We start from the raw sequence: 72,089 nt of genomic DNA on the forward strand, positions 1-72,089 counted from the left end.
TCATGTTGCAGTGACCTCCATTCATGAAACTGGATTTGGAATTTATTATTGACCTCATCCAGATGTGGCCCTTTGTTTCTTTAATTAAAGGATCATATATCCGTAGGCAAATAGTAAAGAGTGGCAAAGATATGATGCATATCATAAACAAACAGTGTGAAGGTGTTAAACTTTTTTTTTTTTTTTTTTTTTTTTTTTGTAAAGGATAAAAATGCTACATCACTGAGAGCATGCACTGAACTTTGAGAAGGTTGTGAAAAAAACAAAACATTGTTTTAAATTATTTTCACTGTTGCTTATTAACTTCTTCTAGAATTGGGATTAGAAAATTTTTTGACCACCTATAATTAGATGCAAAGTGCAAACTACATACTGTACAAGTAGACTGAGCATATGTGGAATTATATGTAAAAGAAGATAGAAAACTTTTTAGTTTGTTTGGGAGTATTCTACAGTATGACATAATGACTCAATTATTTTTCCAAGCAACAGTGCTGCATTTAGAAACAGCTCCTATTTATCTCTTAATTTAGAAGATAAAGGAAGAAATGCAAAATTCCCAACTGAAAATGATGGAATGCTTATCTCTCACAAAAAAATCCCATACTTAACAAGATGAAGTTTACATATTTCTTTTCTTTTTGACCGGAACTTAGTTTGTCAGTGAGTTCACTACTACTGAATACCAGTTATATCAACATGAGTGTACATTAATTATAAAGATTAATGTAAGAGAACAAAGGAGTGGTCTGTTCAGAAAGAAATCTGCAGAAATGCAGAAGAGAATTTGCAATGTAATGTAGAATAAAACTTTTTCACTTATGTTTAATAATGAATACAGGCACCAACATTAGACAATTATTTATCACTTGTTTATTTAATGTTCTAATGTGACTTTAGCTTGGGTTAGTAGTAACAACAGAATCAACAGTATCTTCTTTGAAAATACATGGAGAAAAGAAGTGAAAGCAAACACTAAATATGTTCCAGCAACCTAAATGTTTAGAGCTATCCACAGTCTTTTCTCTCTGCATTTCAGCTGCATGTAGTGCCAAGGTTCACTGATTGTCACTAAGCTTGCTGCACTCCCTCAACAATCAAGGTCAGTTACTTTAAGTTATTGTAACTAAAACCCAGGGGGTTGTCTTTCTTCAATGTGGACTGCAATATTTAAATGCTCGGCTGCTTAAAACCACCACCACAGTAGTGGCAATGCTAGAGATTTACTGACTTACCAGAATTGTCTCTTCAAAATTTTTATATATAGTTTCTATGACCTCTAATTTTAGCTGTTCTTCTTTTAAACTCAATGGCAAGATCGGCAGAAGGACATCCGTATGAAGAAAGACTCAGATTATGTGGGCTACAGAGCTTGGCAACCAGGCACCTCAGAGGTAATTATGTTCTTGTTCATACTCCAGCACAATCACCAAGTCAGTGTAGTTTACAATAAATCGTTAATTGTATTTATCAGTCACAGGCTTGAATCCTGGTCCACACAAAAAACGTGTGCTACTGCACTTGTGCTCCTGACCACTTGGCTACGTTAGGTGACCTGATTGAGGTTTATAAACAAATAAAGAATTCCAGAACTCTAGGAGTCATAAATACAAATTACAGTGGTTTAGATTAGATTGTAGGAAGTTTTCTTTCAGCCAGCAAGTTGTTGATAGCTGGAACAAGTTGCCCTTGCAGGTACTTGAGACTGATAGTTTAAATAAGTTTGTTTACTTATTTATTACCCACCTGTGTGAGGAGGGAAGCAAGTAATTTTTTTTTTTTTTTTTGCCAGTGCAACAAAAGCCTGTGGTTTCCTTGCACTATGTGGTAAATACTATTACTTTTACCATAATGAAGTTGTTTAACCTTTGGTCACTTGAACAGGTAAATGGAACATATCCTCTTGCATGGCATCTGTCTGTTAAACAATGGATTTTTAAAATATAAATTTAATTTTCTAGCTTTGTTGAATTGAATTGCTTGGGCTGTATGCATTTTTTCACCTGTTTTCTGTTAAACTCTCCCTACTTTCATCCAGAAAACTCATTTCTATACACTCCATTTAATTAAAAAAAAAAAAAAAAAAGAAAAATTGATTTCTATCAGTTAACCTCTCATAACCTACTCTAATAAATAGAAACAAAACATAAGATACTCTACAATCAGTTAGAGAATTAGGTGTGAAAGGTACAAGGAAATGATTTTATTCCCAAATTTAAAAAGTAACAGAAACTTTAAAAAGTGGTGTCTGTCAGATGCCAAGTGAGTTTTTTTCAGGATTAAAGAGTCAGATGGACAAGTACTATAAATATAGCCACATTTAAATTTAAGCCACAAACAGAAAAACTCAGTTTAATTAATCAAAAACACTCCCTTCACAGAAGTAGTTGTATGCAGGTAATGGGTTGTAAGTATACAAGATCAGAAAATGGGAAAGAAATTTTGAAAAACTACTGAGACAATGTAAATATATTCGGTAGAGAATATGGTCTCGTCTAGCATATATACAGACCTTACACTAGCTATATATACTAATGAAAAACAAAATTATTCTGTTGGAATATTATCAGCCAGGCTGGCAGGTGAACATCTGATGAGTGGTTTCCAGGGTTTACATTAAGGGTGATCTGCCTGCAGTCCATTAGTTCATGCTGTGTGGCATATGGCCATTTAAGCAGCTTGAAGTGTTATCTCCCGTACTTAAAACTGGCATGTCACAAAATATAATTTCATTATATTTTGTGTTATTAATTTGTTTCATTATATATTAGTAATATTAAATTTTTTTTTATCACTTTCCTATGTTTTATGTATCTTCTTAGTATTTAACAATTTTATGACAGTCACGTAATATGAATGTTATTGCATTATGTAATAATTGTTGGATTTCATTTAATCATATTTTAAAAAATGTGTATTTAGTGTTAAGGGCAATTAATATCTGACTTCAAACTCATAAAGAACCAACCTTTCTTCTTCCTCATTATTTATTCCTTCAAGTTCCATTTCCTGGAACAACTTACATTCACACGTATTTCCTGAAAATTACAACCTACAGAGATTCGATTCTAATGTCAACAAGTATCTTCTTTCGTCTTCTCAACTTTCAAACCCTTACGCAATACTAAGTACTAAAGGTTCTAATGCCTCTCGTGCTTAAGATTTTCATTAAAAAAACAAACTGATTTTGCAATCTTCACCATTTTCTGTTTTGGTTCCCTAGCCAAATAAAGCTTAGGCACCCCTGAAGTACAGTACATGTCACATTTAATTAATTCCAGTATGTTCCATTCATCCAATTTCACTATATTGTTGACCAGTAAAAGGCACTGTTCCTAAATTTCACCTTGAAATAATTAAAATTTAAAGTGATTCCTTTCAGCAATATTTCCAGACAGGTACTATGTCACAATGTTCTCCAGCACCTAGAGCCATTTATGAATAAACATGGTTAGCTTATTAGTTCAAAGTCTGGTCCACTCTTTCACAAGCCCACTGAATTTGCTGCTTTTTTCTGGATGGTAGAAGTAGGACACAAAAACTCTGGTTCATCTTCCATACAGGCCACAGATATGTGCTTTCCCTCTAGCTGTGGCACACTGCAGTTGTGGTGTGACCATATGTTGTTCAACAACACCCTGTAATTGTTACATATCAACTACTGGGAATTGTTGCCTGTAAATGGCTAGAACTTACATTTCCTGTAAGAGGCATATTAAATTATCAGGCAACACAGAAGCCTATGGTACATAACAGTTAGTCTGTAATCAAGTCGCAAAGGTTAGGCAAGCAAAGGCAGATTGTGAGAAATCTTTGGCAAAGGATGCAAAGAAAAACAGCAAAGACTTCTTCTTTAATTATATAAACTCTTAAAAGGAAGGGGGATGAATCTGATTGATCCACTTGATAGCGATGGTTTGACTGTAGATGATCCTGCTCAGATAGCTGCCAAATTGAATGGGTATTTTGCATTTACATTCACACGTGAGGAATTCTGTATGGAAGTGGTGAACAGAAGCTTATTAAACTAACAGGGAGCTAAATTATTTTATAATAACTGAGAGTAAAGTGGAGGAGAAATTGTTGAAGTTAAACATAAGAAAAGCACCTGGGATAGATGGGATCTATCCAGTTGTATTAAAGGAGACAGCAGAGGAAGTAAGCAAAACCTTAGCCATAATTATGAGAGCATCGTTAGACTCAGTGGAGGTCCCCACTGCCTGGAGATGTGCAAATGTATCTCCAATTCACAAAGGGTGACACGAGTAATTATAGACCTGTTAGTTTAACTTCTGTTCTGGGGAAAATAATGGAGTCACTTGTTAAAGAAGCATTGCAGGATCATCTAAACGATTGCAGTAATAATTCAGACACAGACTGGGTTTGTTAAGGGAAAGTCTTGTCTGATCAATTTGATTGGATACTATGATGTAGTCACAAAGGAACTGGATGCAAAAAATTATTTTGATATCACTTACTTGGATTTCAGGAAAGTTTTTGATACTGTGCTACTGTTACACATGGAAGACTACTGTAAAAATTGGAGCCGTATGGCATTAAGGGCAAGTTGCTACAATGGATAAAAGGATGGTCGAATGGGCAAGAAGACAGAGTGGTAATGAACGGACACTGCTGTTTGTGCACTAATATTATTAGTGGAGTCCCCCAGAGTTTGGTCCATTGTTATTTTATGTATTTATCAATGATACAGATGAAGGTATATCAGGCTTAATGTTGAAGTTTGCAGATGATACAAAGGTTGGCAGTTGTTAATGACAGCATGTTACTGTAACAGAATCTACAGAAGTTGAGCAGATGGGTCAAAAAGTGGCAACTGAAGTATAACATTGACAAATTCAAAGTACTGAACATGGGTAGCAGTAACGCCAGAGAAATGTGTGGTATTACACTCAAGGGTAGTGGAGAATGAAAGTGACCTGGGGGTAATTGTGCAGTCAGATATGAAGTTTTCTGAACAGTGCAGGCAGGTTGCCAGAGTAGGTCATGGTGTCTTGTCAATGACACAGAAATTCTGCTAGCAGGGATAAGGTGATGATTATCCCGTTGTATAAGGCAATGGTCAGGCCACACTCTGAGTACTGCGTACAGGTCTGGAGGCCTCATTTTAGGATGGATGTAGAGTTGCTAGAACAAGTACAGAGAACGGCAACAAGACTGGTGAGGGGAACAAAGGGGGTGGTTTTACAAAGAAAAGCTTAAAGTTCTGCAAATTGCAGCATCTGGAGACTAGGCACCTGCGAGGTGATCTGATTGAGGTGTATAAGGCCTTGAATGGATTGAGCAGGCTCAATGCTGATGGGATTTTTCCTCTTGCTAAGATTACAAACTGGAGGTGTAAACTGAAATTGAGGAATGACAGTTGTTGAACATATGTGCAGAAATTTGCCTTTAGCCAGTGGGTAGTTGATTGCTGGAACGAACTTCCAGCTGTCGTTGTGGAAGTTGATAGCTTAAATAAATTCAAGGAAGAAGTGGATAAACGTTTGGAGCAAATAGATGAGTGAAATGGGAAGGGTTTTTTTTTTTGGTTGATGCTCATAAGCTTGCTTTCTTGCATATGCCTCTACTAATGCTAATATTGTCATTAATTCACACCTGTCAACCTTTCTGGCTTTGCCTGAATATATTTGGCATTCATTCACATCTTTTAGTTTAGTGTATTTTAATTCCCTCCACCCCAAATATACATGTATTATGTTTTATTTATTAATTTGGACCTGAGGCTATATTTCATGGTTAATGTGGCAAAAATCAATCATGTGCTCTGTATATAAGGTGTGGCTATTAAATAATGAGACTGCACTCGCAGCCACTACACACCAAGCACCACCTGTGTAACAGAGTCGCAGCAGTTGACCTTTAACTTTTCCCTAGTTGTCTGTCAAGTCACATTGCCACATGCTCACTTGCTTTGCAGTGAGACAGGTTTTGACTACTTGTGCTTTTGCAGTTTGCTGGTAAAATGACAGACAAAAGAATTGAACAAAAAATCAACCTCAAATTTTTAACAGAACTAAAGAAAACACCAACTGAAAGTTATGAGTTGTTACGTAAAGTTCAAGAGCTTGTGTGTTTGAATGGCATAAAAGATTTTTAGAAGGAAGGGAGAATGTGACAGATGAATGATCAGGCCAAAACTGATGAAAATATGGGTCAGGTAAGGACATTAATTAGAAGTGATCATTGTTTGTTTAAGCATTAAAATGTCTGCATTAGAACTTAATATGGACAAAGAAATAGACAAATTTTAACCGAAAACTTAGGCACAAGAAAAGTGTGTACCAAGATGGTGCCAAAAAATTCTGAATGAAAATCAAAGAATGAGGAAATTCCAAGTTTGTGAAAATGTTATGAAAAAAAAAAAACTGAAAAAGATCCATTATTTGCAATTAAAAGTTGGCTGTTCCCAGAAACTAAAAGACAGTCAATGCAGTGGAAGACAAAACAGTACCTCAGACCAAAAAAGCAAGAATGTCAAAAATGAAAACCATGCTTCTTGTTTCTGTGATATTAAAGGAAAATTATTAATGGCTAAATACATCACACCAAACCAGACTGTCAATCAAACATACTACACTGAAGTTCTGACAAGGCTGCGTGAAAAAATTTGAAGGAAAATACCTGAAGTTATGGATGGTTGGATGCTCCATCAAGACATGCCCAGCAGCACACAATGCGCTCTGTTTGCCAGTTTCTAAAAAAATCCCCGTTTGTGAACATGTACCCATGACTGTTGTGACGCCTCTCCCTCCTGCCGTAAGCTGAAAAGTGTACTTAAGGAAACCCATTTTCAGTTCATTGAAGACATTCAGAAAAATGACTGAAGTGTTAAAAGGGCTTACAGTAGATGATTTTCAGAAATGATTCTGTACTTGGAGGAAACGTGTGGAACAGCATATGCAAGCCCAAGGCAATAATTATTTTGAAGGGAATAACTTGTAAGGTATGAAATATTTCATTATATTTATTTTATTGCAACAGTCTTGTTATACAGGGTGTCTCACAAATATTGGTACAAACATTTAGGGGAGGTAGGTAACATCTAAAGGAATGTGAATCGCATAGGAACCCATAACTGGAAACGTCACTGTAAGTCGGTACACGGCGCTGTTCATCAGTTCGCGAAAGGGAAAATTTCTGGCTTACTCATTCAAGCAACAGTTTCCGCACAAAGAGCATGCATCGATATACGAACTGTGAGTTGGCAGACATGCACTTAGTGTATGGATTAGCAGAGGGCAATGGACGAGCCGCTCAACGAATTTATGGAGAACGCTTCCCAGACAGACATGTACCAGACCACCATTTGTTTGCACGTGTGCATCAAAATTTGTGTGATTATGGGTCATTTAGAGGTAACAGGAGTAGTGCGGGCAGACCATGTTCGACGCAAACTCCCGCTATGTAAGAAAGTGTATTGAAGGCCGTCCAGAATAATCCTACTACCAGCACACGTGCCGTTGCCTCAGGAATGTCTCGTTACAGTGTACAGCGTGTCTGGCATGACGATTCCTTACACCCCTTTCATCTCCAAAGGGTTCAGTTACTGCTCCCCAAGATCATCCTGCACGTGTGGCTTTTGCGCAGTGGTTTCTCCAAGAAAGTGTTCAAGACTTGAATTTTCCAGCCTATGTTTTGTTCACGGATGAGGCATTATTCAATCAGCACAATGCTCATGTGTGGGCTCACGACAACCCACACGGTGTGCACCCCACAACATTGCCTCACAATAAATGTGTGGGCAGGTATGGTCGGTGACTGCTTAGTCGGCCCATACCTATTACCATCCCGCATGAACTCCGCTAAATATCTGATCTTTCTTGAACAAGTTCTACCAGGGTTACTTGACAATGTTCCAGCAAATGTGAGACGCAACATTTGGTTTCAACATGACGTGGCACCTGCCCATTATGGAAGGTGTATTCGTGACCATTTGGGCATCGGTGGATTGGCCGTGGTGGACCCGATGCCTGAACCCCACACTCACCTGATTTATCGAGCCTTGATTTCTTTCTGTGTGGGCCCTCAAATCCATCGTGTCTGAATCACCTGTGGAGATAGACATGGATCTCGTGGCGCTACTCTCAAAGAAACTCCAGGTGTGTTCGACCATGTCCGCCAACCCATGCTGCGTCGGTCTCACGCATGCATTGCATCTCGTGGTGAAACTTTCGAGCATCTGTTGTAACATCATGAAATGCATCCATCTTGTACTCCCTTGTTAATATTATGTCAAATAAATGTTGGCCACTAATTACTGTCTTGTGCCTCTGCTACTACTTTCCCATGACGTTTCCGGTTATGGGTTCCTATGCGATTCACGTTCCTTTAGATGTTACCTACCTCCCCTAAACTTTTGTACCAATATTTTTGAGACACCCACACATCGTATGTTATGTTTTAGGGTTTGTCTGTCTTACATAGTAGTGGTATATGCTTTTATTGATTTGTATTTATTTTAAAAATATTTTTAGAAATGTGCAGCTTGCTTGAGGACCAACTTCTTTTCTGTGAGTATTGTTTTCTCCAAATGTATTAGGTTTCAAACATTACTAATGCATGGAAAAAAAACTTTTCATTTTTGTGTTATTTGCCACTTAATTCACTTTAAATTGTCCACTAACCTCTTGAGTAGTGACTTAAATTTCACTTTGTGCCCTATAAGATTCATTGTCTTTAAAAGAATATAATTTTCACATTAAAATGTGGAAATTGTGTGTGCATATAAAAAGCTTTATTGGTAATATTTAATTCTAGAGCAATGTCACAAACAAAGTTACAAAAGTTGTCAAAATGGAGGAATACTCCCACACTTCGTACATTCTCACAGCATGCTCTGCTTGGCAACTTCATTGTTGTTAGTGGAATATATGCAGGGAAATGACTTTCTATGAGACAAGTAAATGGATCAGTCTCAAATTGCCTTCCTCCCTAAAAAGGTGTCTTCTCCATTGTATACTTTTCTAACAATCCACGAATCACTGTGCCAAAATTCTAGGAGATTCCTGTGCCTACTGACTTTCTCATACACACAATGTGCATTTACTATGACAATGTCCATAGTGAGAAAAGTTTCCTCTACCAACTAAAACTTTTTCTGAGGAACTCATACGGTTTGACAAGATATCAAGCCTGTTCACTCCTCCTATGTTGCTGTTGTATTCAGTTATAGCATCTGGCTTTCCCACTACTTTTGTCTTTGCCAATTTTCTCAATATCATTCATTTTTCTCGTGGTGTGTGTGGCCTGCATTAAGATATCCTTTTTGTCAAACCATTTTACTGCTGATAAGTTGCCTGAGGTATAGCAAAAACATCTAATTTCTTCACTTTTGCAAAGACTAGTTCCTTTGGCATTTTCTTTCTTTGCAGATTCAGAGTTCCACAAACTGCAAATCCATGTTGTTGCAGCTTTTGAAATAGTGTGGTACTTGTGAACTACCTATCCATGAAAATTTTTCCTTTGCCTATTATTTCTGGACAAAGCACATTTTTGTAACTGAATATCTGGAATTCAACAGTTTTAGCTTCACTGGCATATCCATTCCTGTATCATTTCCCTTACTAAAGAAGTCCTAGGCATTATCCAGTTTTAGCTTCACAGACGTAAGATACTTTCAGGCAAAAGCTGGTCCTCCTCTTTGGGTTATATTGCTTCATTAGAAATCTTCCTTTGGAAAGTATAATTCTATTCTTCATCAACAGAAATGTTCTACGCTTGCACAGGTCTTTCTCAATGAAGAGCACACCAATTCCCAGAATGGGCTAGTTCTCCCCCCCCCCCAGCTAATAATTGCTCTCTACATTGTCGTTATTATCAAAATGTAGATACCAAAGCAGCAAATGGAATCTCTGCAGGATACATGGAATATTGGAGTCTGATGTATAAAGGCTTTTGTTTAGTACAGCTTCAATTCAGGTTTGTGAATTAGCACTAGCAGTGGCAAATGATGCAAGAAAGCAAACTTATACAGTATCAGCAAAAAAAAAAAAAACACCTTGTTTCACCTTTTTGTTTCGTCCATTAGTTTGTCTAGTTCTTCCTTGCATTTACTTAAACTATCAACTTCCAAAACAATCAAAAAACAACAGGCAGAATAGATGTGTGGCAAACTTCCATGCATCTATTCTGCAATCACCCTTCCTCAATTTGAATTTGTGCCCCCCTCGTGTGTGTAGCAAGAGGAAGAATCCCATCAGCATTGCACTTATTCAATCCATTAAACACTTCAAACAGATCACCTTTCACCTGCCTAGTCTCCAGACACTGAAATTTGCAGATCAAGCCTTTCTTGGTAAGAGCACCTCTTTATTCTGCTCACCAATCTTCTTGTTGTTCTCCATATTCATTCCAGCAGCTCCACGTTCCTCCTAAAATGAAGCCTCTACATTTCTATGCAGTATAGTCAAGATATGGCCTGGCCATGTCTTATACAATTGGATAATCACCTCTTTATCCTTGCTAGCAAAATTCCTGTATATCACTGACAAAACCCCATGAGCTGTGCTGGTAACCTGTCCTTGTCTGCATTACTCAGAGAAATTCATATGACTGCACAATTACCCCCAGGTCTCTTTCATTTTCCACGGTCCCGAGTGTAGTACCACACAACTGCTAGTATGTTATCTGGGGTTACTACTTCTCATTAACCACCCTCTCAAACTTGGATATTCAGCCTAATATGCCTTCATCAATATCACTGATAAATATAGAAAACAACAATGGGCCCAACACTGAATTTCGGTGAACTCCACTAATAACATTAGTCCATGAAGAGCAATGTTCATTGTCACCACTCTGTCTTTTCCCAATCACCAGCCCTTTTATCCATAGCAGCAACTTGCTCCTAATGCCACACTGCTCAAATTTGTACAGCAGTCTTTTTTATGTTCAACAGTATCAAAAGCTTTCCTTTTGATATGGTTGAGACATATGGTAAAGTGCATGTGATGCATATAAGTTATCAGGTGATATAGAAGCCTATGATAGATATAAATTAGTCTGTAATCAAGTCACAAAGGAGGTTAGGCAAGCTAAGGCAGATTATGAGAGGTCTCTAGCAAAAAAAAAACAGCAAAAACTTCTATGCTTATATTGATAGTAGAAGAAAGGGATTAAATCACACTGGGTCATTTGATGTCTCTGGATTAACTGTTGACGACCTTGCTTAGTTTACAGACATTGAATAGGTATTTTGAGTCTACATTCACACAGGAGGAATTCTTTAGGGAAGGTGATGCCAGTAGCTTATCAAGCTCTAACATGGAGCTAAATGACTTTATGAAATTGTGAAGAAGGACATGAAAAAGGCATCCAGGGCAGATGGAATCTATCCAATTATATTAAGGGAGGCAGCAAAGGAGGTAAACAAACCATTAGCCATAATTGTGAGAGCATCTTTGGATTCAGGGGAGGTCCCTATGGACTGGATATGTGCAAATGTATCCCCAATTCATAATGGGGGATCAAAAGACAACATGAGTAATTATAGACCTGTTAGCTTAACTTCTATTCCAGGGAAAATGGAATCACTGGTTAAAGAAGTAATGCAGAACCATCTGGACAGGCATACAATTCCCAAAGGTCGCAGGTTTGAATCCTGCCTCAGGCTTGATCAGAGTAGAAAATGCAAAAACTTTGGGAGGCACAATATGGCCACAGAAGCCGATGTGCCAACAACTAACAAAAAAAAAAAAAGCATAAAATTAATTATACTGCAATCACAGCATGGATTTGTTAAGGGGCAGTCTTGTCTATCCAACCTGATAGGTTACTATGATGCAGTGACCAAGAAATTGGATGCAAAAAATAATCCGGATATCATACACTTGGATTTCAGGAAGGCTTTTGATACTGTTCCACATGGACTGCATGTACAAACTGGAGCATTGTGGTATTAAAGGCAAGTTACTGCTGTGGATAAAGGGATGGTTAAATGGAAGAATGCAGAGAGTGGTTATCAATGGGCACTGCTCTTTGTGGACTAATTGTTTATTTTCAATATCGATGAAGATATATCAGGCTTAATGTCTAAGTTTGCAGATGGTACAAAGGTTGGCAGGGTGGTTAACAACAATCATTATTGTAAGCTACTGAAACAAAATCCAAGAAAATTGGATCCAATGGGCTAACAAATGACAGCTGAAGTTTAACATTGAAAATGCAAGATACTGCATATGGATAACAGTAACTGTCATACTACACTCATTGTAGTGGAGAATGAAAATGATCTGGGGGTAATTGTGCAGTCAAATATGAATTTCTCTGAGTAATGCAGACAGGCTGCCAGGACAGTTCATGGGATTTTGTCAATGATATACAGATCCTTTCCCAGCAAGGATAAGGAGGTGATTATCACTTTGTATAATGCAATGGTAATGCTGCATCTTGATTACTCCATACAAGTCTTCGGGCCTCACTTGAGGAAGAATCTGCTGGAATGGGTGCAGAAAAGGGCAACCAGACTGGTGAAGGGAACAAAAGGGTGTTCGTACCTAGAAAGGCTCCAGTTCTGCAAATTGCAGCATCTAAGATTAGGCACCTGTGGGGCAATCTGACTGAAGTGTTTAAAGCCTCGAATGGATTGAGTAAGCCAAATGCTAATGGCATTCCTCCACTTGCTGAGACTACACGAGGGGGCATAAATTCAAGTTGAGGAAGGATAATTTCAAGATAGATGTGTGGAAGTTTGCCTTCAGCCAGCAGGTGGTTGAGTGTTGGACCAGGCTTCCTTCTGTTGTTGTGGATGGGCTGTATAGGTTCGTAGAGGGCATGGATGGATGAACTGTGTAGAGACTTTTTTTTTTTTGTGACACTGTATAAGCTGGATTTCTTGCATCATTTGCTATTACTACTATATGATTTCAAAATTATTTTTCACATCCAGTTCCTCTGTGACCACATCATAGTAACCAATCACATTGATCAAACAAGATTTCTGACAAACCCATGTTGTGTTTAAGATATAGTTATGGCCTTTGTCTAGATGATCCTGAATTTTTATCAGTGACTTCATTATCTTCACTTGAACAGAAGTTAAGAAACCAACATGTCTGTCCAAGGATGCTCTCTAATTATGGCTAAAGGTTTGATTACTTCCTTTGCTGCCTCCCTTAATATAATGGGAGAGATCCCATCCACCCCAGGTGCCTTTCTTATGTTTAATTTCAGCAATTTCTCTTCCACTTTCCTTTCAGTTATTACAAAATAATTTAGTTTCCCGTTAGAGCTTGTAGGAGGAATTCTTTAGGAAAGGAGATGCCATATCATTGCATTCATCTGTTCTCCTTAGTCTGCTTTCCTTGATGGTACAATAATCTGTGCCTTGTAACATTTAACAAACACATGCATGTGTTCAATATGGCATTATGTGAGTACTATACTTTTTTTTTTTTTTTAATAATACTCAAGATGAGTTGTTTTATTTAACAAAATGTTTTTTTAAAAATAATTTTTCATTCATTTTAATAGTATATAGAAAGAGGTTGGAAGTGCCAAAAAAAAAGTTATCTATCAAAATAATGATGAAATATCAAAATAAATAGTCTCCCAAAAAGGGCATTTCTTATTTAATGCTCTTTAGGATTACTCCCTAGAAAGTGATATAACAAGGAATATACCATATGTGTAACTGTAGTCATCTGATGCTGTATCCCTACACACACGTCACTTACCTTATATATGTAGACAAGCCTACCACTGTGAAACTGGGTATATTGCTTAAATTTTGAATGTGAATATATATTATCAGTAATGTGAGTTACAGAATGTAGAGGAGAAACAAATATACATCTAATACAAGAAATTATATAAGCATGAGCTCCAAGAAAAAGATGCAATAAAAAAAGGAGGAAATGAATTTATTTAATGTACATGATATGGTCAGATGACACTGAAAGAAGTCTTTAAATGTACAAACTGATGGGAGCAGGGGCAAAGCTGCCACCACCACACAACCAAGGGAGTGCTGTAATTCACTGGAACTTGAGTACCCTTGGTTATCATCAACTTCCTTGCTTGGCAAGTTGTATCACAAGACTGTCACTTTTGATCCGTGTTATTCATAATGTGTTGCAGAATATATCATGATCCACGTAACCTATTAAATAGAAGATATTTTAAAATGAATGATTTTGTTTCTCTTTAAAAGGTAAAATATTTAAAATCTAACACCAATAATTTCCCTAAGTCCAGTTTAATGCATGCATTTCAATATAGTGAAAGCTTTTTATGGTCCATGAAATAAATTTGTAGGTCTGCAAAGAACTTCTGTCCTATGTGCTTTGTGGTTTAATACTTACCAACGATCACCTACTATCTGATGAGAAACCAGTGAGCCTTGAACACCTTCATAGCAGCAGCTCATATTTTAAACAAATAACAGGTATGCCTACAGCAATATTCTCCTTAAAACTAGGCTCAAGTTTGTTCTATTTTGGTATTAACCCCAGACAGAAACACCTTCAGGATGAACTATGCTAGATCCTTTTTTCTTTTTTTTTTTTTTTTTTAATTTAAACAATCTATGAATTCCTTATTTTTGTTTCCAACAGTTTTGCATCACTGCCTTGTTATTGAAGAAATCTGGCCATTAAAAAAAATTAGTGTGTACTCTGTTGTTATTTATTTGGTTTTTAGGAGCATTAGCAACTAAGGCCATATTGCTCCGGGATATGCGGTGGTCATTCCCTGAATGACCTTTCCGCATCCTCTGTATTTGGTGGTGACGGGCTCGAACCCCGGTCTAATCAAGAAGCGTATGCTACGCACTGCTGCTCCTTCCCACCTGGCTACAGAGGCGCCGTGTACTCTGTACACATGAAAGATGTTTTATGTGAAAACATCCTTGGCTTGGAGAGAGGTTAGTGAAATCAATTTGTAGAATAGTATGATTTCAACAATATAAATATTTGACCACAACATTTGCACTTCTGTTACATTCCATTGTTAGGTGCTGCTATAGATTTTTTTTACATTAAAAAAAAAAAAGCATTTGTTGAAGAACAAGAATTTAAAATTAGCATCTTTTCTGCCCAGTTACTGAAGCACACTACCATCAACATTTGATCCATATGTTTTACATCGTTCCATGACATCCACTTCAACAGCATGTGGTTCATTCAATTTTAGTTTCTTTTAGGTTTTGCTTGATGTCAGCAAAGATAAAATCTAAATGTGAACATTTTAACGTATGGGGGAAAAAACCATGTCTAAAGTGTGGTAGAGGGGGCTTTATTTTAAAAAATAAAAAATATAAATTTTTATGTGTTCAGAATAGACTGAAAACAAAGGCCATCAAAAAGTGAACAATTAAATTTTCCTAATGCAAATTTTAAGGTTATAAAGTGGCATGCCTTATCCCAAGGTGTCTATCAATTAAGGAAAAAAAAACTTGAGGCCATCAGAGAGTTAAAAACAGGAAAACTGAAGGTGAGCACAGGCCCTCTAACTTATGTCAGTGACCCTCCACACCATTTGCTCATGCAATAATTGTTATATACAGTCAGTCCCCGACTTATGTAAGCTTGAGTTACACAACTTCAAACTTATGGAAATTTTTTTGCTAAAATCACAAAGATACTTTCTGTATAATTGTTAGAGTGAAGTCAAATGAAGGAACAATTAGTATAAGTTTATTTTCGTTCCCATAAAAACTATGTTGGATAATAACCTGCAGTGTAACTAGAATCTACGTAAATAAATTTCATTTTCTGCTTTAAAAATCCTGAAGAAATATTTGACAACAGATGTTTGAGATGGTTGGTTTTTAGGAGCATTAGCAACTAAGGCCATATTGCTCCGGGATATGCGGTGGTCATTCCTTGACCTTTCCGCATCCTCCGTATTTGGTGGTGACGGGCTCGAACCCCGGTCTAATCAAGAAGTGTGTGCTGCGCACTGCTGCTCCTTCCCACCTGGCTACGGAGGCACCGTGTTTGAGATGGGCAAACTACATTGAAACGCTTCATTTCTGCGTATTTTGAATACTTTCTGTTTTTTTTTTTTTTTTTTTTTTTTTGATTTGGTAGTTATTGGCGCATCGGCTTCTGTGGCCATATTGCACCTCCCAAGGTTTTTGCAGTACTTTGATCCAAGCCCGAGGCGGGAATCGAACCCGCGACCTTTGGGTTGCCGGGCAGGTACTTTACCCACTCGGCTAGCCCGGTCGGCCATACTTTCTGTGTGAAGGTTGTAAAGGTGTTCCTCTTCTGTGATGAATTGATTAACTTAACTCCCAAATTTTTTTTTTTTTTTCTTGGTAGAAGCCCTCCAATCATCCACCTTCTTCACCTCCACTCCATAGCTTATACTAGCACCCCCCCCATACTCTTCCAATCAAAACTTCCATTTTTATTTAGGGGGCCTCTCCAAAGCAAGCTCAGGGGTTGCCCCAGGCAGAGATTCTACACCCTCTTCCTTGCCCACCTTCTCGTGATTGTGGACAGGCAACGGGGAGACCTTGGTTTTCCAAGGGCCCTACAGCTAAGAGGCCAGATGAGCAACAGACTAACACAACACTACACACTATCTGGCCTTGACAGAGTTTGTTCTATAACGCAATGCAGAGTTGGAGGAGAGAAACCCAGTGCTGCTTGACCTGCAACACTAAACATTAAGACCTCACCAGTAAAAGATTTATCCATATGCACCATGCATGATGGGTCCAGTGACTTGTTGCTTGTGCCAGATGCCAACATACTTGTTTACAATTCGCTGCTATCCAAGCTGTATGTTGTTGGCAAAGATGATCAACAGTGAGCATCTCTTGAATTATCTGCTGCTGTGGAACCCTATATGTCTGTGTGTGTGGAGCATTGTCATTTTGAGATATTGTCCTTGCATTCCTCATATTGTATTGCAATGACCTGTTGAGTCTGAACAATATGCTGTACCTTTCACTCACCATGAACCTTGTGTGATCCTTTACAGTTGTGTCAGCAGGAAGTGGTTTGACCCATTCGACACCATTCTTTTTACACCTTAACTAGAGTGGGCTGTAAGCAACCACCTGATGCACAAACCCCCACAATTGTGCCCTTTTTGAAACTGTGTGATATCTTTACTATATCCCATAACTGCTACATTATCACTTTGATTTGCAATGTAGCAGATACAAATTACCACTGCTCTAGCATACAAAGCTGTTTGGCTTGTTATAGTAAGAGCTATGTGCCACAGTTTACGGATGGGATGTTCACAATTCAGTGAATGTAAATAACAATATTATTATTTTGTCAATTACTTTTTTAAACATGAAATTATTTGAGCACTTGGTGCTGTAGCACCATGTGCGTGGGCAGTTCAAGATGAAGAAAGGGAAAGAATTAAGTTCTTAAAACAAATTCCGTAGTTGCAGTTTATATTAAATGCTATATTTATATAGCTATATAAAAGATACAGTAACTAACATGTAATCTACTATTTGCTTTCCAGGAAATTTCTTGCAGGTTTTGCAGTGAAATACTGATTCTGGATACCAGTGCTCACAGAGATATTCAGTGTTTTCTGAAGTTAAGAATGTTCATGCTGGTTTTTTTTTTTTTTTTTTTGAATAAATGTTACTTGTAAACTATATAACCTAAACCTCACTTAATTTTGCCATCATTTGCACTATTATTGTATGAATAATTATTTTTTTATGTACTATAAACAGTTTTATTTTACACTACAATATACTGTTTCTTTTAATTTAGCTAATAGGTCATTTTTGTGTGTTAAGAACATCTAAATGGTTCTTTAAGGTCATCTTGTGACTGCATATAAGCTGGTGCAGGACATTTGGGCCAACTTGTTCAGTTCAGTAATGATAGAAACACTTAGAGAAGGCTGTAGCTATTTCAGAACTTTCCCAGAAACAAAGTCAACTCTACTACTTTTAATGCCTGGAGAAGAGCATTACAAGGCAGATTCTCAACAAGTCAGACATTCTTAAGGGATCAGATAAACACTTCAAGTGCCATTTTTGAATCTAATTATAATGAGGGATTAAAAATGGATGATTTGTCACAATGTTAAGTAATGATAAACAAACAAAACATCATAAACAATGAATTAATGCTGGAAAATCCACTGTACCACAACAGAGTAGTTTTCATTTCAGAAAGACAATTCCTTGTCTCTTGAGATATTCAGAGCATGATTAAATTGTAAATTCTTTCAACCAAATAGAATCATCTCAGGTGAAAGCAACATGACACTCCAATTCATAAGTTGGAGCACTGTACTGTGAAAATTTTTTTTTTTTTTTAACTTCTGGGACAATCTTGTAAGATGTTCATTATGCACTGTAACCTGCCACCAAACTTTTACTGAATACAGGTACACTGTTCTACACTAGGTTAGACCTGGGCAAGAGGTCTAATGTAGTGTAGAACAATGCACTGCTAAATTTTCATTTAAACTATAGCATAAAGAGAGAACACAACCCAATAGTTGTTCTCTCTTCAAGTACAGCAGAGTGTCAGTTATCTGGAATAATTAATGTCAGATAGCAAAATTTTCTGGATAATCAAACTTAAGGTAAAATTAAATGTGTGTTATTATAATGTACTTTAAGGTAAAAGAAAGACTTTAAATAGTGTGAAAGATACATAATTTATTTAATTAAACAATAATAATAATAACTTATACATAAAAATTAGCACATTTACATATGTATGTATATTACTGCAAATTGTGGGGGAAAATGTAATTTTTTAAAATAATATTCGATTGTTTTTTTGACTTTTTTTTGCTGCTAAATCTCTCAAGTTCCTTATTAATATCAATCTGATTATATTACATTCTTCCTGGTTTTCTGCCCATTTCAGTGCTGTTTCTTTTCGTTGACATTTTTCTGAGAAAAACAGATCTTACAATTTTGGGCTGATATTATTCTTACTGAATCTGGACCATTAGTCCCAATCCAACATTTCACCAGATATATGATGTAAAAACAGAAATACTCTCATATCATAATAAACATTTGTTTATTATGATATGAGAGTATGATAATTAAGAAATTAGCAATATCTATCAAATACTACCATTAATAGAAAGAAGAAAAATCAGCCTTCCAAATTATTCGGGATAACTGACATTGTACCGTATTATCCAAAACCAAATGGTTTTGGATAATCATTATTTGGTATTGTTAATTCATTATTTGGTATTGTAAAGAAAAATCTAAGCACGTTTTAAATGCAAAAATTTCAAAGAGATTATCCAAAACCAAATGGTTTTGGATAATCTCAAGATCTATGTTTTTTCTAAATCTAGGCTTTCCTTGTGAAAGACTAGATTAGCCTTTACTGGGGCCATTTACCTTTTCCGAACAGTCAAGACTACTCACCTACTCCAGACGACAGACTTCATTTAAAATGACTTAATAACATACAGTGCACATGATTTATTTTATGCTACACAAATTAGAGAAATTAACTAGTAGTTTCCTGGTTAAGTTCCAAGACCACCTGTTGCAACTACAGCAATAATTAGAAAAAAAATCTGATTCTGTGTAACAAGAAAATAAAAGCACTGCTACCATCATGACAAAACTCACTTTAGTTCAAGCAATGTGGGTTAAAAATCAAAATGGCTGGAAAAACGCTCTGCACATGTCATTCATTATTTTACATCAGTTAATTGAAACTGGATAAAATTTGTAAATACTACTCATTACAGACTAAAAGAAAAACATCCTAATTTTTTCTGGGGGGGGGGGAAGAGAAGGCTGATTTAGTTAAACAACACTGATCTAGGTGATAAACTTGTATCTATCTGCAAGACATAACTCAGCAATGCAGTTGCAGAATGTGCTGTCTCCAATAGGTAAAGGTTTAAATATTTCACCACTAGTGCTATTTGCATGCTATATTTGAAGGTATTCTGTCTGAATACCTTCAAATTTCTTGCAGATTCTTTAAAGCAAATATATTTCTTAACAAGTTTCTCAACCAGAGCTATCACATGAAAGTGTATGAGTATTTAGTAGAAGCCACAGACTGTAGCTCTGCTTCAGTGGTCTTCTCATCAAGTCTTTTCTTTCTGTGAGTGAGTTCATACTCAAAGTGATTCTGATCTGTGCTCAAAACAGAGGGAGTCAACAATATCAGTTCATTTGGCAAGTTTGTGTTTTTTTTTTTTTTACTTGAATGGGGGTTTCTTCTACTTGTATTCTGAAACAAATTTGATAATTTTCTCTAACAATATTCCACAGCAGCATTTGAATGCTTCATAATGTATGGCCTGTTTAAAATTTGGTAAACCTTCCACTCACAGCAATTTTTTTATTTCTGCAAAAAAAATGACAAAATGGGCTAAAGAAGTAATATGCATTTATTCCTTGCCTCTGAATTTGGTTAAATAAATTTTTTGATATTTTTATGCAAACTATCCTTCTATGTACATTAGACTCACAACCTCCTTATTAAAAATGGCATACCATCACAAGTTGTTTTCCCCCTTCATATCAACAGACAGAATTAAGTGGACAGTACAAAATGCTGTTATTATTGAGAGGGTTATGAAGGGGCAATATCTGGAATGATTTGAAGCATTCATTATTTGGTATTGTAAAGAAAAATCTAAGCACGTTTTAAATGCAAAAATTTCAAAAAAAGAATTGTTCTGCATTTGCTAGTTGTCACTAATCAAATTTCCCAGGATAAATTTGCCCATCATGCACTTGATACGAGCATGGATAACCATTTGATCTACTAAAACAGGGACTTCTCCCTATATACTTATTTTACTTAATTTTTGAAGTTAAACTTCTTTAGGCATGTCCCAGCCAGTTTTCACACAGAGGAGTAACTTGCATCTATGGATTGACAAAAACTGCCACAAAATGATTCATTGCCCCCACCACTGTACCACTCTGTACCAGGCACAAGTGATGCAGCACCATATGTAGCAGTGATGCATGATGGAGTCAGTACCCCTACAGCATGCCCATGGTGTAACTTGCACAGATGTCGCGGTTATGTTTTAAATTGCTGTATCTCAGCTTCTAGCAGTCCGAATTTAAAAACGAAAACATTTCTTTCGTCATTCTCTACTGTATTTCATAAAAATTGATGGAAATTTTCAAAAGTTCGGTCTAACTATTAACAACAATCTGACGATTTCAACAACTAGATCTGGAACAACCATCGATGGAGTATTTCAAGAACACTAAAAAACTGAAACCTGAAATTTATGCATCATATTTTAGCTATCATAAGTCAACTGTATCAATGTTACCATATTAAATCTGTAAAAACTTTAATAAACCTGTAAAACAATTGTAAAGTATTAAACCACTATGAAATTGAAATAATAAATGTTTCAAAAGACTCTAAAGAAGTTTCACTTAACTTCTGCTATGTGTGCTTGGCATGCACACAATTTTTTTGTATTAGCTGAAGATGAAAGTTCAGAAAACTTATCCAATTTGTACTGTGCATACAAAGATTATTTTTAGGTTAATGTTTACTATGAGTATATTTCAGCATGCTAAAGTACACTCATAATCACAGGGAATTTGTTTCATACACCACTGAAACTGATTTGGATAACATTAGTATTTAACCTATGATATTCAATATTAAATTATTGCCATAAAGTTTTCACCATATTAGATGAACAATATGAAGTGTTATTTCATGAATATAAAGTGATTTTATTAATGGTTACCATATTTACCTCTGAAGTAGGCAGTGTTGATGTTCTTGAAGATTTTATGGGAAGATAAAGAGTATTATTCATGTGGGGACTAATGATATGAAACCTGACAATTTGTTAGATAAATATAGGACTATGCTGAAAAAATGCCACAAGTTAAATCAGAACATGTACATGTCTGCCATTCTGCCCAGACACAATAGCAGACTCATATGCTGAAAGCCTTGTGGATTAACTCAAGATGTGAGAGATTCTGTATGGCTTTTTTTGTGGGGGGGATTTTTTTTATTAACATGGCCTGCACTTGCAGTTAGAAGGAATCTATTTTTAGAAGGAGATAGGATATTTGTCATTTAAGTGAACTGGCATCTTATATGCACCCTAGGCTCCCCTCCCACCCATAGACATCTAATTCTCATCTGTATTTAATAACACAAGCTAAATCTAGTTGGTTATTATATTCAACACGGTCTCTGGGACAACTTAAATGAACAACATCTGAGAGTGACCATTAGCCTTGAAGTGGAAACAGGCACTTATGCCCCCACCACGAGTTACCATCCTCAACATGAGGAAATTGGTCACTACTATCTTTGCTCTCATTTAATTAATCAATTCCCATCTGGCAATGACACAGCAACAATTTATGACTACCAAGTGGCAGTCACAACGTAATATAAATAAGTGGCCTAAAACAGCTACCAAACACTAGCCATAATATCTATCAAAGCAGCAGTCAGCTGTCTTACTGCAAAGTTACAAAATCAAGAGAATGTCGGGGAACACAGGGCAAGGGACTCACTATTGGTTTAAACACAACCAGCATAGAATGTCAAAAATTTGAAGGCCATTTGTGGGGGCTTTAGTTATTGGTGGGGAGAATTTTTTCAAAATGGCCCACACTTGCATATGAGGAATTTATTTTGTACAGATGGGATATATCTGAACAATGGTAGTGCAAGGGATTTTGCCAATATTGTGCCATGATACCTTAAGCCGGAGGTTCCCAAATTTTAATACCTTGAGCTCCTTAAAATTTTTCATGAATTCAATGCTCTCCCCCCAAGTTCCAGAACAAGTGCAAATAAAGATGTGACATAATTTAGCTATGAAGTTACACTTTTATAAATTAATATTATACTTAATACATTTAATCTCAAAGAAATAAAACATGAATAATATAAATAAATAAAAAACGCTTCATACCTGGATTAGTGGGACTGTTTGTTCATATTTCATTAAAAAAGTGCTTCACAAAAACAAGCCCCCCAACCAAGTGCCCAGAAGACATACTTTGGGAAACTGACTTAAGGGTTTGGGGAGAAATTGGGGAGGAAGAGAGAACAGTAATATAGACACATTTATCTAATGGAATGGGTCAAAGTAATGCTTGCAAAATGTTCTTGAGGGTGGCAAGGTTTTAAATGAGCAGGAAGATAAAGCTTGAAAAACAAGCCTAAATAACTCAAAGGGTGTTAACCTATAGAAGAAAGCCTAGTCTTAACTGTGTCTGCAGTAATGTCAAAAGTGTTATCAACGAAATAGGTGAATTGAACTTTTGGTGAGTACAACTAATACTGACATAATAGGAGTAATGTAAAATTGATGTAAACCGATAGTTGGGGATGATAAGTTTCACCGTGGCATGTACAATGTATTTAGGAATGATAAGTGGGGTCATGCCTTCTTATTAAAAGCAGCTTGAGAACGAAAAGAGCTTTTGCTGAGTCAGAAGTTACACCTGCCGGTATAGAATCTGTGGTGTGAGTTTTCTTTGGAAGCCAAGGTTATAACAAGAGTGGAAGTAATCTATATACCAGAAGATTGAAGAGTATAACAAGAGTCTCTACAAACAGACAGAACTGTGAATTCTATGGGTGACTTTAATTTGTCCCTAACTGACTGGAATAAGTGGGAGGGAAACTCACCATGGGAAACAAAATGTTTAAATAAACTAATTATTATTATTATTTTTACCAGCATGTTAAGAAAAATACTAGGGGTAAGAATATTCTAGCCCTGATCATTATTTACGAATCAGATGACATCGCAGGGCTTACAGTACAGGAACCATAGTGTTCACAAAGTCATTACTTGGAAGATAAAGATTTTGCAGTAGTTAAAGGTTGTTGTTTGGTTTTTAAGAGCATTAGCAACTAAGGCCATATTGCTCCGGGGATATGCGGTGGTCATTCCCTGACCTTTCCGCATCCTCCGTATTTGGTGGTGACGGGCTTGAACCCCGGTCTAATCAAGAAGCGTGTGCTACGCACTGCTACTCCTTCCCACCTGACTACAGAGGTGCCCAGTAGTTAAAGGTAAATGCACTGGTTTTAATTTTAGAAAAGGGGACTGATGGTCCAAGATACACATATGTCTATGAAGTGGATGGATTGCACAGGGAGGGAAGGCAAATATATTAGAATTACAGAATATCTTTAGAGCAATAATCACAAAAGCTATGTGTGCATATATACCATTAAAAAAAATATAGCATGAGGAAAATGCAGAGATGAATGAATACAGAGCTGACCAGTATATTAAAGCAGAAAAAGATGGCAAGGGAAAGTTACAAAGTGGGGAAAATTACTGAAGCCTACAAAAGCTATAAGCTGATCTGTAACAGTATCACAAAAAAGCTAGGTGGCCATGGCTGAGTATGAGAAAGCACAGAATGGAGAAATTTTTCATGTATGTGAATACAAAGAAGAAAAAAAATATCAGATTGGACCCTTGTGTACTGGGGTGTGGGAAAGTCTTAGATAAACCAGCTGATGAACTGAATAAATACTTCACATCGATCTTTACCAATGAAACACCATTCAGAGTGCAGAAAAGCTGGAAAGCATGAAACTAGTGATATTGAAATTTCTAATCATTCATTAGAAAAATTTGAGCCTAAATGCAAGTAAGGCTCCTGGAGTTGATAATATATATCCAGTAATTTTGAGGGAGGCAGTAAGAGAGAATGCATTTAACCATTGAGGTTAATTATGGGTGCATTGGAGAAGTGCCAACGTATTGCCAATACATAAAGGCAGTTCTAAGAGTGAAGTCAGTATCTACAGATCAGTTGGACTTCAGTGGCAGGGAAAGTCTTAGAGGCAATGATTAAGAGTGCAATTCAAGTACTTTTAGATGACATTCTGAAGAACATACAACATGGCTCTTAACAGAAAATCATTTTTACCTAATTTGGTAAGCAATTTTGACACAGTTACTCACAGTGGCGTATCCAGATATCATCATAAGGGGGGAATGGCGACCAGGTCCAGGTATCATCGTAAGGGGAGTGGGGCAGGCCAACCAGGCTTTCGAGTTTTTTAGAGTGCCTTCTGCATTCTTTTCCTTTAATTTCAAATTTTTGGTTGGGGGGTTCAGATATATTCCCACTCTGCCCACCCCTGAATATGCCCCTGGTTACTCATGAGCTAGATGCAGGGAACAATTTCGACAGTTTATTAGGATTTTAGCAAGGCATTTGATTGTCCCTCATGAGAGGTTACTGATGAAAGAATTTGGGTATATGGATTATACAATCTGGCAACTATACACAATTAGAGGGGACCTGATTAGCATTAGTTGTGGCATATGATGCAAGAAAGCAAGCTTATATAGCATCAGATAAAAAAAAAAAAACCCTTCCCATTTCACCCATTCATTCCCTCCAGTTCTTCCTTGCATTTATTTAAGCTATCAACTTCCACAATGACACCTCATATGTGCCTAATCTCCAGGTGCTGCAATTTGTAGAACTTAAACCATTCTTGGTAAGCAGATCCCTTTGTTGCCCTTGCCAATCTTCTTGCCCTTCCTTGTACTCGTTCTAGCAGCTCCACATCTGTCCTAAAATGAAGCTTGTTTGTTGTTTGGTTTTTAGGAGCATTAGCAACTAAGGCTATATTGCTCTGGGATATGTGGTGGTCATTCCCTGACCTTTCTGTATCCTCCGTATTTGGTGGTGACGGGCTCGAACCCTGGTCTAATCAAGAAGCGTGTGCTACGCACTGCTGCTCCTTCCCACCTGGCTATGGAGGCGCCCCTAAAATGAAGCCTCTAGACCTGTATGCAGTACTCAAAATACCATTGCCTTATATAATAGGATAATCGCCTCCTTATTCCTACTATCAAAATTTCTGTATATCATCGACAAAACCCCATTAGCTGTCTTGACAGCCTGTTTGCACTGCTCTGAAAACTTCATATCTGACTGCACAATGAAAATAGGTCTTTTTCATTCTCCACTTCCTGAGTGCAGTACCACACAGTTGGTACGCTACTCTGTGGTTACTGCTACCCATATGCAGTACTTTGCATTTATCAACGTTAAACTTCTCAGCCCATGTGCCTAACTTTTATAGATCCTACTGCAGTAGCATACTGTCATTAACCACCCTGCAACCTTTGTATCATCTGCAAACTTGGACATTAAGCCTGATATGCCTTCATCAATATCATTGATAAATATCGAAAATAAAAATGAACCCAACACTGAACCCTGAGGGACTCCATTAATAACATTAGTCCATGAAGAGCAATATCCATTGATCACCACTCTCCATCTTCTCCTAATCAAAACCTTTTAACCATAGCAGCAACTTGCCCTTAATGCCACACTGCTCCAATCTGTACAGCAGTCTTATGTGCAACAGTATCAAAGGCTTTCCGGAAATCCACGTATATGATATCAATGTTATTTTTTGCCTCCAGTTCCTTTGTGATCACACTGTAGTATCAAATCAAACTGATCAGACAAGATTTACCCTAAAAAAACCCATGCTGTGTCTGAACTATAACTGCAGTCTTGTCTAGATATTTTTGCATTACTTCTTTAACCAGTGACTATTATTTTCCTTGCAACAGAAGTTAAACTAACAGGTCTGTAATTACTCTTGTCACCCTTTGATCCCCCTTTGTTAATTGGGGATACATTTTTTCACATCTCCAGTCTGCAAGGACCTCTCCTGAATCCAAGAATCTCATAATTATGGCCAAGGGTTTGTTTACTTCCTTTGCTGCTGCCCCTAATATAAATGGGTAGATCTCATCCACCTTGGGTGCCTTTCTTATGTTTAACTTCAACAATTTCTCCTCTACAATGCTCTCAGTTATTACAAAATCATTTAACTCCCTGTTAGAGTTTGATAAACTTCTGGCCTTCAGTTCCCTAGAGAATTCCTCATGCATGAATGTAGATGCAGAATACTTATTCAGTTTGTCAGCTACCTCAGCAGGATCATCAACAGTCAAACTATTGATATCGTGTGGACCAATCTGATTCATCCCCTTCCTTCTAGAGTTTAAATAAAGAAAGCTTTGCTGTTTTTTTTTGGATCCTTTACCAAAGATTTCTTGTAATCTGCCTTTGCTTACCTAACCTCCTTTTGTGACTTGATTACAGACTAGTTTATATCTACCACAGGCTTCTGTGTCGCCTGACAATTTATGTGCATCCCATGCATTTTTCTTCTCTGCCATGAGTCTCATTAGTTCATCTGACATCCATTTAGGCCTAAACTTTGAACAGTATTTCTTAGTTGGCACGAAAAGCCTGGTAGCTTTCATGATTAATTTCCTAAATGCTTCCCATTTAGAATTTTCTGTTGGTAACATCATCAGCTAGTCATCAATTGAAGTGAAATTGTTGAAGTTAACATCATCACCAACTGTATAGAATTTAAAAACTGTCTGATACCACTGTAGTCAACTTTATGAAAACATAAAAACAAAAACTGTTCCCTTTACCTCTGATGGTAGTTACATCTTTAAGTAAATCCAAAATCAATACACTGTGATTACTGCCACCTAGTGGTTCTTTTATTTGCAGATTGTCAGTGCATGAAGAATCACTGCTGATAATCAGATCAAGAGTATTACTCCCTCTGATTGCCTCTCAAACATGCTGCTGTAAAAAACAGTCATCCAATAAATCCACAAAAGTCTTGCTAGTGTATGAGTGACCAACCCACAAGTTCTAGTAAATACATGGAAATTTAAAATCCCCCATTATAAGACATTCTGATTTACTGGTCCACTATTTCTGCGTACAGCTATTCGTTGTACTCATCAGAGTCATTTTGCCTATAACACACTCCTACTCTCATTTTTGTTTTCCCAGTGCTTTTGTCACAACAAACTGACTCAACACTACACTAGCCACCCGTGTCAACTGGATGCACTGCCTTAGATTTTGTGTGTGTCTCAACTAACAGCACGATTGAAGTTTATAAGAGTCTGGGAGGAGTTAGCAAAACAAACAAAGGCAAAATTTTCACTGTTATAAAGAATTCCAGAACCAGGGGCCATAAATTGAAATTACAGGACAAAAGGGTTTAGACTAGACTGAAGAAAGTTTATCTTTTACCCAGCAACTTGATTACCGGAACAAGTTGTCCCCACAAGTAGTTGAGGCTGACAATTTGAAGACATTTAAAAGTCAGTAGGATAGTTACCTATGTGAGGAGGAAGCACAATCTGTGTATCTACTGTGTTTTTTTTTTTTTTTTTTGGCTGGTATAGCAAAAGCTTGTGGCTTGCTTTTATGGCTGGTACTACAGTTTGATTATTGTAAGCAAAAAAACGTATTGTTGTTCATAGCTAATGATTACTGATGCTTTTTTGCTGCCACGTTCTGTGGCAGAATTTGGGTTCAATCTACTAATATAAGTACCACAGGCCCTAATAATAAAAACTTCAGAAATGTTTAAAATGTGGGCAAGATATCACTAAACAGGTGAAAAAGAGGTGTCTGGATAAATGGCAATCATAAACATTTATTACTTTTAAGGCTTGCTGTGTGTTTTGCCAGGGTTAAATAAAAGGATTTTCCTTCATTATCCTGTTTTTAAATTTAATTCTGAGAAGAAATAAATGCAATGAATTCTAAAGAGTCCAAGTGTGCTGCAAGTTCTTACTGTTTAGTAAACTTGACCTGCTTCTGAAATTCCATTTCAGAAGCAGGAAAAAACAATTAATATTTAATGAAAAATGTATTATAAATTATATTAACACAAATTGCTACACAGTGTAGACATTCTTTATAATCTGTATTAAAAATGGTATTGAGGTATAACTCACCAGAAATCCTGCAAAAGATGTCATAAATCCCTCCTTAATAAGTTCCCATATTCCTCCAAATTCTTCATCATCAACTTTTTGAAATGTACTTGAATATGCATAAACTGCAATGGCATTTGCAATACAGAATCTGTTGAAGTTAAAAATGACATTAGAGAATCCTCACAAATGTTTTTAGTTATGCTAATCCAATCACAAAAATTGGCTGTGAATAAAAGAGATCAAGTAAAAGATTAAAAAAATAATAAAACTCATAAAAGGTTTCATCTGTAATTATTCATCACCAAATGAAACGGAATACAAATTATCTACATTTTAGAAAATACAGTAAACTCTGATTATCCTTGCTAATGGATAATCAGAATGAAGTACAGATAATTGAAAGGCACAGATAATCAAAAATTCTTTTATTTTGTAAACTGATGTGCATTACTTTTTTTTTGTTTTTTTTTTTTTTTTTTTTGATAAAACATAAGCAACCCCCAATTATAACTGACAGTATGTTTATTTAAAAACAATAAAATATTCACAGATAACTGTAAGGTATTAAATTTCCAATAGACAGAATAATATTTAGACATTATATTGGTACTGTAATGCTACAGTTACTTGGACTTTTGCTTTGCAGTTTTCCTAATCCTGATTTTATACATAAATACTAAATGGAATGCTTATGATTAAGTACAGCTTATTATCATCATCATTACTACTGTAAGTTGTCTATACAGTAATGCTAGAAATACCATAAACACGTTAAATAAATTTGAGCTGTTTATCAAATCAACTAATGCTGATATAATTGGGTTTACTGAGACATTGTGCTACTCAGAGATACATGATAAAGAATTTCATTTTAGTGAACAGTGTGTGTGCTTAGGAGAGAGATGAGAAGGTATGAAGAGGTGAGAGGTGGGGTGGGTAGATCCAAAACTGCCCTGTTTCTTATCTTGTGGAATATCTTTTAAGCATATATGGCAAAAATATATTTTTAAAATTTTAAAAAAAGCTAATATTAATTTTCTTTTTTTAAATTAAAGCATTTGAGATCCAGATTTGATTCTACAGTTGACTGAATTTCTGCAACCAAGTACATATGTTAATCAGATCACAAATAAAAGTGGACAATAAATCTGCAAATGAAATCGATAATATTGGTATGCTGATCTAATTATAAATGTTTACTTTTTTTTTTTTTTTTTTTTGTATTATGAAAAATAACGATGGCTACATACAGAATTCAAGTGCTGAATGCATTCAGAACTCTTGTGGCTTGTAAATGACTACTGTATGTAGAATGCAAAGCTGTGCTAGCTGAAAACTAGCACTAAAAAAACAATGGAAAGACAAATTAAAATAAGAATTTCACTTACACAATCAGCTGTACAGAATGTAAAGTCCACTAACAGTAAAAACAGTCAACCAAAAACTTGTAATCCAAAGTATGTAATCCACCAGAAAAAAAATTATAATCCAACCACACTTCAAACAGAAACAATAACATGTAAGATAAGATATTGAAAACCAAAAATAAATTAATACTAGACATCTACATCCCACTAAAAGAAATATTTCTGACTCATGACATTCATTTTTTTTTTATTAAAAACAAGTGGCATTCTTAAAAAATGCTCAAGCTTATTATTACATGAACTGAGAATAAGCATACCCAGAATGCCTAAAATTCAGGCCTGATTTCTTTACGGACATTACTTTTCATATTCCAACAAAATATCAGGGCTGCTGATTGAAATCAAAACTATACTAAAGGAATATTAAAATTTAACACATCTAGTAAATTATATATAATTATAGAAAAATCATTTCTTAAAATCTCTTTTTTTCAAAAGGAAAATATAAAATGAAGTGAAGAAACAGTTACTGGCATTAACTCGTCATAACCCCAATCATGAGACTACCACCCACCAGACGTTACCACGAGAAGAGGAATGAAAACAACCGGATGTTGTCAGGACTAATAGGATGTAATGCTCTCCATATAAGATTTCTGATTTAAAATCATGCTCCCAGTTCAGGGCTATAGCCTAGAACTAGCACAGTTGTCTTACACCTTTGCCCTCAGGGTGTTCCTTATTCACTGGATAGTCTTGCACCATAATCTTATCGTGTTATTCTTTATAAAGTCCCTGCACTAGGCAGTAATAACTGAATTATTACCCGCCTAGTGCAGTTTGTAAATGAATTGAAGTATAGGAATTAAGAGGGTCGTATCAATAGAGCCATAGGCATATACAGTTTTCATGGTTACTGTCTTATCTTGGTTATAGTTTAAGTTCCTGAATTCTCATCATACTGTCTTATAACATAATTTAAAATTTTTAGTCGTATTTACTTCTAACAATTTATTTTACATAGTTATTAGATATTTTTCTATCCCCCCCCCATAGCATGTATGGTTTGATGAAGAGGTTTGGTAAGAATCCTGAATGTCACCTACCAATTTAATGTAGAAATTGAGCTTATATTCCATGAGTTTAATAGTTGTCTATTATTATTATTATATATAGCATATACCAGGAGTGGCCAACTTAATGTGATGCGATCTACTTTTTTCATTCAAAATGCGCCGCGATCTACCATTTCAAAAATTTCATTGCACAAATCAAGGGATGACTGCATATTTAAAATTCATCGTGATGGACCGAAATTAAATGTGCGATTGACTTGTTGGCCACCCCTGACATATACCACATGAATAGAAATCATGTTACAATCTTACCCAACTATGTCACACTTACATCATTTTAATTGGCAGTTTAAGTTTTCCTCTTTTTGACATTTTGCATATACTGTTGTGGCTGTCCCTGGGTTAATGTTGATTTTTTGGTGAAAATGAATTTGGGTTTGATTTATTGATGCGGTGCCAATAATTGTTATTGGCATGTTTAAAAATTCGCTATAAGTTATAGCAAGGTCAAACGTGTGAACATTCACTAGAATAAACAAATTCCAGGTTGATTACAACTGGATAGTCAAGGGTGGGAAGGCTGGTTTCTTCTTTATTGAGATGTCCATCAAAGCTTTATTAAAACTATCTCAAAGTCCATCAATATCAATAAATGCAGCTTCAAACTATGAAGTTCTTGTACTTTTCCAAAATATGTGTATTATGATTTAGTTGCAAATTATTTTAACTCCTCCTTTGATCCTACTGCCAACACAGAATACTCTTTTTAAAAATAAAATGAATAAAAAATATTTTTTGACCTACATCTCAGAAAAGGTTATCAAATTTTAGCAATAATATCTACAGAAATTGACATGCAATTTCTTTTAATATGCAATTTTCTAATAATTCTGTGACATGCAATTTTCTAATAATTCTGTGCAGACCTTCATCTGCACAGAATTATTAGAAAATTTTCATTAGCCAATGCTGGTAAAACAAGTTTTTGAATTCAGTTAAAATGGTACTGCCATTATAAATTTGATTTATTTTTATATTCAAATATATTATTTATTAGTTTGCTCATGAAGTCATAAAAAAGGAAGCAGCAAACTTCATCCTTCAGATTTTTGCTCCCACGTGCAACACATGTGACACGGCACAGGGATGATACCCTCTCTCAATTTAGAAAGCAACGAAGGTTAATATATTTAATAAAAGGTTATTGGTTTTTAATAAACTTATAATAATAAACTAATATAAATAAATTTATTTTAAAAAAATTATGCATTTTCAACTCCTAACCTGTGTTGTCGGCAGTGTCTAGAAATATGAGCCTAACACTGCTATCTCGTCAATAAATTAGTAAGGGCAGCCTTCCTTATCAATCACAGTTACAAAAGACAAATGAGAGATAAGTGCAAAGATGTATGTGTCGAATGTCAAAACAGGTTGATGCCATAAAACTAGTGTAAGGCGTTTTATACAAGTTAACCACTAATGGGGGGAACATTAGTGCAAGTTTACATATTTTACCATTGATGGAATTTGTATGCTGATATGCCAAATGAAGTGTTACAACTTCAAACATTTAAATATTCTATTGTGAATTCCTAAGACCAAAGAATGTTTCCTTAAAGCAGTCGAAAGTCTGCTGTCTCCAGACAGAATAGTAAGTTACTCAACTGGGTTATCAGAAGTGTTAAGTTAAATATTATGTAACTTTAACTTAAATATAATCATATTTGGAGAATCAGCACATTATCCAAGAACAAGTATGACACTGAATTGAATACATTTTGCAAAAAAAAAAACCACCCTTCAAGTAGATATTTTGCAGATAAATTCTATCAGTTTCAATGTGAGAACCTACCAGATGGTATTTTGAAAGAAAGAACTGGTGTACAGTGACTCTCAGTAGGTTTGACTAAAAGATGAAATAAATTATCCTAAGTCATTGTTATAAAAAAAAAAAAAAAAGGCGGCGCTGGTGGCACCAGCTGTATGCTAGCTAAATTAGTGCGCTCTTAAAAATTAATAAATAAAGAAGGTTTTCGGGAGTGTTGCTCAAAAAGAAGTTATATTTTAGATAAAATAAGTGTGGGTGAGTGATAGGTTAAGATTTGGGACCTAAACGTGGTTTTATTTTTTGGACTGAACTTTTTAAAATGGTTATCATTATTATGTTCGGACATAGGAAATTTCAAGGTCATTAAATTTTTAAGGAACTATAATCAGTCACTGGGAATTCTTAGTAGAATAGTTGTGCTACATGATAGCTTTGATGTAGAAGTTTTCAGGATACCAAATTGTATTTAAAAATACTCACGTTTTGCTGAGTTATACATTATTGGTATTTTCAAGGTCACAGTAATTTTACCGAGTCAGCCATTAGATGTTTCCAGGAGATAAAACTACAGCAGTGCCACCTGCTTGGTCAGTGGTGACTAGAAATTCGGCATAAATTGCGTAAAATTATGACATCACGAGGCAGCTTCATCACTGAATAAGAGCTACTCCATTTATATGGCTGCGGCAGGTTTAGTAGTTTAATTGGTTAAACTACTAAAGCACCGAAAGATATATGCTCCCAGAAGGGCCTCCCATGGCGGAAAGGTTTCAGTGGAGACGTCAGACGAAACCCGTTTCAAAAGGTCCACACACGACCTTTTCAACTAAATTGTGATCCAAGAAAGCAACGGGAAACTACTTGGATTATCCTTCCCTTGAAAACTTCAATGATAGATTACGTACATTGAAATGCTACATCTGGCCAATACTGCTCTACGGTGTAGAAACCTGGACTCTAACATCAGCCACTACAATAAAGCTCCAGACCTTCGAAATGTGGCTCTACCGAAGAATGCTGAAAATTCCGTGGACAGCCAAGATAACCAACGCACAGGTCCTGCAGGACATGCACACGGAACGGGACCTGCTCAAAACCATCATCAGCAGGAAATGCAAATACCTAGGTCACATCGCTAGGAACCAACAAAAATATCACCTACTACCACTCATCCTGGAGGGAAAGATCGAAGGCAAGAAACGCCCAGGCAGACCGAAAATGGCATGGCTAGATAACATCAACACCTGGCTTCACATGACAACAGCACAAATTCTACACGCAGCGCTAGACAGAGAACAATATCAAAACGAAGTCGCAAACGCCATTCGGCAGCAGTAAAGAAGAAGAAGAAGAAGAAGTCATTGTTGGCATTTTAATAATTTCTCATAGCAATGGTGAGTATCAGAGAATATTTAAACAGGTGGTTAAAAAAAAATAACTTGAATCCAGCTCCCTTTCTGGCACAGTTTTGGAAATGCTCTTGACAGCCTCTGAATAGCAGTGCCATTGTTATAAACAAAACATTTTTCAAGATGTGCTAATTCTGCTACAGTTTCTTTCCTAAAGCAATCACAATCAATTAATGTGTAATAACAATCCAAACAGAAATCCACAAACAGAAAAAATTAGGTGAGCTAACTTGTAAACAATCCTATGGCTATATTTTGATATAAAATGAGTATTTTGTCATTGAAATTTAATTTGTAGTACAAGTTAAATTAAATCTCTAGCATTTTAAAAGTCAAAAGTTGGCATATGGCTGTGTTTTCAGGATTGATTCAGGACCTAAAACAGTTCATAGAAACATGCATTTAAATCTGAACAGTTACAGAGCTATGGCTGTTTGAATTAAAAAAAAAAAAAAAAAAAAAAAAAAAGGTTAAGGAGTTTAATAGGAAAAATATAAAAATTCAAAATAAATAAGAATAAGCAAATGTGTATCTAGTATCAATACACATTTCACTAAGTATGTTTACTTATTTGTATTTTATCATTTTATTATTTTTTACCATTGAAAACTCCATAGTCATTTTTTTTTTAATTCAAACAGCCACAGCTGCATAAGCATTCAGTATCAAACAAGCTTACATAAATTTTTTTCATTATTTTTGGGTCCCAAATCAATCCTGAAATTATGGCCATGGTATTATAAAACAGCATGACCATACTTTTCAATTATACAGGGTGTTTCAGTTAAACGTTTCAGAACTTCTAAGAGGGGTAGGGTACATCCTGACAACTCGAAATCATATAGCAATGTGGGGTCGGAAATGCTTTCCTGAAGCGGTGTTGTACACAGAAGCACCATAAAGAAAAGAGACCGTAAGTGAGAAATCGTTTTAATAATACATGAAAAGAAGCAAAAGGTACATGGATTAAAGTAAGTGTTCGAAGTTTCTTCTATGGGCTACAATGCACGCCTCACATCTCCGACGCATGGACATCCGAACATTCTGGAATACTCCAGGCGAATTTCGAATTTCTTCGGCAGCTACTGCGATTCTTGCAACCAGCTCCTCAGCATTGTCAACAGGGGTGTCATAAACTAGCGATTTCATATGACCCCAGAAATAAAAATCAAGACATGATAGGTCGGGTGACCGAGCAGGCCAACGCACGGGACCACCACGTCCGATCCACTGTTGACCAAATGTGACATCCAGGTAGTTACGAACATCTCCGCTATAATGGGCAGGGGCTCCATCGTGTTGGAACCACATTGTCTGTTGCGTCGATGCAGAAATCTGTTCATCTCTCAAAAGTTGTGGCAATACTTGCTGCAGAAAGATCAAGTAGATAGGTCCGGTTAGACGACACGGTAACAGGTAAGGTCCGATGAGGTGATCTCCCATAATACCGGCCCATACATTGACCGAAAATCGAATCTGTGCTGCACGACGTCGTATTGCATGGGGGTTCTCGACCGCCCAGATATGGTCGTTATGCGTGTTGAAAATTCCTTCCCTTGTGAAGGATGCCTCATCGGAAAACAACACTTCAGCAGGAAAAAGGGGATTTGTAGCACATTTTCCAAGGTACCACTGTGCGAAAGCAATACGAGGTGCATAATCCTCCGGTTGCTGTGTCTGGACACGCTGCACGTGAAACGGATGCATGTCTTGTTCTCGGAGAATCCTCCAGACGCTGCAATGGGAAACCCCGACTGCGTTTGCTAGACTTCGTGTACTCATTCTTGGATTCCCCTGTACATGCTGCAGCACATTCTGTTCGACGGCTGGAGTCCGTGCTGTTCTTACCCTGTCCCTGTCAGCTCTTTCGAATGAACCTCTCTCATCTAACCTCTGGTGCAGTCTTGCAAAGAAATTATGACTGGGAATACGTCTCGTCGGATATCGTTCCGCGTACAAACGCTGTGCGGCTGGCCCACTACAATTTGCAGCCCCGTACGCCAAATGCATATCGGCTAACTCTGCGTTCGTGTAATCATCCATCCTACTAACTTGGCGTTCTTGTTCAAGAAATTCGAAATTCGCCTGGAGTATTCCAGAATGTTCGGATGTCCATGCGTCGGAGATGTGAGGCGTGCATTGTAGCCCGTGGAAGAAACTTCGAACACTTACTTTAATCCATGTACCTTTTGCTTCTTTTCATGTATTATTAAAACGATTTCTCACTTACCGTCTCTTTTCTTTATGGTGCTTCTGTGTACAACACCGCTTCAGGAAAGCATTTCCGACCCCACATTGCTATATGATTTCGAGTTGTCAGGATGTACCCTACCCCTCTTAGAAATTCTGAAACGTTTAACTGAAACACCCTGTATATTAAGTTGCAATTTTATATAATAAATAATTATAATATATTCACTTATTTAAATACCAATCTAATTTACCAGATCTCTGAATGTGTTCAGTTGATATATTTCAAAAAAGGAAAGGGGGCACCAAAACTTATTTTGCAGATAGCTAAAAAAATACCCAGGCATGGGCTTGATCCCTTAGACTTCAATTTGTAAAATCCAGCTACCATTTTTGTATTTTGCCATTTTCATATTTTCCTTCTTCTCAATGACCTATCAAATGATAACAGTTTGTCTAGATTTCAATTGTGTGTGTAGTTGTATCATGTGACCACAGGTCCTGAGTCGAGAGGCAATTTCACTCCTTGGTGTGGGGAGTAACTTCTCACCAAATTGCCTTAATTTTTTATTATATTTTAAGGCTATGTACAATTGATAATTACATTCAAACCATAGTAAACTTATGTACTCTAATTTATAACCATATAGCATTAAATGAGAGGTAGTGGGTATTTCAAGTAAACACTTAATTGATATTTCTGATGCAAAATACATGCCTGAAATAATGGATCACAACTACTATGTAGTGTTCATAATCACATCTGGTTTTAGTAACAGGAATACATACAAAAAATAAATAAATCAAAATAATGAATACAAATTTTTATGTTGTAGACCTTACTTGACCCACTCAATACATATAAGTAATGAAATCTGATGCACGTGATCACTAATTTTCTCTTAAAGTATAGAAAAAAGCAGAATTTTTCTCTTGAGAAAACAGAAAAGCTCACAATCAGTTGAATAAATTTTATTTTTTTACTTTAATTCGGAAAAGTTTGAAAAGAAAAATTTAATTTCATGTGAACTCCATATAAGGAGTGTAATTTTATATACACTGGTGTGCAAAATTTAAGGATCAGTCAGGTTTTCACCTGTGGCTTCTCACAGGAGTGGCCTGGATATAGGAAAAGCATACCAAAGGAACCTTGTGAGCTACAGAAATGAAGGAAACAACACCGACACAACAGAAACAAAATGGTACAGAGGGACTTTATTGAAAAATGGCAACATAGCACTGGCTGCCATGATACAGATGCATCAGGTGGTCCTCAGTAGGAGATATGGCGACCCCTAATGTTGATGCAAGCTTTGCACTGCCTGTTCATACTTAGAACAATGTTGTTGATAAATTCTTGCGGTAACATCGTCCATTCCTCTGTCAGCACCATCTTCAGCTGGTGAACATTTTCTGGTGGGTGTGGACGTACCAGGCCAATCCATACAAACAGTGTCCTCACTTTCCAAAAGCATATCAACAGCTGCAGTGTGATGGGGTGTGGCATTATCATCCATAAACACGAACTCGGGACCAATGACACATCGGAACAGACACACATGGGGAAGGATTACCTCAGTACAGTAGCATGCACGGTTACAGTACCGCTTTCCAGTATCTGGAGTTGTGTACGTCCATCCAAGATAATGCTTCCCCAGACGAGAACACCTTGACCGCCATATCGATCCCCTTCAGTGATGTTTGCGGGGTGATACCGTGTGCCAACCTCTCGCCAGATTAGCTGCTGAGACTGAATCTACTCTCATCAGTAAAGAGTACCTTAAGTAAAAATTTTGTAGTTGTAACCTTTAGAAATAGTGTTGGTCCTTAAGTTTTGCACACCAGTGTAAAATTATTACAGTATTACTGTAATAATTTTAGTCTGCATGTGCCAATGTCAGTTGTAAGCTAAATTGATACTCATTTTTGAAATAAGCTCTATGAAACTTAATTTTGTTTGCCATTTTTATTTTTAAAAATGACGTTTCGGGCTGGCAATTAATGTGAGAACTCAACACTGCTGACTGTAACATATAGTGTTAAAAACTGTGTGACATTTGGCTGTACCACATAAAAGAAGGTGTAAACGTGATATAAAATTACTGCCATCTGTTATACAAAAAAGTTTAAAAAATGACAATTTTTAAACATTTAATTAGAGCAATTCATAAAAGTAAAGGGTAGATGCAATTTCTTGTTACCCCTTGTAAAATCTGTTACCACACAGCAGCAGTACTTTACACACATATTACAACATAACACAAAGCTTGTTATTCCCCTTCCCACTCCCTGAAATATGTGTATCTATGTACAACTGAAATTAGTTTCCTGTTTTGGCAGGTTAGCTGAATGAAACCTGTGATAAGCAATTATGCCATAGAACAGATCATTGTCAGGGTTTGTATCCATGGATGTCCACAAATTGGGAAGACAATGGAAGAGAAGCAGGCAAGAAGGTTCCTTGAAAATAGATATTTCCACAATGGGAAGCAGCATTAAAATATAATTCAAACAATGTGTATACTCTGTCATGATCACTAGGTCAGAAGGGTTTACAATTAACCCCTTCATGGATTATCCCGAGATATCTTGTTTTTGGTTTTAAAAGTTATTTGAAACTACATGAAATATCTCGGGATACAATAATACCCGAAGCAAACAATAATACCTCCAAATTTATGATTGAAATGTATTTTCTCAGGCATTTATCTGGCTAATGCAAAATTAGCCAGATAAATCCTGAGATTTCTTGGGATTTTCTTACGCCTGGTAGCAGACAACTGGCTTTCATGTATTTACTTATTGTACAGCAATGTCAGAATAGTAGCGTGCATTCCTATGTGCTGCCAGTAAACAAAATAAAATTTGCTATCCTAAATGCTGAATACCGATAAGCGTTAACCAATTAGAAAACAATATTGAAAAATATTTCAGCACTCTCTTGAACTGCAGCCCATAAGCAACGCTTACCTCGCCTATCCACTTGCAGAGGCCATGTGTCAGAATGTAGTTAGTTCACGATTATCGCTTGTGGCAGGAGGTTACCGCTTGTGCATTCCACTTTATTTCTTAAATTTATTTAAAAAATAAGTAGTGAAGAGTGTTTTTCTGTTCCTTTCTTTTAGCGCTAATTTATTAAAAAAATCTGTATAATTTGCACACTTTTTGGCATACACGAGATAACTCGGGATAGCCCAAATGAGTTAATTACTCCCATGTATTTTCTACTAAAAAATTATAAAAAACACAAAAAACTAACAATGAGTATTCGCATGATGCATACTTTTAATCTGTAAAATAAAAAAAAGTCGATCCGTTATGGCACATTTTCAGGAAAAAAATGTTCCAGCAAGGGGTTAATCATTTTGCCAGTGAATACATTTGTTAGCCATATTTAGCAGCCATGGTCATGTGGGCTTGAACCACAGTCCACCCAAATGCACTACTGCACCTTCATGCTTGACCACTCGGTGAAACAAAATGATCCACAGAACTTGGAATACCTTGTATGACAGTACACAGCATATGAAATATCTGGTCTAAATTTTCATCTGGACAATAAAAGAGCTGCCAATAAAGACAATAAAAGAGCTGCCAATAAAGATAATAAAAGAGCTGCCTGTGAGGGATGAGTCTGGCAACAACACCCATCCATATTATATATAACACCAATATTCCCATTTGACAATAACAAAATGTGGTAAAGTCATTTTCAGTGATGAATGGGTAATATGCCAATACTGTTGGTCACAGAATGTTGCATTTTGGTCCAAGAAGGACCTACATTTTGTAGAAGAAATGGAACAATCCTCCACATGTTGTCACATGGCTGCTGCAACTAACTGTGGCAGTGCCATGTTTTCTGGAATCAGACATTGTTAATACAGCCAGGCCTCGCATAACGCGAGTTCCATTAACGCATTTTTCAGTTACCACTATTCGAAAAAATTATACCACTTTTCACTTTACACAATGCAAATTTCCAGTTAATGCTATTTTTTTTTTTTATGTGATAGTTGAAAAAGATTTCGCACATCAAGCTTACTGCGTGTCGGATGGGCAATAAACAAACATTTGCCTGCTGCCAGCCTCAGTGTGTTCCATCAACCATCATTAGAAGACGTGTTACTTGTTTGTTTCCCGCTAATAAAGTCAATGCAAACTTGCATTTAAAAATTCTAATTTTTAAATGAGCCAGACGAAAATGTTACCGCAAAGGAATAACAGTAAAAGAACTAGATGAAATCTTTTGTATCGCAGAGAACCTCAAACAAAAGGTTTGAGGTTCTCTGCGATATTTATTTAGCCAGGGCCCAGAGAAGATTGTTGTCAGCTATCAGAAATTGATTGATGTAAAGAGAAAGTCAACACTGTTCAAATGACTTTGTTCAAATATTTCCGTAATTGTTTCTTCATTGTGTATTTTATGTCAGAGGTTCCCAAACTTTCTCGGTTCATGGCACCCTTAGTGTCTCAGTAATTTTTTCATGGCGCACCTAGACCAAAAGAAATACCTAACAGTTCTGTTTATTAGGTCCAAACAACTTAATAAGAAATGTTGAAACTATGAACTAACTCGAGCTAGTAGTTTGCACGGTGTCCGACATCGCTGTGATTCCCTTGAAAATTTAAAATAATCCACGGTGCATTCCATAATTATTTTCATTATCTTTTACATGGTATACAGTTAAAAAGTAATTAAAAATTATTTAAAAAAATTTTTTTTATGGACATTCCTGAAGGTCAAGGAGGACCAATTATAATTTTTACTATTGATTATTATATTCGATTAATGTGTTTCCACTTTGCGCGATGTGCTCGCGGAATGAATTAATCGTGTTAATTGAGGCCAGCCTGTACTAAGGTTTTCCAACTATAACAGGAACCAGATTTGCAGCATGTCCAAATATGTCTACTGCTTAACTGCAGTATTAAAGAAATATGGTTCCAACAGTTATTTACAAGTAGCTTGGGTGACTCACAAACAAGCTAGTGTTCCAGGAAAACCTCACTAAGCTACTTATTTCACCTGCGTGGTCAGACCTCAAAGCCCAGATCAGTTGGTGTGTGATAATTCTCTTTGGGGTTTCATAAACAAGATTGTTGCATAGCTGTGCTATGAAACTATTGAGCTTAACTAGCAGTGAAACTTGCTCTCAAGTTGCACTACTTGCAAATACTCTCCAAAATGTCATGCAGAACAAAGATGCAAATTGTTTACTGTCAACAAGAATAATAGATAAAAAATGAATCCACTGGATAATTAAGGCTTGTGTCATATGTTGTCATGTGTCATGCTGTAATGTGTGTAAAAAGCCTGCAATTCTGTGGTAACCATTTATACAACTAGGGGTAACAAAACATTGTGGTCACGCTATGCACAAATTTTTATGGACTGTTCATAACAACCTCATTTTACTTACAGTGCTATTCCAAAAAATCCTTTTAAAGGTACAAGTCCCCATGCTACTCCTAAAATAATTCCCATGATTTGACGAGCCCAGTAAATAACATCAAGGAATTCATCCTAAAAGAAACAAAATTTTAAAGTAATCAAGAAACTATAAACAATCTAAAATGCAACATAATTTCATGAATGTAAAATTATGATATATTGATATTTTGATTAAAATTATATATTTTTTCTGTAGCACAAATATCTAATAGGTGTAGAGTTATAAAATTGGAGTATAATAAAATAATCTTTAATTTAAAAATGCAATTGTATAATAACTAAACCTGATTGTTTTTAATAAAAAAAAAAAAAAAACCTCTAAAGAATAAATGTGGTAAAACCTACAATAACTCTTTATGGTTGAATAATGTGCTCTATCACAGATTAAGCAAAAGTGGATTCAAGACAAAAAAAGCGCAATGGTATTTTCTATATCTAAAGCATTCAAACACCAACATCTCTGCCAATCAATTTTGCTATAGAGTAATTCCTCAGTAACCACGAGGGATACATTCCTGAAAAGTATCATGTTTGGAAAACTGCAGTTTGACAAGACTAAGGGCCACAATAAAAAATATAAACACATCACAGTAAACTTCACAAAAGCAATGATAAGGCTGACAATACAATAAAAAGATAAGAACAAGGTTATGGAAAAAGATATACATGCAAACAAAATGTAGACTATCCTAGGCTGCATATTCATTTGATACTGCACAATAGGTAAAGCGTTACAAAAAAGTCCAAAATATGTTTGGTTAAAATATAAACGTTAGTCAAAAACATGAAAACACACAAAGAGGCAGAAAGATGACCACATGCAAGGCTATATATATGATGACTGGTGCATAATGAGAGGACTGACTGCAGTGGTTCTTGAATTGTGCACCCCAGCATCTTGCTATTAGGTGCTGGGGTGTTCAAGGCAGTTACTGTTCAGGTATTGTGAATACAGCATATTTAATTTCAAGCGTCAGCTGAGTGACAAAAGTTTGGGAATCACTGGGGTAGAGCATAAACAAATCCACTCTCTCTGAATTGATTACCCCTTCATGCATGTGCTACGTGAAGAGAATTGACTCTTAAAAAAAGTGGACCCCACACACATGGAAATTTTAATCAGTGTTCTCCCCAGGACCTATGGAATGGGTGCACCACCCGGTGACTTTAACTGACCACCCGGCTAAAATTTAAGTGATTCTAGCGGTACTGTATGGTACTGCTCACTGATCTTGATCGATATTAATTCAAACATACTATGTGATTGAGATCAATGCAACAGGAGCATATAATGTTAATTTTTGCTCTGGATTACTTAAGTCACATTTATAAATAGAAAATTTTATAATATTGCAAAGAATTATACTTTCCCACCTGGCTACTTCGTAATGCCACCCGGCTGGCAAAATTTCTGGGGAGAACACTTAATTATGAACAGAACTAAGAATGTGTGTGTACTATGTTGCTCATATCACCTTGCTCAGTATTGCTTTTGTGAAATTACTGCCAAGAGCAACACATTCCCTTAATGCTGCTGACTTCAGAGACACCAAACATAGTAGTGTGTTATGTATTTCAATAAATATGTGCAATTAAAAAAAAATTTTTTTGAAAAATGCTATTCAAACCTCAGAGTAAATTTCATAATGCCAAAAACATGACTGTTGAATAACAGGCATGATGTGCATTCTTACTAATGAGGTGGAAATTCAGTTGTGTAAAGTAGGTGTGTGATGTGTAATCAAAATGTTTAGGAACTAATATTTAGGGATATGATGAGACTTACTGGCTATTTGGCATTAGCAGAGGCATATGATGCAAGAAAGCAAGCTTATACAGCATCAGCCAAAAAAAAAAAAAAAAAACCCCTCATTTCACCCATCCATTCTATTGGGTTGGGTTAAGCTTCGAAGTAGTTTCCTTGACTTGACACTGTATAAACTGATTCCAACACTTTAGTAAGTGTTCCTCATAGACTCCTCTTGGAACTCCTAATAGTTCCCATGTCACATTCTAAATAATTTCTTCAGTTGTTGCAAATTGGTGGCCATTCAAAGGAGCTTTAAGTTTGTGAGGAGGGGGGAACTCACAGGGAACTAAATCCAATGAATATGGTGGAGGGGGAGTTGATGACAGAGATGGAATGTTTTGCAAGAAATTTTTGGATGGAAACCACCAAGTGTGCAAGGAATTAATCATGATACAAATGGCAATTTCCTGAAGCCTACTTTTCCAGCTGTTTTCTCCAAATAGAATCACGAGAGAATTGTTTGTCTTATTCCCAGTTCGCTGTTTGACCATGAATGGCTACATCACAGTGAACAATATGCCCTGCGAGTCAAAAATATGATAAGCATGATACAGTTTACTTGCTTTTATGAGCCTTGGTGAAGGCATTCTTCCAATGAGACAGCTCAGCCTTTGTTTCCAGGTCATAGCCATACACCCACAATTCATCAGCAGTGATGATGGAAGAAAAAAATAGTTTGGGTCAGGAGCAGCATGTTGATGAAGATCCTGACATGCAAAGACTTTGCCATTCTGTGTGATCATCAGCAATGCACAAACTAAGCTGAAATGCATTGCATTCAAAATCTTTTATTAAAATTGATTGACATGTTCCATAACAAATAATTTTACTAGAAACTTTATGGACAGTTATGCCAAGATAAACAAGTGCTATATGTATTACTATATCTATATGAGTTACCAAACAGGCTGTAAAAAGTTGCAACAGCAACACAATTTCAAAACCGGACCCTGAACTCTGATCATACCTCATATATATGGCATTTGCTTTAGTTAAGAGAGTTTCTGCATAACCACAGAAAACTAACATTTGAGGGTTAAAAAAATTACATTTATTAAATATGAAATGCTGTATTTACATTAAGTATGCTAGAAGAACAGTCATTAAAATTTCAAGGATAAAATTAACACCACTTTGATATAAATTGTTCAAAGGTGAACAAATCATATGAATATGGGACTTAAGCCCATTTTAAATTTAATTGAAAGATAAAGCAGATATTTATCTCTCTTGTTGCAATGTCTTGCCTTAATGTTGGACTTTAAATAAACAATTCCCATATGAGAAAGTACTGTAAAAACTGCTATTTATCTGTAATGAGGTTCCATCATCCAGGTTAATTTCTAATTCACCAGGTCAAATCACTGCAATAACATTTCAATCTGAGTCATAACCTATTTCAAGGACTGCTTTTTTTTTTTTTTTTTTTTTTTAGCTCCAACCAATCTCACTTAAATAGTCATGAATTAAGCAGTTCATCTCTCTAATGTCTATGTTAAGTTAAAAACTACTGTAAGCATGTTTAAATATTCATATTGATGTTAAATGTGTAAATTGTATATCTGCATCTGCAGCTCACTTATAAGAATGCTCAACGTGCATCCTTATAAGAGACATCAACTCTCTCATAACGATACATAGTGAAGATAAAGTCATGGCAGGTGCGAAAGCATTCCAGTACAGAGGTATTTCAAATACTGTTAAGATAACACACAAATTTCGACCAAAGAAACTGAAGGTAAGAAATGTGATATTTGAAATTTGCTTAGACTGAGAATGGCAGATATAAATAAGGATGTTAAACTCTCGTACACATAGTAATAACAACAGTACACAGAAAGTTGCTAGTGAAATCTGAATGTAAAATGTTTTCCAAGGTAAACACATCTACTTTAAACTGTACATCAATGCAACAGCAAATTAGGCCGACATTTTAAATTTTTCCTTGAGCATTTAGTTAAATGCTCCATCTGCTCCAACTGAAAATGGCACATTTTTCAGAGCCATTACTACTACTTTTTTCCTATCTGTCACTAACAGCACCTGCTAATTTTGTTCTTTCAGAATCATATTTTTTTGCTATTTCACTATTAGGAGACATTTCTGAACAATACATATACATGATCAGCACAACTCAATGATGCAAATAAGGATTTGGCACATATAACAATATCATCATTATCATGAAAAGTTAATCAAATGTCCATATACATCACATTTTCTGCCAAATGAAATTGAAATAATTTGCTATATTTATTCTTGTCTGTGGTTCAAGTGTTTCCTAAGTTTAATTTAATAACAATATAACCATGTTTTTATTGCTCCTAATAAATTGTTACTTTGTCTGTAGTAGCAGTAATATCAGAACACTAATTGGATGGTACCACTGAAGATAGTGGAAAATGAAAAAGAAAATGGGTGGGGAAGGGAGTTTAATTGTACAGCCCAACATATTCTGTGAGCACAGTGTAGACAGGTTGCTAGAACAGCTCATGCAGTTCTGTCAATGATATACAGGAATTTTGCTAAGCAGGTACAAGGAGGTGTTATCCCCATGCATAAGGCAATGGCTAGGATGCATCTTGAGTACTGCATTCAGGTCTGAAAGCCTCATTTCAGGAGGATGTGGATATGCTGGAAGAACAGGTGCAAAGAAGAGTAACAAGTTTAGTCAGGGACACAAAATGGTACTCTTACCAAGGGTTTTCTGCAAATTGGAGTGCATGGAATTTGGCACCTGATTGAAGTATTTAAAGTTTTAAATGGACTGAGTAAACTGAACACTGATGGCATCTTTTCTAGAAAACACGCATAAGGGGACAAAAATTGAAATTGAAAAAAGATAGTTGCAGGACAGATATACAAAATTTTGGTTTTAGCCAGAGAGTAACTGGATTGAACTAAGATTGTTGAAATAAATTTCTGTCTAGTGATATGGAAGCAGGTAGCATTTTTTAGCTGATACTATATAAGCCCGCTTCCTTTCATCCTTTGCCAGTATTTAAGAAAAATGTAAAATAATATCATACCTGAAAATGGAATGGAACTTGTTTTTTTTTCACTATCACTCTATGCCCTGGAAAAATTACAACAAAACCTTGAACCCCAAAATGGCATTATTCAATCAAGAGAGGTGACAACTCTATTTCCTTCCAAGCCAGAAACAATACAATAAAATCAGTATAACTCTTATGGATCACATGGAGTTAAATGGTACAGCAAATGGATCTCATAAAGAAACCACTGAACAAGGAATCAAAGTGCTTTGTGAACTAATGCTCATGAAATATCTACTTGTCCCAATGATGCCAAGCCCTAGTGGATGACTGTGAATTGTGTATGGTACAGCAACAGCAATTTCTTCAACAGTAGCTATCGCAACTTGGTTGTGTCCTCTGCCATTAGCTACAGACAAAGTACTCATTGGTTCAATTTTTTCACAAAACATGTTGAGGAAGGGATCCTCTTCCTAATTTTTTTTTAAATGGTAGTACTCTGAAAAGTGTTACTTACAAAGTATGGACTTTATTTGCAATATCATATAGAATTTCACTTATGGTTGCATCTGCTTTTATTTTATCTAAGACCCATATGTCATTAGTTACTTAGATGAGATTTACTTTGGGCACTAATTGCATGCAGCATCAAAGGCACCCTAATGTTTTTGGAACTTACTCCCCACCTTTGTATTATAGTCTGGACCAATGTTGTGCAAACTTCTTTGGTCCCAGTCCTCTTTTGGTTTCTAGCTTTACTGAAGAACCTATTTGGTTCTTATCTTTACTAGCAATAAGAAAAAATTGTAATGGGCAACCAAAAAAATTCTAACCTACCTTCAAAATTTGCCTTCCCACCTTTCAAAATATGCAGATTTAAAAAAATAAAATTAAAAATCTATTGAACTGTCTGTCTGTATGCAGACCAATCAATACACAGTTGTTTATAATTCAGCTTCCTGAAATGCTAAAAGAAAAAACTAACAACACAGCATTCAGAATTAGTATGATGGGAATGCTTGTGTCTTAACTATAAAACTAATTTGTGATGCATAATCAAGAGAGTCCACCTTCTTACAAACTCCCACAGACTTGTCTGTGGACCTCCTAGACATCTATGGACCACAGTTTACATGCCTTGGTCTAAATGTTATCCATTCCAAATTTCTTCCCAGGTAATTCAAGGTTTGTTACCTGTAAGCCAAAATTACACATTAATTACCACTGTCTTGCATTTCAAGATATTTTATCCCTTTCACTATATACCATTTTCTCAGAAAAATATTTAAGACAAATTCAGGAAAACCTCCATTTTTTTAATATTTCATAATTACACAGTATATCTTAGCATGTAAGATACTAGAAAAGACAGCTCATGAAGCTATTTCATTTCATCATCTCAACAAAGAACTGATATTCAAGTTCAACACAAAAAGATAAGCATATCTGTTTTCCAATTTAAATTTCAAAGTGAAGCCCCAAATGCGTTTCAGATCTCCTCCATTCACTGTGTGCGACTCATTTTTGTAAAATAACAGCAGGCAATTCTATTTTGATTTCAACTATGATGTCAGTTTTCTATCCTCCTTTCACAAATATAATATTTGGATGTACCTTAAGATTTTAAGAATAAGAATCTGCTCATGCTGCTGAAATCTCAACTTTTATAACCGACACACTCAATTCCAACAGTTGTGATGATTTATGAAGAAATTTACATGTGGAAATTACTTTATATTACATAAAATTAAATAATCCATTAGAAAGTTTAAAAAAAAGTCATAAGTTGATAAATTAAATATTTTACTGCATATCAATGATAGCTGTGTATAGGCAGGTGATAAACAAACATTCACATATCAAAGTAATTCAATATGCATGAACTTTTACAAAATTTAGAAATATTAATTTCATTGTTACTTACCAGTAATAAATAAACTAAGTCAAAAATTAATGGTGCTACTAGTCAAGTTTAAAGTACTGACAAAGGAGTAAATCTCTGTACTACTGTGTGCCCCAAATTACTCAGTGATTTATTTTTGGACGAAGCATGTGATGTGACCTCCACTCTCCAAAAGTACATTACGTTTTTCTTTCACTACACAATCAACAACAACAATGTTTATCATGCCAAGAAATTTCATGATACTTTTTTAAGGGCACTGTAAAAACTTATTTAGAAAAAGCAAATTCTAACATACAAAAAATTGCCTATAAAACTCAAAATTATAGGTGAAAGTTAAGTTTTGTTGTGAATAAAACTCACAAGAACATTTAACTTACGCCTACCAAGAAATGAAATTTATCCTTATGAATTAAAGTAACAGGACTTTATACAAAGATACTTGAAGAAGTACGTCTAACACAAATGTAACACAAAACACATATCAATTAGCAATTAAGAAGGTATAACCTGAAAATGTTAACATTTTTCACAATTCTATTTCAATTTTGTTAAGAAAATATTTTTAAAACTTAGGAGAATAGAAAATAATGATCTTATATGGATAGGTTTTTTGAGTTCCACCTGATGAATTAGTTGCTATGACCAAAGGTGGGGCCCATACATCAGAAAATTCATCCAAAATAACCCATCTTATTACAATATCATTGCAGGAAAGTAAATGGAATTGACAAAAATTCATTTCCTTAATGGCTTCTCAGTGAAATGTTTACTCATTTGCAGTAAGGAATTTCAGTTTTTAAAAACACCCAATTTTAACGATGCTCAAAGTATATCACATTAGGTTATCACCAGCCAATTTACTGTTTTCTAAAAATACATAAACTTTTAAATCCTAACTGTTTAGGATATACAGTAAACTCCCACTATAACACTTTCAAAGGAACTGGCCTCAAAGAGCACTATAAGGGGAAGTGTTATATGTAGGATCCCCCCACCACCATTCCACAAGATTGATCATTGGACTAGAAGATAAAAGTGCTAAAATTGGGAGTGTTATAAGCAGAAGGGTTGTAACAGGAGTTTAATATGAGAAAACAAATAAATAATCAAATAAAGAAAAGCAGCTAAGTGATATAGTGAATTTATGTAGCAATTCTCATTTGATAATATTCTTTGTAATCCCTTTAGGACAGTGGTTCTCAAACTGCTCAGCAGATCCCAAGGGATCTACAAACAGTTCCCAGAGGATCCATGGATAATTTCTGTAATGGGTACTTTGAATTTTATTATTTTTTAAAAACAAAATATCGTTACAGACTACAATCACTCCCAACTTTAAAGGAATTTGAGACCAAAAAACACCAACATTTTTCGCATTAGTAGCGATGAGGTACGATTGACTGTATACTCAAATAATGACAGTTTATTATTTATTTTTTTTTTGTGTCAATCTGATAAAGGTAGATTGTAAACATATAATAAATCAATTCTGAGATATGAATTTTTAATTTTGGATACCTATCATCCAGACACACATATATAAGTGAGTTAGGGTATGAAGATCCATGGTTATTTTTCAACACAAAAAATTGGGAAACAATGCCATAGGACAAGGTTTCTTCTTGTTAATACAAATTTATAACTATGAACCATGCATTTATAAAATTATATTCCTCAAGATTTGTTATTTTAGTTATTAAAATTTTTCTGCAACACAAATGACTAGATTTTCATTAAACTCACTCAACAGATATATATATATATAAAAAAAAAGCAAATTAGCTTTCAGAACTACAGTTCTGGGCTGAAATTTAGTATCCAGTACCCCTGGGCATGGCAGACAAACAATCAAAGGGGAGGATGATTGGTTCTGTCAAGGTGAAGGATGTGATTGCAGAATTATAGGAAGGGTCATGTTTTTAATCGACTTTCATTTTTGTTTAGTAAAAAAGGGGACGGATTCAAGCAAAAGAAGCAGCACATCATTCATTTCAACCATTCGTTGGCCATGCCCAGGGGTACCGGGTACTAAATTTTTACCCAGTTCTGTTTACATTCTGAGAGAAGTACATTACAGTGCCACACATTAGGAACTGGTATGTAGTTAATAGCTTTGTTTCTTTACATTGTTACATAATAATCTTACTAGGAACAATTCATCAACTGGCTACCAAAGTAAAAATCTACTATTTAAAGGTTACATTAATTTGATAATTAAACAAGTATTAAGCTAACAAAATAAATGGCTGACAGCAGTCATGGTAGTTAAAACAGTGCTTCCTAACCTTTTCCTGTGGAAACCCAAAGTCTGTTTTGATCTAGAATGTGCTCAGCAATTGCATGTGTTTTTTAATGCACTGCTGCCTTATTGTTTTGGATCTCGAAGTTTCACTTGAAGCTAAGCAGTGACTCAAATGACATCAACCAAATTCAGTTTGGATGATGTCATTTGAGTGATTTTGGATGATGTCATGATTCACTCTGAGCTTTACTTAACCATATCTTCTGAGCTGCAAATCAAAAGTTCAAATCAAGGGTTGTTTTGTCAAATGTTCCACAGTAACATTATATACATCATAAAGCTTACCATTTTCATCTTCTAAAAGCAAATTTAATGTCAGGAATAAACTAGTTTTCTTTTCTTTTTCTCTACCAACAACTGCAGCTTTCCTTTGAAAGCCACTGTTTCTCTTTTAGACCAACAAGTTCTGTGATTGTGGGCTTGCATTCAAATATTCAGGTTACTGATTTTGGCAAATATACCTGAAAGACAAAAAAAGACCATCCATTGAAAATAAGGGACACTCTTTTTTCATACAAAAATGGTTCCAATCTCATTGCATAATGCCACAACTCGAAGGACTTTGCCTCATGACAACCAACTGAACTCGGAATGGCAGAATATATACATGTAATCGGAGCATACTGGCTCAAAATCCTATTCTTGAATGACCCTGCTTTTAAAATTCACAGCTTGATATCACAATATCGATAAGAATTGTTCACCTGCTGGTTGACATCCTTCACTCTGGCATAAAAACCTTGTACTCCAAATGTTGCAGGTGCACCATCAGTGAACACTAAACACCAATTCCAGTTAAAACCTTCATTAAAAAATGAATCTATGTTTTTAAAAATATTTTCTTCAGTTGTGATGGTAGTCAGTGGCTGACAAAACAGAAATAATTCAATATTTCTTAGACCTGAAAGAGGTGCACAGTCACATCAATTTTTTCTATCCTGCTGAAGAATAAATTTCCTGCTAATTTTTCACCACTTCCTTGCCAATGTATAGCTTCTTCTGCTTTGTAGTTTGGTAAGCAATGTGATAAGGAATTGTAATTATTTTTTGCATGTGCAGACTGTGTTGGCATCAAAAAAAGTTTGGAAAGCATTGGCACAGTTTAAATTTCACTTTTATTTTCAAAAGTTATGACCCAGATTTCACTGTGACAGGAATTATTTACTGGCTCATATTTACTGCCTTAATTAGCTTTAATTTAGTGCAGGTAAACAGTGTTTACACAGAAGTTCTCGGGGAAACTAAAGAAACCCCTCAGCATGTCACACATGGAAGGGTACTAAAGAGTGGGGAAGGCTGTGCGAGTATTTCAAGTTGCACTGTTTTCAAGACTCACAGGACAATTTTACCGGAGTGCATATATCCCGGAATTAATTAATGGTAAAAATTAAGGGGATAGTTAGTTTGAGAGGAAGAGAACGAACTTCGAGTAACTCTTTCGGGTGAATAAATACCGCCTTCCGGTCCTATTCGTAGCATCCTGCTAAAATGATGAACTAAAATCGAACAGTATGCATACAGTCATATTAGCAGTAGTACCCAGTACTTTAATAATGAATTTCACAAAACTAGAGATTATATTTTACTACTCTGAACCATTAAATGTGAAATTGCTACAATAATTCACATATCCAGTTCATCGACCTCAATCTGGCTAATAACCTCGACCATCATTTTGCATTTGCTGGCCTATTTAGTAAAATAACATACCTTATCTGGCCATTTTGAACAAGGTGTAATTGCTCTAGACCACACTGATGGCAACACAGTTTTCGTTAATCCATTTTTATCAACATTTTTCTTCTTTTGGCTCATTATATAAATGTTCTTTATAAATTACAACACATAAACATCAAAAGTGGAAATCTTAATTACACAGCATTCGTAAAGCTCACACGGAAACTCAAGTGCTTATAAAAACTCCACCTGGTGAGGATAATCAAAAATTCATCTACAAATTACGACGCCCTCTTGAGTCAGCAAAATAATTCTAATACAGTATAACTTTACGACTTTATAAAACAAATTTACAGTACATACTGTATGGTACTGTGTTTAACTAAGACAGTCTAATTGTCAGCGCTGTATATACGTACACTGGTGTGCAAAATTTAAGGACCAGTCAGGTTTTCACCTGTAGCTTCTCATAGAAGTGGCTGGGATATGGGAAAAGCATACCAAAGGAACCTCGTGAGGTACAGAAATGAAGGAAATAACACTGACACAACAACCGAAACAAAAAGGTACAGAAGGATTTTATTAATATGGCAACATAGCATGGCTGCCATGATACAGATGCATCAGTGCCAAAGATGGAATAAAGGTGAGAGGTGGTCCTCAGTAGGAGATATGATCACCCCTAATGTCCATGCAGGCTTTGCACCGCCTACCCATACTTAGAACATTGTTGTTGATGAGTTCTTGCGGTAACATCGTCCATTCATCTGTCAGTGCCATCTTCAGCTGGTGAACATTTTCTGGCGGGTGTGGACGTGCCGCTAGGCGTCTCCCCAGAGGGTCCCATATGTGTTCGATGGGATTTAGATCGATGGAATGGGCAGGCCAATCCACACGAACAATGTCCACACTTTCCAAAAGCATATCAACAGCTGCAGTGCGGTGGGGTGTGGCGTTATCATCCATAAACAAGAACTCAGGTCCAATGGCACCGCGGAAGAGAGAACGTCCATCGAAGATAACGCCTTCGCCGACGAGAACACCTTGACCGCTATATCGATCCCTTCCAGTGATGTTTGACGTCCAGAATCGCTGCTGTGACTGAATCTACTCTCATCAATAAAGAGTATCTTAAGTAAAGATTTTGTGGTTGTAACCTTTAGAAATAGTGTTGGTCCTTAAGTTTTGCACACCAGTGTACATTAAGATACTTTTACACCACGTGGACTGGGAAAAAAAAAAAAAACTCAATCAAGCTCCCATAATTTTCCTCGACGCTTGATCACATATTTTATTGTAATCGTAATTTATCCTTCAGTAAAATCTGTTTCCCTTTCATAATTTACAGATTCACTCAGGTCTGAAAATAGGACTGTGAAAGAATCCCGAAACTTTACCAGATAAAAATTTGGTGTTGAAATTGTGCTTGTAAATGATATACACAGATGAGCCAAAACATTATGACCAGCAAGTCATAATGTTCAAATCGAAGCAACTGTAGGAGAACTACGGTGCGTGTGCTGGTCAGAACACGGTATAAAAAAAAAAACTGATGCTGAGACGACCCCTGACGGCATCTTCTCCTAACCTTGGTTAGGAGAGGATGCCGTAGGGGTCGTCTGCTGGTATAACCCATACGTGCGAGAGTGCGATGCATGGTCATGCCAGATATTGTTCCAGGTTGGCCCATGTTGTATTGGGTAGTTAACTCTTCAACAGTGCTGCGCCTGTACGAGTCGCTTACCTCTAACATCAACCTTTCGCTGACCTTTGCAGTTTTACCGTCGGGTCGGTGTTTGACCATTTTGACGCCAGTTCTAGTACACTTTAACAACGGCGGTTCTCGAACACAGGAGTTCAGCCGTTTGGAAATCGAGGCACTAGCTCTTCGAGCACCCACAATCTGTCCTTTATCAAAGTCCGATAAATTCTTCCTTTTACCCATCACGCTCGGAATATTACTACCTACTGAACCACTGACACCTTATCTATGCTACGTAGGTCGACTAATTGAGCACTCTCGTACCTCACGTGGTCAATAGGTCGTATTCAGTTTTCATAGGGGTGGTCATAATTCAGTGATCACTTAGTGTATATGCCCAACTGTCACCCTTATTTTCTCAGAATCGGCTCATGCACTAAAAACATGAATGCCTTTTATAAAGAACTATTTGGTAAATTTAGTTTGAGATGGAAAATGCAACAGAAATAATTAAAACTGTTGGGTAAAACCATTATGTTTAAAATTTCGAAAAGGAAGGGATGGGGATACTTGAAAACATTTAATATATTTCTTTTAGTAATGCTATAGCAATGTGCTGTGTGCACACTAGTGCAGTTGAGCGTCTTTGAGCATTTCTGAGTTTGACAATCGTGGTCCCAGCATACCTATTATATTGAACATGACTTAGCATTAGCATTAGCATTAGCATTAGTAGAGGCATTTGATGCAAGAAAGCAAGCTTATGCAGCATCAGCCAAAAAAAAAAAAAAAAAAACCACTTCCACTTCACCCCTCTGTTCGTTCAAAATACCTGTCCAGCTGAGCCTTAAACTTATTTAGGCTATCAACCTCCACCACAAGGGATGGAAGTCTGTTCCACCAACCAACCACCCGCTGGCTAAAGGCAAATTTCCGCACGTCTATCCTACATCTGTCTTTCCTCAATTTGAATTTATGCCCTCTCAGGTGATTATTCTGAGCTAGAGGAAGAATCCCATCAGCATTGAGCATGCTTAAACCATTCAAGGCTTTATACACCTCTATCAGATCACCTCGCTGGTGCATAGTCTCCAGACACTGAAATTTGCAAAACTTAAGCCTTTCTTCGTAAGAGCACCCCTTTGTTCCATTCACTAATCTTGTTGCCCTTCTCTGTACTCGTTCCAGCAGCTCTACATCCTTCTTGAAATGAGGCCTCCAGACCTGTATACAGTACTCTAGGTGTGGCCTGACCATCACCTTATACAATGGAATAATCACCTCCTTATCCCTGCTGGAAAAATTCCTGTATATCATTGACAATACTCCATGAGCTACTCTTGCAGCCCGTCTGCACTGCTCAGAGAACTTCATATCTGCCTGCACAACCACCCCCAAGTCCCTTTCATTCTCTACCACTGTCAGTGTTGTACCATAGAGTTGATACGTTGCTCTGGGGTTGCTGTTTCCCATGTGTAGTACTTTACATTTGTCAATGTTAAACTTCATTTGCCACCTCTCAGCCCATCTGCTCAACCTTTCCAGATCCTGTTGCAGAAGCATAGTGTCAGTAGTGTCCTTGACAACCCTGCCAACCTTTGTATCGTCTGCAAACTTGGACATTAATCCCGATATACCATCATCAATATCATTTATAAATACAGAAAACAATAATGGACCCAACACTGAGCCCTGAGGGACTCCACTAATAACATCAGTCCACGATGAGCAGTGTCCATTGATTACCACTCTCTGTCTTCTCCCCCTCAACCACCCCTTTATCCATAGCAGCAATTTGCCTCCAATGTCACACTGCTCCAATTTGTGTAGCAGTCTTCCATGTGCAACAGTATCAAAAGCCTTTCTAAGATCCAAGTATATAATATCAAAGTTATTCCCTGCATCCAGTTCTTTTGTGACTGCATCATAATATCCAATCAAGTTGGTCAGGCAAGACATCCCCTTAACAAAACCATGCTGTGTCTGAGCTATAACTGAAGTCTTGTCTAAATGATCCTGCAGTGCGTCTTTAACCAGTGCCTCCATTAATTTTCCTGGAACAGAAGTCAAGCTCACAGGTCTATAATTACTTGTGTCAACCTTTGATCCTCCTTTGTGAATTGGGGTCACATTTGCACATTTCCAGTCTATGGGTACCTCCCCTGAGTCCAAGGAAGCTCTCATAATTATGGCTAAGGGTTTGCTTACTTCCTTTGCTGCCTCCTTTAATATAACTGGATAGATCCCATCCACCCCGGGTGCCTTTCTTCTGTTTATCTTCAACAGTTTCTCCTCCACTTTACTCCCAGTTATTTCAAGATTCTGTAACTTACTGCTAGAGTTGAATACACCTCTGGCATTCCCCTCGCTGAATAACTCCTCATGTGTGAATGTCGATGCAAAATATTCATTTAGTTTGTTAGCCACCTGAGCAGGATCATCAACACTTGACCCATCAATATCAAGTGGACCAATCTGATTCATCCCTTTCCTTCTAGAGTTTACATAAGTAAAGAACTCTTTGCTGTTTTTCTTTGCATCCCTTGCCAAGGATTTCTCGTAATCTGCCTTCGCCTGCCTAACCTCCTTTGTAACTTGGTTGCACATCAACTTGTATCTATCATAGGCTTCTGTGTCATGTGTTAATTTGTAAGTATCCCATGCATTTTTCTTCTCTGCCATATGCCTCATTAGTTCATCTGACATCCATTTTGGCCTAAACCTTGAACAATATTTCTTAGTTGGTATGTAAAGCCTAGTAGCTTCCAAGATAAGTTCTTTGAATGCTTCCCATTTTGAATTTGCTGTTGGTAACATCATCAGTTGGTCCCACTGTATAGAATTTAAATACTGTCTCAGTCCATCGTAGTCGCCTTTACGGAAGCAATAACCCTTCCCTTTACCCCTAATGGTAGTTACCTCTTTGAGTAAATCCCACTTCAGCACACTGTGATCACTGCCACCTAGTGGTTCATTTATCTGCAGATTCTTAATGCATGAAGAATCACTGCTAATAATCAAATCAAGAGTATTACTCCCTCTAGTTGCCTCCCGAACATGCTGATGTAGAAAACAATCATCCAATAAATCCACAAAAGCCCTGCTAGTGTGTGAGTATCCAGCCCCCAAATTCCAGTCAATATCTGGGAAATTAAAATCTCCCATTATAAGACACTCTGATTTACTGGCCCACTCTATTTCCCTGTACAGTTCCTTATTATACTCATCAGAGTCATTAGGCCTGTAGCACACTCCTACTCTCAATTTTGATCTCCCAATGCTTATGTCACACCAAACTGACTCCACACTGCACTGTCCAGCGATGTCGACTGGCTTCACTTCCTTGGTTTTTATGTGTTTCTTAACTAATAGCATAACACCTCCCCCCTTCCTATCCTGTCTATCCTTTCTGTAGACGTTGTACTCCCCAAATTGCAGTTCCGCATCCCTTATATCTGTGTGACACCACGTCTCTGATATCCCAACAATATCTGCCTTCGATGTTTTGAGCAATACCTCAAATTCATCAAATTTATTTACTAAACTCCTAGCATTGGTGTACACGCAAGTATACCTGCACCTGTTTCTATTCTTAGCTACCCTAACACAACCCATGTGTTTACTTGTACCACAATGGCTCCCAGCAGTCTCTGAAATACCATGCATCTTGTTTTTCAGGCTTCTGCTCATTCTAATAGAAGCAGTGCAAGAATCTCTTTCACCTCTGCCAGTGGCTACTGTCAATCTATTGGTCTTGTTATTTTAGAAGTGCTATAATCTCTCTGAAGCTACTGTTTCTCAAGGAAAGCACTATGAAGGCACGACTTTTTCATCCAGTGAAAGGAAAATCTATACCGACTGCTCTAACAAAAGGCAAACATAGGGATCACGGATTTTATCGTGATACTTCATAGCCGTGAGAATTTCCTCGGGAAACACATAGAGGTGTGTATGGCACTGACAGACAATCCAGTTTTAATCATTGAATGTCTTTTGTCTTTTCACAGAAAATGTCTTTTTCTGCGATGTTAGCAGGTTGAAATCAAGTTCTCCGTTCTCTTCAGTTGAAAGTACGCCAAGAATTCGATTGAAGACTATCTCGACTCTTCAGTGTACAGCATCATGGTCAACTGCTGTTGGGTTCAGCTCACATGCTGTCGCCACTAATCAAGAGATCATTTGTGTAAAGAGGTAAGGCAAACATAAAAAGCTGATTAAAATATAAAAAGACTGCTTTCTATGGACAGAATTCCTGGATACAAGTAACCCACCACATTCGGCAATCTCTGAAACGAGTTGCTGAGCATCGAAGTGTCTGTAGGGCCTCTCAGTTAGGGCTAGATAACGATCGTTATGGAGACATTGTGCATATTTGGAAAGGGATCCACAGTCTGCTTACAATGATATAAGAAATTACCCTCGTCTGTCCTCCATGCTCCCTACAGCTTTCCACCTGAACGAATCATCAAAACTCGAAATTTTCATAACACTGAACATTTTGAAATCGATAGTGTGAATAGATACGAAATAACATTGTTTCAAAAATAGGCTGTGTTCGCTGGTTACCAGATTTGCATCTTGTTACATGCAAATCTGATAACCAGTTTTAAGAAGTCAATTGATAATCAGTTTTAAGGAGTGAAATGAATGAAATTCATTTCATTCATTTCACTCCTTAAAACTTTCATCGAAATTAATGAAATGAAAAATTCATTTCATTAATTTCGATGAAAACAGACCCTCGCGGGTTACACAGTTCGCATAATCACCTCCGTACGCCGGCTGGAAAAGGCCTGAGGTTGAAACCCGTTAATAACCGATGAATTTTATGGGTCTTTTTCACACTACGCGTGCAGCACAGTGGTATCGTCACTATCTTCCCCATACCGAGTGGAAAAGGCCCGAGTTCGAGTCCCGTCGATGACGCGAGGAACTTTAATGGGCTTTTTTTCACTCCGTGGCTGAGTTAGTCGGTCTCAGACGTAGACAGCAAGGTTTTTACCCACAGAAACTGGGGTTTTTTCGAACAGCAAAACATGCAAATCGACCTGGGAACACATGCAATTTACAGACAAAATAAATATATGGGCACCCGTAATCATTTACGGGTGATCCTAATATCATAATTTCGTAGGTTGGGTCTTTTTCACAACGTGGCTGAGTTATCGGGCTCAGGCAAAGGGTAATATGGTTTTTCTCCGGGAAAGTCAAGATTTTCGTCCAGCAAACAGAAAATCAATCACAGAACATAGGCAGTTTATAGACATATATACAGTGCAATATGGCCTAAGTTCTTGATGTACCTAAAAACCTTACAACAACAACGCTAAAAGTTGGTTGCCATTAGTAGCAGTAGTACGGTCAGAAAATGTGCTAGGTCATAAGCCGCCAATACATCTTGCTTATTAATCACTGCGAGTATTTTAGGACGATCTGCTAGGTAGAAGTAAACCTACCTTCCTATCACTTTTCTACCAGAAATTCCAGTCTATGGAGTTCCTGGTAGAAAAACCTTATACTGTAGATCTTTCTGTGACGACCTAACACTGTGGGCACAGCTCGACTTATGGACAGTGTGATTGAGAAGAATAGAACATTGAAACTTCACAATATTGCTATTGTAAACAGATATAATTGAGAAATTAAGAATAGATAAGAGAAATTGTAAAGAGAATATTCTGAAACAAAATACAGTAATATTGATGCTGTGTACTCCTTACTAAGTCCAAAAGAGGATCTAGAAATAACTAGGGATAATGCATTGCATTCTGAAGAGTATTACAAACACGATTTCCCAACGAGAGTCTGATTTTGGAAGCATACAAATTCCATAATTCTGTTAAAGCAGCTAGAATGCAGTTCGTTGGGTGTAGCATCTTCGAGTAAACAACCATAGGAAGCAAAGGCTCACGAACTCCGTAGCCCTCGTGAGAAACACAGTTGGTATAATCACCATTTTCCCAAACTAGCTGGGTAAGACCTGGGCTCGAATCCAGTCGATGACGAGAGGAATTTTGTACAGCCTTTTTTCCCGATGTAGCTGAGTTAATTAGTCGGTCTCAGGCGAGGGAAGCATGGTTTTTATTCCTGAAAACTCTGGCTTTTCGTCCAGCAAAACAGCAAATTGATAACTGAACACACAATTTTCAGACTTTTCATATACAGGGTGTTTCAGTTAAACGTTTCAGAACTTCTAAGAGGGGTAGGGTACATCCTGACAACTCGAAATCATATAGCAATGTGGGGTCGGAAATGCTTTCCTGAAGCGGTGTTGTACACAGAAGCACCATAAAGAAAAGAGACCGTAAGTGAGAAATCGTTTTAATAATACATGAAAAGAAGCAAAACGTACATGGGTTAAAGTAAGTGTTCGAAGTTTCTTCCACAGGCTACAATGCACGCCTCACATCTCCGACGCATGGACATCCGAACATTCTGGAATACTCCAGGCAACGTGTCCAGACACAGCAACCGGAGGATTATGCACCTCGTTTTGCTTTCGCACAGTGATACCTTGGAAAATGTGCTGCAAATCCCCTTTTTCCTGCTGAAGTGTTGTTTTCCGATGAGGCATCCTTCACAAGGGAAGGAATTTTCAACACGCATAACGACCATATCTGGGCGGTCGAGAACCCGCATGCAATACGACGTCGTGCAGCACAGATTCGATTTTCGGTCAATGTATGGGCCGGTATTATGGGAGATCACCTCATCGGACCTTACCTGTTACCGTGTCGTCTAACCGGACCTATCCACTTGATCTTTCTGCAGCAAGTATTGCCACAACTTTTGAGAGATGAACAGATTTCTGCATCGACGCAACAGACAATGTGGTTCCAACACGATGGAGCCCCTGCCCATTATAGCGGAGATGTTCGTAACTACCTGGATGCCACATTTGGTCAACAGTGGATCGGACGTGGTGGTCCCGTGCGTTGGCCTGCTCGGTCACCCGACCTATCATGTCTTGATTTTTATTTCTGGGGTCATATGAAATCGCTAGTTTATGACACCCCTGTTGACAATGCTGAGGAGCTGGTTGCAAGAATCGCAGTAGCTGCCGAAGAAATTCGAAATTCGCCTGGAGTATTCCAGAATGTTCGGATGTCCATGCGTCGGAGATGTGAGGCGTGCATTGTAGCCCGTGGAAGAAACTTCGAACACTTACTTTAATCCATGTACCTTTTGCTTCTTTTCATGTATTATTAAAACGATTTCTCACTTACGGTCTTTTTTCTTTATGGTGCTTCTGTGTACAACACCGCTTCAGGAAAGCATTTCCGACCCCACATTGCTATATGATTTCGAGTTGTCAGGATGTACCCTACCCCTCTTAGAAGTTCTGAAACGTTTAACTGAAACACCCTGTATAGCTCGATATGATCTAAGTCGTTGATGAGCGTAACACCATAAATTTAGGCCTAAATAGGAATAGGAGCATGTATGCTTGCATGTATACCAATGCTAGAAGTATAGTAAATAAATTTGATGAATTTGAAGTGTTGGTCAAGACATCAAAGGCGGATATTGTTGGGACAGCAGAGACGTGGTGTCACACAGATATAAGGAATGCAGAACTGGAATTTGGGGAGTGCAATATGTACAGAAATGATAGACAGGATAGAAAGGGAAGATGTGTTATGCTGTTAATTAAGAAAAACATAAAATCAAAAGAAGTGCACCCAGTTGATATAGATGAACAGTGCACTGTTGAGTCAGTTTGGTGTGACATAAGCACTCCAAAAGCAAAAATAAGAGTAGGAGTGTGTTACAGGCCTAATGACTAGAATGAGTACAATGAACAATTGTACAGAGAAATACAGTGGGCCAGTAAATCAGAATGTCTTAGAATGGGGGATTTTAACTTCCCAGATATTGACTGGAACTTGTGGGTTGGTCACTCACACACTAGTCAGACTTTTGGGGATTTATTAGATGATTGTGTTCTGCAGCAGCATGTTCGAGAGGCAACCAGAGGGAGTAATACTCTTGATCCGGTTATCAGCAGTGATCATTCGTGTATTAAGAATTTGCAGATAAAGGAACCACTAGGTGGTAGTGATCACAGTGTACTGATGTGGGATTTACTTAAAGATATTATTACCATCAAAGGTAAAGGAAAGGGTTTTTGCTTTCGTAAAGGTGAGTACAGTGGTCTCAGAGAGTTTTTAAATTCTGTACAGTGGGATCAACTGACGATGTTACCAACAGCAAATTCTAAGTGGGAAGCATTCAAGGAATTAATCGTGGATGCTACTAAAAGTTTCATACCTATTAAGAAATATTGTTCAAGGTTTAGGCCTAAATGGATATCTAATGAACTAATGAGACTCGTAACAGGGAAGAAAAATGCATGGGATGCATATAAATTATCAAGCGACTCAGAAGCCTATGGCAGATATAAGCTAGTCTGTAATCAGGTCACAAAGGAGGTTAGGCAGACGAAGGCATATTACGAGAAATCCTTGGCAAAAGATGCTAAGAAAAACAGCAACTTCCTTTTAGAGTTTATATAAGAGTTTACTTATATAAACTCTAAAAGGAAGGGGATGAATCTGATTGGTCCACTTGACGTCGATGGTTTGACTGTTGATGATCCTGCTCAGATAGCAAACAAACTGAATGAGTATTTTGCATCTACATTCACACATGAGGAATTATTAAGGTTTGAAAATGGCAGAAGGTTATCAAATTGTAGCAGGATTCTTAATGATTTTGTAATAACTGAGAGCAAAGTGGAGGAGAAATTGTTGAAGTTAAACATAAGAAAAGCACCTGGGGTGGATGGGATCTATCCAGTGGGAAGCATTGAAGGAATTAATCGTGGATGCCACTAAAAGTTTCATACCGATTAAGAAATATTGTTCAAGGTTTAGGCTTATTAAAGCAGGCGGCAAAAGCAACTAAGCAAACCCTTAGCCATAATTATGAGAGCATCCTTGGACTCAGGAGAGGTTCCCACAGACTGGAGGAGATGTGCAAATGTGTTCCCAATTCACAAAGCGGGATCGAAGGGTGACACGAGTAATTACAGACCAGTTAGTTTAACTTCTGTTCCGGGTAAAATAATGGAGTCACTGGTTAAAGATGCATTGCAGTATCATCTAGACAAGACCGCAGCAATAATTCAGACACAGCATGGGTTTGTTAAGGGAAAGTCTTGTCTGACAAATTTGATAGGATATTATGATGTGGTTACAAAGGAACTGGATGCAAAAAATAATTTTGATATCATATATTTGGATTTCAGCAAAGCTTTTGACACTGTTGCGCATGAAAGACTATTGTACAAATTGGAGCAGAATGGTATTAAGGGTAAGTTGCTACAATGCATAAAAGGATGGTTAAGTGGGAGAAGACAGAGAGCGGTAATCAATGGGCTGCTCTTCGTGGACTAATGTTATTAGTGGAGTCCCACAGGGTTCGGTGTTGGGTCCACTGTTGTTTTGTATATTTAACAATGATATTGATGAAGGTATATCAGGCTTAATGTTGAAGTTTGCAGATGATACAAAGGTTGGCAGGGTTGTTAATTACAGTAATGGCAGTGTGCTACTGCAACAGGATCTAGATAATTTGGGCAGATGGGCTGAGAAGTGGCAACTGAAGTTTAACCTTGACAAATGCAAAGTACTGTATATGGGTAGAAGTAACCCCAGTACCAACTGTGTGGTACTACACTTAAGGTGGTAGAAAATAAAAAAGACCTGGGAATAATCGTGCAGGCAGATATGAAGTTTTCTGAGCAATGCAGACAGTCTGCCAGGGCAGGTCATGGGGTTTTGTCAATGATATATAGGAATTTTGCTAGCAGGGAAAAGGAGGTTATTATCCCTCTGTATAAGGCAATGGTCAGGCCACGCCTTGAGTACTGCGTACAGGTCTGGAGGCCTCATTTTAGGAAGGATGTCGATTTACTTGAGCGTGTACAGAGAAGGGCAACAAGATTGGTGAGGGGAATGAAGGGATCCTCTTACCAAGAGAGGCTTAAGTTCTGCAAATTGCAGTGGCTGGAGACTAGGAACCTGCGCGATGATCTGATTGAGGTGTATAAGGCCTTGAATGGGTTGAGTACGCTGAATTCTGATGGGATCCTTCCACTTGTTCAGATTACGAACCTAAGGGGGCATAAATTCAAATTAACAAAGTTCAGATGTAGAATAGATGTGCAGAAATTGGCCTTTAGCCAGCGGGTGGTTAATTGCTGGAACAAACTTCCATCTGTCGTTGTGGAAGTTGATAGGTTGAATAAATTTAAGGAGGAACTGGACAGGCATTTGGAGGGAATGGTGTGATTTTTTTTTTTTTTTTTTTTTTGGCTGATGCTGCATAAGCTCATACACTTGCTTTCTTGCATCACATGCCACTACTACTACTACTACTACTACCCTACAACAACTAACGAACTCTATCGATTTCAGCTTCTGAGCACATCTCTTCCCCAAGAGAAATAATTGTTATCAGGCAATGATAAGGGTGACCATGCTATTTAGAAGCTCAGTGCTGTAGTTGTAAAATTAGCAGAAGGTATACTTGTGAATGTTACGTATGCAGAGAGTATACTTATTAATCGTATATACGTATATACACCAATGAGTCAAAACATTATGACCGCCTACCTAATATGATGTTGGTCTCCTACGAGCAGCCAAAAAAGCTCGTACCCGGCGAGGCATGGACGCTACAAGGTTTCTAAATGTGTCTTGTGATATCTGGTACCAACACCTAACCAGCAGATCCTTTAACTCCTGTAAGGTCCGTGGTTGAGACGCCACAGATTGGAGTTGCTGTTCCAACACAAACCACAGATGCTCGATGGGATTGATGCCTGGGAAATTTGGAAGCGAGGGCAATAACTGGAAGTCTTCCTCATGTTCCTCGAACCAGCCTCGAACAATCCGGGCGGTGTGGCATGGTGCATTATCCTGCTGAAAGATGGCACCGCCAGAGGGGAAGACCGTTGCCATGAAAAAATTGAAACAGCACACAACAAGCATATAAGCTGATATTTGACGCGGTTTACTTACATACTCCTCTTAACATAACTATGATCTCTTGTTGTAAAGATCACTTACTTGTTGGTCAATCTAGTGTTGCTGACAAATCACGGTTTTGACGGCCTATATAAGTCCCAACGGACAGAACTATCGAAAAAATCCAAAAATTTTGTAAGAAGATAAAATAGCACGTGTTTCTGGCATCAGCCAGTACAGTTTACACCGTTTTGACGAAACTTTTGGGAAAGAATGCATCTCATTAGGCACGTCCTTTTCAATCTGAAGATGAAAAAGGCGATCATCGTCGAATTACATCTTTGTAATATACGGCCTATACTGTATATTAGGTAGAAAAAATGTTGTTTACTTTTTACAACGAATCATTACAATAAGTATAGATATGGGATTTTGGATCTAAATCAAAACAACAGTCTATTGAATGGCGCTATCCATCAATAGTCCTCGCAAGAAAGTTCGACAAGAGCCAACAAAAATGAAACGAATAACCACTGCTTGCTGTTTTCACTTCCTCAAGTTGCTCTGAACGAGGGCTATCGTGCGTTCTTCTATCTGCCGGTGCCAACATCCGATCAAGATATCGTTTAGCATAAACAGCAATTTGCCAAGTGGACCATGCAACCTCACCAAGCCTTTCCGACAAACTCATTCGTTATTATTACACCTTATTTTTCAAAAAGTTATAGCACGTATCGGAATGACTACTCCAATGTCTCGTTGTCCCGCTCCTGTTCGCTTATTTTAAACATGAGCAATGAGTGAAAAAAAAAAATCTATTTTTATTTTGTCCTAAGTAGGCACCAACTTTGCGTACAAAATGTATTCTATCAGTTATCTAGTACTTTCAGGATTTCGCTGTAGTGTCTAAAACTTCTCTGGGAACGGTAAAAATTAATTTGTGCTCGTACTGGTAATTTATCATCCGTTTCAATGAAGTGCCAGATTGAGTTGAGTTAGAGATACTTCATCTTACCAACGCGGTAATCAATAGTTACTTTTCAAATAAACATGCCATCGATTTCGGCAGGTTGTAAACCTATTTTTCTGCTTACTCCCCGTTTTTATATAAAGCTTCATCTTTTTAAGACAGCAAACATTCCGGCAAAAGTGTTCAGTGCAAGAGTTTCAATCGCTTCAGAAACAACTTTTCGAAAACTTGATAAAGCGAGTTGTTTGCAGAACCCTTAGTCTTTTGCTATTTTAATTTACGTTCTCTCCCTTTTAACTCCCGTATTTGGACCTTGAACGCAATTAAAAGTTAATTTTTTTTCCTTCTCACTTTAGATACTAGGAAAATGCCTTTTGCTCCACTATTCTTCTAAATTAGATATGATTATGTTATATCTGAACAAAGCTGAAGTTATGCATAATCTGAAAATATCAATAAAGATAAGACAAGATAAAAGATAGATTAACAAGAATACATTTTTCACAAGACATGCAATTACCACAGATAACTTAAATACCAATGAAGTTGTAAGGGGAGCCCCGGCGATATATGAGGCAATGCGTGAGCATTTTTTTTTTTAACGTTTTAAGTTATTGTTATTATTATTATTAGCCATATGGTGCAAGGAAGCCTGAGGCTTATGTTGCATCAGTCAAAGTATTCATAACAGCAACAGCATTTCATAGAGTTTTAATAATCGGTTCTACTGAAATGGCCGGATGACACTGATGTATTACTAAAATATGTACAACTTATAACGCATTTTATTTTTCAGTATTACCCATAGATGGCGCAACCTTTGCAATATTTCGATGAGTTTGTGCAATTGCATGTAATATGCAGTAGCGATCCAGAAAAAAATGACAGGGGGGAAATCATTTTGTGCACTAATGGCGATCACATTAGCATCAAAAACTGAATTGATAAATGCAAAAATTGATAAAATCCTATGTTAACAATGAAAAAAAAAAACAAACTTTTTTTGTAGTTAAAGGGAATTTAAACGAATGGAGTATATTTTCCGAAAAACGACAGGGGACACGTTCCCCGTGCCCCTACCCTGAATCCGCCACTGGCAATATGGTCTGGAATTTGGATCACTTATAAGTTTATATGACTATTTATTGACATATCAGTAATTTTCGTATTGAAATTATTCTGGTTTTGGTTGAAATATTCAAGTTTGGTAAATTTAATGCTACTTTAAAGGTGAACAAATTGTTTCAGTTTCAAACCAGTTGCATAAAAATTAACTTTTTTTTTATTTTACTTCACCTTCGTATATAACAAAAAAAAAAAAAAAAACCAAAAAAAAAAAAAAAAAAACCCAATAAATGAAGTTCCGCAAAGGGGAATTATGACGAAGTTTTCCGATTTTCTTGGTAATAAAAATGAGCAAGTTGTACGGCGCCAACGACAATTATAGTATAAATGAATTTATGTGAACTTATGATTTATTTGCAGTAAGTAAGCCGTATTTAAAACAGTTCCACAGTGGGTTTTTTTATTTTTTTATTTTTTTTTTTTTATCCTGGGGTTGTTCTTTAGGCAAAACAATCACCACTAAACACTGCAGACTATTCATTTTCAAACAATACAGCGTTAGTGATATTTGAGCTAAGTGTGGCTAACGTGAAAGGGCACTAATTCAAATTGAGGAAGGATGGTTGCAGAACAGATGTGCGGAAGCTTGCCTTTAGCCAGCTGGTGGTTGAGTGTTGGAACAAACTTCTATGCGTTGTTGTGGAAATTGATAGCTTAAACAAATTCAAGGAAGAATTTGGAGGCAAACTACTGGAGGGAATGAAATGGTGAAATAGGAGAAGTTTTTTTTTTTTTTCCCTTGGATGATGCTGTATAAGCTCGCTTTCTGGTATCATTTCCCACTGCTAATGCTAATTCTAATGCTAACTAAAAAACGACATCAAACAGTAGGGCAACTGAACAAAACGGATCGGGCCTTATACGTACTTCTTTCCATCTCTGAAAATTTGTAATCTATCTCTTTCTGTCTACACCACTGTCATAAGGTTTGGTCTCAAAATAGTAAGAAAATACCGCATTAACAGATCAAACAGCTGACATACACTGAATGATCACTGAATTATGGCTACCTACCTAATACTGCGTTCGGCTATCGTTCGCAGGGACAAAAGCCGCTATTTCCCTAGGCACTGACTTCACTAGATATCTGAAGATGTCCGTAGGAATCTCGTTGAAAGCCTTACAGGCCTGCTGCCTGAAAGGCTTTCAACAGTGTCTGAATAGATGACGACTGCGTATCCATTCACCTCACTTCCCGTTCCAAAACATCCCACAGGTGTTCAATTGGATTGAGGTCGGGCGAATTTGAAGGCCAATCAAGAGAGGTGATATCTTCCCTGAGTTCCTCAATCCACCTTTGCACAGTGCTGACTCGATGACACGGCGCATTATCATCTTGGAAGGTCCCTTTTCTGTCCGGAAAAACATGCAACATAGCAGGGTGGGTGCACATGGTATCCAGGCAGGTGGCGGTAGTTGCTTAATATGGGGCATGCTAGGTTGGCAAGAACTAATACCCCTGGTGCGTATAGACCAACGTTTATCTGGTGAGGTCTGTTGGCAGCTCTTAGGAGATCATGTGGAGAGGGTGTCTCTTCGGTCGTCTGCTGTATAACCCCACACGTCTGAGTGTACAACGCATTGTCATTTCCATATTGTATTACGATGTGAACTGTCGTTCAGTGACCTGCTGTAAAACGCGCTGCACCATTCGCTTACCACGAACATCCACCACCTTGCGTAATCCTTTACAGTTCTGTCGGCGGGAAGTGATTTGACCTGTTGACACCATTCTATGTACACCTTAACTACAGTGGGCCGTGAGCAACCGAGAAGATAACCCACATGGAAGCATCCGACGCACGAGCTCCCACAATCATGCCCTTTTGAAACTCCGTGATAGCTTTAATACGTCCCATAACCGCTCCTTTATCACTTTTACTTTGCACGATCAGATGCAAATTACTGTTGTTCTAGCATACGAATCTGTTCGGCTTTTTATAATGCAAGCTATGCGGGACAATCCATTACGGATGGGATAGTCATAATTCAGTGATCACTGAGTGTATAAATACTAGCCAAATATACAATGCACTGAATATGTACACACATACAGGATGGGCCATGTTAGCTTACCGAGAAGTGATGCAAATTTTACTGAATTTACTGAAAAGAGTTTGAACAATTCATTTAAAATATTATCTGATCTAAACGTTTTAATTGGATATATTAGGATAGCTTATTGTTTCATGTAAAGAATTCGAGAATGAGAAACTTAAAAAAAAAGTTCTTCATTTATACATGGGGTACACTAAACGGGGAAGAGGAGTAAGGCAAGAGGACAGTCATCTACACTCACTGCTTATTGGAGAGTCAGTGACTACAAGTATCCTTTGGCCCTCTCTGCTAGTTTTAAAATTATTTTTCAGAAGATATTTCGTCCGCGCTCTTAAAATTCGAAAATCTGCACCCAATGTACAGTACTGGCTCCCTTTCGAGTACGAGGATCCCTTTTTATAAAAACATTAAAAAATTTCGTGGGCTACTACATAATAGTACTTAAAACGTTTAGTAGCCGTTGATTAAAAAAATACACGACAAAAAAAAAAAAAACTGTTATTAGTTCGCCAGTGCCTTCAAATGATTTCGTATTTTATGAATTGCATACTGTATTTTATTAGAGCTAAATAAGGATCAAAAATTAACTGCCAAGATACTACTACTGTTCGTAGGGACGATGGCTGTCAAGTAAACGAACTGCGCCAAAGGATGACGTGAGTAATTGCTTTACTGAGAATGCAATATGGGATGATGCACCATCACGCATGAATTATGGCGTCGACTGCATCCCATTTCTGAATGCTAAGCGTGATGAAATGGCTTAAAAGGTCAACATATCGCCGACCTGTGACTGAGCAGATTTTCAATCCAGCGATATAACGTTCCTCCAAGACAAATGGCAAACGGCGAACGATGCGTCGAACCCACACCGCAGCGTTATCTTTATTGCTTGAAAGTAGATTCGATGCAAGCACGAGGGTTGTCAGTTGTTCAAATGGGGTAATTGTAGGTGTCCTTTCCCTAATTTAGAAAAAAATGGGCTTCTGTCACGGTGAACAACCAGTTCCTGTGCTGCTCAATTTCGCAGAGGCCAATCTTAGCAAATAACTCTCAGTTCGGTAATCTTCTAATAGCAAGTGCTGCACATGCTCGATTTTATAAGCACAAATGCGTAACCTATTCCTTAGTACTCAACAATTGCAGTTGAAACGTCTGACTAATGTTCAGTTGACGAGCAACGGATCCTCCATGAAGCGGCCAATTCATTGATTTGCTTGCCAACGGAAGGTACAGATGCACCGGATGTTGACGGTATCTCATTTCGTTGACGAGCTGTCATATGTCTTGTTTCCTCGAATCTCTCAATCTGGATAATCCAGACGGGTATTGTTCAACGTTTGCATAATCGTCCATCCTACTGCCTCGGGAACCGGTTCGCAAATGCTGACTTCCAGCGGGATCGCTGTTCACGCGACCTCCCGTTCACCGTCCTCTACCACATGACGAAGGTATTTCGAACCCTGCAATGCTATGTGATTCCGATTCGTCTTTGTGCCCCTACACCTCCTGCAAGTTTGTCGCACTGGTTTGAATCACCCTGTATATAAATTACGCTGTATCAGGGCTGTGGCTGTGATATGCTACTGCTCTAAATTTCCTCAGCCATTTGATCCTGGCAGGTCAAAGTTTCAGAATATCGTTTAATGGTTACAGCCAGAGGCGGATTTAACGGCGGGCGCACCGAGCGTGCGCCCTGGGCCCCGCCTTCTGGAGGGCCCCTCAAAACCTCAACTTTACACTTTTTTCTAATGACACCAAGTTTGGTTTCATATGCGCAATTTTAATTACGTACAAGTTTACAATCGGCAGTAAAACCTGATAGTATGTTTATATTCGCTTATTTTCATTATTTCATTACTACGCTGCATACTATACACATACTACGCTGCGCTACCGTTCATCGGAGCAATAGAATCGTATTTGCTCCTTTGTACTTAAAAAGGTTCTCCTGCAGTGCAGACTTACGCAAATATCGTATATTGTTGAAATTATACTAAGATAAAATTAATTCCTGTTGTTACATCAGCGCCTGGATTTTCATAGCTATAACGAAAAATCTAAAACTATAACGAAAAATCTCTTCTCTAGTATTCTAATCATTCAGACTATTAAATTTTATATTTTTCTTTTCATTGATATGAAAAGAAAAATATAAAATTTAACAGTCTGAATTAAAATAATTTAATAAAATAAAAAAAATTTAATAGTCTAAAATTAAAAAAATATTTCAATGAAACGACATCTATCAGGGGCTGAAAAAAGAAGCGAATATAATATAAATTTTATTGGAAATAAAACAGGAATAGTACATAATATTTTTTATTTATTTGAAAAAATGGTTAATATGTATTTTTATTTTCCCTATCTCTCTCTTTTTTTTAAGGGACCCAATATTTTCTTCTGCGCCCGGGGCCCCAACGGACCTTAATCCGCTTCTGTTTACAGCAGGTTCTTGAAGTCTAACAGCAAAAGTTTGGCGTGGTCGAGAAAAATGGTTATTGTGAAATACTGGATACTAAG

General features: G+C 37.0%; 1 protein-coding gene across 1 annotated transcript; it reads right to left on the reverse strand.

The window, feature by feature from the left end:
* Positions 1-13,863: 13,863 nt before the first annotated feature.
* On the reverse strand, positions 13,864-52,958 carry LOC150082913 (GEL complex subunit OPTI). Its single transcript, XM_090376908.1, has 4 exons — positions 52,772-52,958; positions 42,016-42,119; positions 28,741-28,870; positions 13,864-14,119 (listed from the first exon to the last, which is right to left on the reverse strand). The coding sequence occupies exons 1-4, from the start codon at positions 52,874-52,876 to the stop codon at positions 14,078-14,080; spliced, it is 381 nt and encodes a 126-aa protein (XP_090233034.1). The 5' UTR covers positions 52,877-52,958; the 3' UTR covers positions 13,864-14,077.
* Between the last annotated feature and the right edge of the window lie 19,131 nt (positions 52,959-72,089).

The sequence above is a fragment of the Mastigoproctus giganteus genome, chromosome 7, assembly GCF_048544385.1.
Source record: "Mastigoproctus giganteus isolate SK-2022 chromosome 7, ASM4854438v1, whole genome shotgun sequence".
NCBI lineage: Eukaryota > Metazoa > Arthropoda > Arachnida > Uropygi > Thelyphonidae > Mastigoproctus > Mastigoproctus giganteus.

Coding starts and splice junctions, on each gene's coding strand:
- LOC150082913 (XM_090376908.1), bottom strand. CDS start 52,876: ATGAGCCAAAAGAAGAAAAATGTTGATAAAAATGGATTAACGAAAACT. Junction 42,120..52,771: donor GTTCAAAATGGCCAGATAAG/GTATGTTATTTT, acceptor TGTTTCTTTTAG/GATGAATTCCTTGATGTTAT. Junction 28,871..42,015: donor GGATTTTTTGGAATAGCACT/GTAAGTAAAATG, acceptor TAACTTCAACAG/ATTCTGTATTGCAAATGCCA.